This window comes from Acartia tonsa, chromosome 6, assembly GCF_053477335.1.
Source record: "Acartia tonsa isolate MP-2025a chromosome 6, ASM5347733v1, whole genome shotgun sequence".
Taxonomy (NCBI): Eukaryota; Metazoa; Arthropoda; class Copepoda; order Calanoida; family Acartiidae; genus Acartia; species Acartia tonsa.
Genome location: NC_137265.1, coordinates 50,414,099 through 50,486,187, shown reverse-complemented (window position 1 = coordinate 50,486,187; position 72,089 = coordinate 50,414,099). Strand labels below are relative to the sequence as shown.

The window sequence follows — 72,089 nt, the reverse complement described above, 5'->3', positions numbered from 1 at the left end:
AACTTTTACTATAAACGTCTGAGGATTAATTTACTCCACCCACTTTTAACTCACAAGTAAGACCAAATTGTTGTAGATTGCTGACATAAGTAAGCATTTTATATTTATGTGGCTGATCAGTAATTTACCACAAAGATGGCACAATTAAATAAGCATTTTACTTATTTTTGCCTTCTTACACAGGAAGACATTACTAGGGATATTTATGATAAATAATTGAGCTCTTGTAATCGTTACTTATATCTTGCCACTAACGCCGTAATTGTGCGTCTTACGTGGATTCTACATATGACATCTTTTGTAGGGCGCTTGGAGTTCTAGAAAAAAGTATTTTTAGGGCAAGTCCTTAAAATAATTCCCAAGACTACTTTTATTGGATGAAAAGTTTTGAAACGCGTTTACGCCACTTAAAATTGCCGCTATTGCCGTAACGAAGCATTGTAAGCAGGTGACACAGAATTTAACTTTGGTCAGGCTTGATCAGTTCTACAATTTTGTATTTTATGATGACACCCGTAAAACGACTCCTTCCATGAGTTTTGTTAGCACAAAAAGTGTAAATGTACATTAGCTTGAATGATAAATGCGATGGTTGCTTTAGTTTGTATATGCGCGTTTGTTTGTGTGTGTGTGTGAGTGTGTGTGAGTGAGTGTGCGCGGGTCAGACTCAGTTTATTTTTACCTGCCTAGAGTGAAGCATTGAATGAGTGTTAATGTTAAAAGTTATAAAAGTTTAAATTCAAAGCCTTGTATGTGAAAGCAAATATTATGTTAACAATGCTGTAAACATTTTAAAATTCGAATATTAAAGAATATTGTTTGAATTTTATTATGTTAATATTGCAATGTTGATAAAATCACACTTTAAAGAAATAAACCATAACAAACAAACAAATATCATGCATACGTGTTGTGTATATATAAGGTAGGGGTATATATTATGACTAGTAAAATACTTTTTAGTATGGCTTCGAAACCGATTAATATCCGCTGGATTAGAACCGGTTCTAAGACATACTAAAAAATCATTTATTGTATCGTATTATATCAAGTATTCTACGCATTTTTTTAAAAATATTTTTTCTCTTACAATTTTATATTTTTAAATCCACGGAAAGCTGTTTTGTGTTTATAATACGATGCTATAAATAACTATTTCAGTGTGGCTACGAATCTAATTTTTCTCTCTTGATTTAATAGGTTTTGATTCATACTGAAACAAATGTATTATATTGTAGACAATTATCAAAAACAGAAATTTACTTGTGCGATAACTGTTTACAATATGCGCAATTACAATTATAAAACGGGATCCCTTTTGTAGATAAAATTTATTGGTGGAAAAGTTTGGACACTTTGTAGACACACCATACCCAGTAATGTAGGGATCATTGAGCAGTAAATTACATTTATACCTAAGGAGGGAGGGTACATATATTAGACTGTATTTTCACAGGTACCCAAAATTTTATTATCATCCTCGCTTATATTTAGCTTAAAAACTTTGGGTACTTTTATTCAATTTTGATTGGTTGGTTCCAAACAAGTAGTTCCTAATCAAAAATTTTAATCTACAACAGGGGTAATTTTATTTTCTGTATGGCTTTGAAACCGATTAATATCCGCGGAATTAGAACCGGTTCAAAGCCATACTGGACAAATGTGTAATGTATTATGATAACACAATTTTTTATGAATATCATAATGAAAAACCATAATATCAATGCCAGATTTTTAAGCCCAGGACTTCGGCCCCTAAGGGATAACAAAACCAGAATAAACCTTTTAATTTTACTATCCGCAGAATGCTGTCTATAATTAGATGCAACAAATAACTATTATCATCATTGGGGATGTATTTCAATTAAACATTCATTGTCTTATCCCAATAAAAATTGGCGCTTTCACTCAGGGTACCTTGTTGAGCACTGAAACCCTGAAACCTTTGAATTTAAAAGACAGCTCTTACATGCCTTATTAACAAAAAGGTATTGACGGAGATATAGACATAAACACATGGGTATACCGACGGAAAGACAATTTCAAAATTTGTATGGTGATTCTTGTGGTAGATAGGTAGACTTTAAAAATCGTAGGAACTCTATAATCGTTACATGAATGTCCGTACGTCCATGCTAAACAGGAAATTTTTGTGTTTAATAATTATTCAATTGATCTGATTTCTGGAATACTGATTCCTAGGACAATAAAGTACAATTTTGTAAGCGTAGCATCTATAAAAATGTAAGTATGTCCTTAAACATTATCCTGTATTAAGCAGTTTTTCAACAAATTTACTCAAAATTTTGTTTCAACCGTTAAACACGTTCAGTTCTGACACTCTAAAAGTGTTAATGTTTATTTATCACACCTTTTCAGAGCTTCGCTTTTATGGATGTTGTCATCTTTGTTTACCTATTTTGATGCCACCCTTTAAATTTTTTAAAGAGCTAATCATTTTGTTATTTAAAATTACTTGTTTTAAATTAGTAAATGTGTTAATGTTAGGCTTTATTTCTTAAAACGTTTTTATGATGCATTTGTTTGAGCAAGCAAGGAGGGAGGTGCCATTGGACCGTAAATTTCACTTGTACCCAAAGTTTTATAACCAGTTAAACTTGGAAGGGACACTGGGTTCTTTATTTCACTTTTACCCAAAGTTGTTATACTGCTTTATCTTATTTGTTTGCTCAGAAACATTTCAACCAACAGTTTTAATATTTGGATGGATAATCATGTTTCTCGTATTCATTCGAATCCAGTGGATAGGAACCGGTTCTCATCCATACGAAAAAACTATGTCTAGCATCGTATTTTATCCAGCTTTCTACGAATATAGAAATGTACAATCATAAGATTAAAACCAGTTTTTTTAGCCGGCGCCTTCGGCACCTCGGGGCTAAAAAACTAGTTTTAATCTCATAATTGTACTTTCTATATCCGCGGAAAGCCGTTTATAATACGATGCGAGAAATAACTATTATTATCATTTGGGATGTATTTCAATTTGTCGTCCATTATCTTATCCCTTAACCCGCAGCCGTGTCTCAATACGTACCGCATACTCGTCGTAGAATCTCGGTACGACACCGCGTCACAACTAAAGACATTAAAAATGGGTCCAACTGCTGCTATATCAGATGCGCGACATAAATAGTTAGAGTGGGGGAATGCCTTGGCCTAAAACAAGCGTAACTCATTACTATTTCACAGTTAGGACTTCTCGGACAAAGGTCGTACAATCAAAGGTTTGGTTATCTGATGCTTTTTATTGGTTTTAAATGTTCGTAAAATCAAGGTGAAATTTTTATTAATGATTTTAACGTTATGTTATACTATCAGGATCTTAAGATTTATTTATCATCATTGTCTAATCCCTTAGTTGTGCATGACTTTAGGTCAATTCCTGCATGTCCCCATTTTGTCGCGCAACTGACCTACTCTGCGGGGCAATCACATAACCCAACTTAACCTAAAATAACCTATCAAAATCTCATAAACCAAGGATGCTTGATACAGGATAATGTTTATGTACATACTTACATTTTTAGGACTTGATTATAGGGTTACTTTGCTCATAATATTGTACTGTGTTGTCCCAGGAACCAATATATAAAAAATTTAAAATGGACGCATGGACATTCTGGTAATGATTATAGAGTTGCTGCGCTTTATAAATCATACCAAACTACTACAGGAATCACCATGCAAAGTTTGAAATCAATAGGATAATTCTAACATGCCTAAATTAACGAAAAAAAGCTATCCGTTCCGGATGTATGGACAGACGTACTTACGGACGGACGTACCGACCCTTATTTCAGAAAGCTTCGCTTTTAAAATTACGATGAAACACCCCTTGCCACTATACCCAAATTTTATTATCGCAGGAATCTAAAGGGATAAGACAGTGGCAGATTAATTGATGTACAATTACATCCTCAATGATGGTAAACAAAATTACCCCTTCTATGGATTACAATTAGGAGTGGACGTTTAGACACTATCCTTATTCTAAAGTAACAGGGTGTTTGTCTGTTTGTGTGTCTGTACCAAAGGATCTCGCTAACCGCTGAACCGATCGGGTTCTCCTTAACAGGGTAGCTTCTTTAGGTCCCGGGAAGGTTTATAACTATTTTCTTGGGGATCGGGACACCCCCAACCCCCCCAAAAATGAAAAATACTCCCCCTTAGAAAAAAAGTTTAATTTTTTAACAAAAATTAAAAATGATGTGGGGAATCCTCCCCCCAAAAAAATTTCCACCCCCCAACATATTTTATATTTTTTTCCTTTTTCTTTTAAAATCTAAAATAAGAAATTGGGTTATCAAATTCGACTAATGTAATTGGTCAGCTTAATAACTTATATTGAATTTTGATTGCTTGGTTCAAAAATAGCTGTGTCAAAACTTTTTGACCAATGATTTATTTATTTCTTATCGTAAATGGGAAATTTACATCAATTTATCGTCCATTGTCTTATTCCTTAATATTCCTGGTAAAAAATAAAATTTAGTTTGAAGTAAAAACAAAACAAAAACATACATGCTCAAAAAAAAACATTAACGCTTTCACTTGAAGTACCTTGTTGAGCACTGGAACTAGGCAAGGTTAGGTAGGTTAGGTTGTATAAGGAGAGGGTGGTAGGGGGGGGGGGGGGTTGTATTACTTATAATGTATGTCTTTGAGCAAAAACAATGAAGGAGGTGCCCTTGGGCTGTAAATTACTGGTACCCAAAGTTTTATTTTAAGTTCTATTTTAAGTTACCTCTCTGTGTCCTGTCTCTCCTTGTAATATAATTGAACTGGCGCTTCGCCCCTAGCCTTTAGGGGCTTTGCCCCAAGAGGTAATTAATAAAAAAAATTGGAGAAGCAACCACTTTTTTTAACATATTTGAAAAAAAAGCAGATTTTAGATTTTGGTGCTGCGAACCATAATTTTATGAGTTATCCATAATGCTTTCTTTTCAATCTTTTATTAAATTTTTTTTTTGGGAGGGGGAGTTGGGGGTGTCTCACACCCAAGAAAATAGCTTAAAACCACCACAGGACCAGGACCATTCGGTTCAGCATTCATAGAGACGGACAGACAGACATCGTTCTACTTTGTACTACAAGAGACACAACTTGCAAAATGAAAAGACAGAGCTTGTAAGACAAAAGACACAGCTTTTCTCAAGACAAAAGACACGACTTGCCTGAGAAAAGAGAGAGCTTTTAGGGGCACTATGATGTGTATCTATTCTGGAAAGTCTACGTTGACTAATAGTAATTTTTAAAAGCGACGCTTTTCTATAATTAGGGTCGGTCCGTCGGTCTGTACGTCACAGACAGTTAGCTCTTTTTGTTAATTTAGATAGGTTAGAATTGTCCTATCGATTCCAAACTTTGCATGATGAATCCTGTAATAGTTAGGTACAATTTAGAAAGCGTAGCAACTCTATAATCAATATCAGAAAGTCCATACGTCCTTTTTAAACATGTCGATTTTTAACTTTTTTTTACAACAAATTTTTGTATGTTAAAATTACACAATTCTTCTGATTTTTGAAAAACTGATTCCTATTCCAACAAGGTACAATGTTATAAGCGAAGCATTTCTATAAACAAGTCCTAAAAATGTAAGTATGTCCTTAAACAGTATCATCAATTTATGCAGTTTTGCAACAAATTTACTTACAATATTGTTTGTACTAATGCATTTAATATTCTGCTAATTCAGTTCTGACAATCGACAAGTGTTAACGTTCGTTTGTCATTCCATTTCAGAGCTTCGCTTTTATGGATGTTGTCATCCTTGTTATAATTGAATTATCAGGAACTAGCAGAGAATGAGTGGGGACAATGGGCTGATTATTACACTAGTCCCCAAAGTTTTACAATAACGTTTTCTTATTCGCTGGCTTAATAACTTTGGGGACTTTTATTAGATTTTTAATAGTTAGGTTATTAAGTATGGTAGTGGTTAAACCTTAACCTTTCTACTAAAAAAGTGTTACCCACAAAAAAGATTTATTGTAATTGAGGTGCTTACATAAATTTATCGTCCATTGTCTTATCTCCTTAGATTCCTGGTAAGATCAAATATTTAGTCTATAATGAAAAGAAGGATAGTTCAAGGGAGGGAGGGGACCATGGGCTATTTTATACTATAGTCCCCATAGTTTTATAATAATTTTTTCCTATTTGTTGGCCTAACAACTTACTTTGGGGATTGGTTGGTTCATTAAGTTGAGTATCCAAAAGTTTTAACCACTAATTGTAATGGAAGATTTTTGTTTTATCATCGGGGATGTACATTAATTTATCGGCCTTTATCTTTTCCCTGTAGATCCCTGCATTAAAGCAATAATAAATAAGAAACAATATAGTTATTTTAATTTCGTCTAGTGTCACATCCCTTCACGATCCATACAATGCTTTACTCTGGTGGGCCTTCACGTCTGCATATTGTCATATTGTCTCCTTTACAGTTAAGCTTCTTATAGGTCCTGGGAAGGTTTTAAACTATTTTTGGGGAGGGTATCTTCACGCCCCCCCAAACAAAAAATACTTTTTTACTCTTTTGAAGCTCAAATTCAAAATAGGCTGAGGTTGACTTTTCCCCCTCCTACCCCTAGATGCTTCTAGGGGTGTAGCTGTTAGTTAATTATCATAAAGAAAGACAAAATAACCCTTTCCTTTGTTATATATTTCAAATACTAACATTTAAAAAATATGCAAACAAGAATAGTCATTTCATAAGAATCACATCAATAAAAAGTAGACTTTCTTAATCAAGAATAATAAGATCATAGGTAGGGCAACAATAACAATTAAACCTTTTTAAATCTTTATATTTATTCATAAGAAGCGCAGCAATAACAATCTACATCTTCTTATATAAACCCTAATCAATTGGATATAGATAGCTGATTACTTTTTAGTAGCGAAGCTACTCTATAATTCAAAATGTCCGTCCACCCGCCTGTCTGTTTGTCCGTCCGTCCGTCTGTCAGTCTGTCTGTCTGTCAGAGAAAAAGTGGAAAAACATGAATTTCTCGGCTCCTATGACAGATAGATGGCTGAAACTTTATGACAACATTCCCATCACTAAGGATTATAATTAACTTTCACACATCCATTTTCCAATTTTCAAAAATTTTTTTTGTTAGATATCTAAATTAAATTTCCTGCCTTTTAATAAATCATCTATGGAGGTTGGACTGCCTTTTAGCAGATTTTTGGCTATTTTTATATTTTTACATATTTCCCCATATCTTTGGTGATTATGGTCCAATTTTCAAAATTTTTGTAGTTAAGAATATCAAAATTAATTTTCCAGTTGTTTCAAAAAACATCCATGGTGATTGGACTGCACTTTAGCAGGTTTTTGGCTATTTTTATATTTTTACATATTTCCCAATATCAAGTATATACTTTTAAGAATATTTTGAGTGTTAATTAAAATTATGCATTAAATTAAATTAAAATAGGCACGTCAGAATTTTTCTATCAATTTCAAAATTTGTATGGTGATTCTTGTGGTAGATAGGTAGACTTCAGAAATCGTAGGAACTCTATAATTGTTACCTGAATGTCCGTACGTCCATTCTAAACAGCTAATTTTTGTGTTATATAATTTTTGATTGATCTGATTTTTGAAATACTGATTCCTAGGACAACAAAGTATAATTTTGTAAGCGTAGCATCTATAAAAATGTAAGTATGTCCTTAAACATTATTCTGTATCTAAGCAGTTTTTCAACAAATTTACTCAAAATTTTGTTTCATCTTTTAAACATTTATATTCTGATTATTTAGTTCTGACACTCTAAAAGTGTTAATGTTCATTTATCACACCTTTTCAGAGCTTCGCTTTTTTGGATGTTGTCATCCTTGTTTACCTATTTTGACCCCACCCTTTTAAATTTTTTTATGAGCAAATCATTTTGTTATTTAAATATTCTTGTTTTAAATTAGTAAATGGGTTAATGTTTGGCTTTATTTCTTAAAACGTTTTTAAGATGCATTTGTTTGAGCAAACATGGAGGTAGGTTTGTGACATTAATAGTTTGAGTATGGGGAATGTCTTGGTTTAAAACAGGTGCAACTCATTACCATGCAGTTAGGACCTCTAGACAAAATTCGTGCAATTAAAGATTTGGCTATCTATTTGGTGTTACCTTACTTAATACCCTCGGGCGATTGAGCGCGTTACATTGCAATTTAGACAGGTTCAAGGTGGGGCGGAGAGGACTTTTACCCATAGCGTCACCGAGCCCCTAGAGGTAATACTGGTATAAGGACAAGTATGTTTATAAGAAGAACAGCATTATTTTACTATACTGAATTTAACATGGACAAGTATAAATATAAGTAGAGCAGCAATATTATACAATTGTGATGTTTAAGTAATGTTGAAGTATATTCATAAATAGCGCGGCAAAATTATATTATGCTGTCCCTAGTAATCTCTCCTCATGGAGTAAGCATGAAAAAAAGTAAATTGCTTATTTATTTGTGCCATTTTTGTGGTAAATTACTGATTTTAACAAGTGCATTTATATCCACAAGTTTGTCAGCAACATTATGAAAATCTAAATTTAACCCTTACAGATCGGGCCCCAATTCCCACCTAAATAGATTGGGGGGGGGGGGGGGAGTTCATATTGACCCCCCCCTCTATCTCGGCTCCTGTTACAGTTAGAGACATACAAATTTTCTGGTGGTTCATGTGTATTTTTAGAGAAAATTACTTTTTCTAGTCATAGCGGTCAGACCGCTCATTAGCTGCTTTTTAGCGGCCAGCTGTTAAATATTAAAACAGCTGTAGAGCGGCCAATTTTTCAGCTAGGATGACCAAATTTTAGGACGAACTTTTAATTTTTCATAACAAAAAAATACTTTTTCTGATCATCGCCGAAAAACGGCAAATAACGGAAACCGCCATTTTCGGCGGATAGGCGGTAAAACAGCGGTTGGCAACGCCAATTAATATTTTTATCTGTTTATTGTTGCTCAAGGATTTACCAACAAAATTTATAGGTCTCTAGCTGTAATATAAGCCACGATATTCATGATATATGTCTGTAGTAAAAGCCGGACAAAAAACGGTCATAAAGTCGGTCAGGGAGCGGTCAAACGGTCATAACACCACGTTTCTCAGAAGGTCATTGATATCTAAGTATTCACCAAAAAAAATTTATGTTTTCCTTTTACACAAAAGTCATAATGTAGAAATTAAGATTTATTTAAAATTTTTTCTAAATTTGGTGCCACCTAACCAACTTTGACTGGACGCCACGACCGACACAGACCAGATATCCTTATAAGATCAACTCTTGCCGACGTATAATTACAAAACTTAAATAGTCATGAAGTCACAACTCTCTATCTTACCTACAAAAAAATGACATTGAAATAACTAGAGGGGGGGGGGTCAATATGACTCTGTAATGGTTAACAAGGACATTAGTAACGCAACATTATTCCTTCTAATGTTAACAAGGACAGTTATATACATATGTAAAACAACAACATTATACTATACTAATTTAAAACAAGGATAAGTATATCCATAAGTAGGGCAGCAACATTAAACTATTTAACAAAGTATCCTCATTCCTCTTCCCCTCTGTTTTTAAAAAACTTTCTGAATATAATTGGTTCTTACACAAGTAATTTTTTTTATTACCCTCTTATCATTTCTATGGCATTGGGGTACCCAAAAATATAGGTACCCTAAAGTTTTTCTGTGTGTGTGTTTTTGTTATGCAGCAAATGCTACAATAATATTTATAATTCAGTACCAAATTTTGCCCTGGATTGTTGGGCTTGTTTTTATAGCTTGTAAGCTCATTTATTTGATTGGATCCACCTGTAAAACTGTAAAAATTGAATTTTGGGACTTTTCTTCTAGGGGCTAGTGGAACAAAAGATCCCCCAAAACACTAAAAATGTAAGTTCTGAGCTTATTTTTAAAGATATCAATCTGATTTTTTTAAAGAAAACTTTTTTAACATAACTTAACTAATTAACCATTACAGTTTCATTTCGGGACTTCCTTTCTAGAGGCTAGTGGAGCAAAAGACCCCCTCTAAAACTATAAATATGAGTTCTGAGCTTATTTTTAGTAGCAAAGCTATTCTATAATTAGTAGTAAAGCTACTCTATTATTTGAAATGTCTATCTGTCTGTCCGTCCATCTGTCAGAGACAGAAAGGGTAAAACATGATTTTTTCAACTCCTATAAAAGATACAGAGCTGAAATTTTTAGGGATAATTATGGTAATAATCTTCATATTTTCACCAAGTTTCATTAAGTTTTGCCAATTGTTTGGGGTGCTAGATCGATTCTTACATTTTTAAGGACTTTCAAGGACTTCCATGCTTTTTTTGAAAGGAATGGTAATTTCCATTTCAGGTTGTAAATCTTTTTTATTCCCAAAACTTTTAACCTTGGAACTAAAATTTGTGGGTATAAATAATCCCAATAATAGAAATATGCTTTTAACTTTAAAAACTTAATTTTTTCATCACAATGTGTATAATAAAGGATGAATTCCGACATTTATTTGGCCCCCTTTTCGACATATCTCTTTAGATCTCTGGTAAATTATGCTTTTGAAAATCAAAACTCATTTTGATGAAATTTTATGAAAGTTAGGATCATGAAAATATCATTAACCTTACAAGACTAAAAAAATGCTTTCAACTTAAAACTTATTTTAACTTTTTACTTAAAACTTATGTAAGTTACTTTTTCTTAAGTTACTTTTTCAAAATTTAGGCTCTTTCTAATATTTTTTTCTTGTGTGGAAATGTTAAGAGATCAAGAACATATGCTACTTTTTTTGATACACTAAGTAATATGGTCTGTAAACCCTAAAAAATACTTTTTGTGTGTCATGCTGTATTACATAGAAGCTCCACAATGATGTCTTAGTTCCTAAATGCCAAATTTTATTGGGGGTGGGGGTTATCATACCTGTACATCCCTCCCCCCTTAGACATCAGTGCACTTCATTGCTTGTTTTTATATATAATAGCTTTAAATTTGTTTTTGAATAAAAGTCTAATCCCAAGTGACAAATACTATATTAGATATTTTACTATTATTTATTTATTCTAAATGTTAATAATAATTCATGAATATTTATTGTAAATATTAAAGAAACATATGTTAGAAAGAGTAGTTTTGTGTATATCATATCAATATTAAATATATTTAATTTTAGTAATTTTTTCTCAGGAGTTTACTTCATTGGAGAACAGAGTTGATAAATCAATCAAAATATCATTAGAGTACATTAGAATCACTTCAAAGGCAGATTGTCTCAGTCTGTGGTTAGAGTGGTTTTGCTGGAACTTTATAACACAACTTTAAATCAGAAACAGAAGATTGATTTATGCAGAAAACTAGTGAATTTGATTTAAACATCTAATTTGTATAGATTTAAAACAAACTTTCATCAGTCATTTTTTAAACATGAAAAGAATATAAAATTTTTGAATGTATTGTAATACTGTATAATATCATGTAGTTTAATATAATTTGACTTATAAAGTTTTTTTTTACATTAATTATAAAATCAATTTTGCCAATTTTCATCATGAAAGTAGGAAATAAATCACAAAAAAATGGCTTGTTTAAGTAAGGATTTTGTAGCAAAAATGGAAGATTTAAGTAAGAAATTAATTTCAAAAATGGCTTGTTTAAGTAAGAATTTTGTAACAAAAATGGAATATATAAGTGGGAGATTAATCACAAAAATGGCTTGTTTGAGTAAGAATTTTGTAGCCAAAATGGAAGATATAAGTAGGAAGTTAATCACAAAAATGGCTTGTTTAAGTAAGGATTTTGTAACAAAAATGGAAGATATAAGTAGGAAGTTAATCACAAAAATGGCTTATTCAAGTAAGGATTTTGCAACAAAAATGGATGATTTAAGTAAGTAATCAACCCCAAAAATGGCTTATTTAGGTAAGGGTTTTGCAACAAAAATGGATGATTTAAGTAAGCAATCAGCCCCAAAAATGGCTTAATTAAGTAAGGATTTTGCAACAAAAATGGATGATTTAAGTAAGTAATCAACCCCAAAAATGGCTTATTTAAGTAAGGGTTTTGCAACAAAAATGGATGATTTAAGTAAGCAATCAACCCCAAAAATGGCTTATTTAAGTAAGGATTTTGCAACAAAAATGGATGATTTGAGTAAGTAATCAACCCCAATAATGGCTTATTTAAGTAAGGATTTTGCAACAAAAATGGATGATTTAAGTAAGTAATCAACCTCAAAAATGGCTTATTTAAGTAAGGGTTTTGCAACCAAAATGGATGATTTAAGTAAGTAATCAACCCCAAAAATGGCTTATTTAAGTAAGGGTTTTGCAACAAAAATGGAAGATTTAAGTAAGCAATCAACCCCAAAAATGGCTTAATTAAGTAAGGATTTTGCAACAAAAATGGATGACTTAAGTAAGTAATCAACCCCAAAAATGGCTTATTTAAGTAAGGGTTTTGCAACAAAAATGGATGATTTAAGTAAGTAATCAAACCCAAAAATGGCTTATTTAAGTAAGGATTTTGTAGCAAAAATAGATGATTTAAGTAAGCAATCAACCCCAAAAATGGCTTATTTAAGTAGGGATTTTGCAACAAACATGGATGATTTAAGTAAGTAATCAACCCCAAAAATGGCTTATTTAAGTAAGGGTTTTGCAGCAAAAATGGAGGATTTAAGTAAGCAATGAACCCCAAAAATGGCTTGTTTAATTAAGGATTTTGTAGCAAAAATGGAAGATATAAGTAGGACATTAATCACAAAAATGGCTTGTTTAAGTAAGGATTTTGTAGCAAAAATGGAAGATATAAGTAAGCAATCAACTACAAATATAGCCTAAATGGCTGAGAAGGGATTAAATTTTGAGGAAAAATAATCCGGATTAAAATCTTAATCTGTAAGACATTTACGACAAAAGCGTCCGATTTGGCTGATTCTTATCAGCCACCCTTATTTTTGGGGATTTTTAGGGGTTTATAGGGCAATAATAGTTCTTCAAGTAAGCAATTAACCTACGAAAATGGCTCGTTAGTCCGACATGTCCGATTTAAGTAAGCCTCTTTTGTTGTAAAGTGCGGACTTTCCCGATGTGAGCACGTCCTACTTAAATCTGACAAAAATGCTTATATAAGCACAAAAAAAGGTAAATTGCTGAGACAGAGATTACTAGGGTATTATTAGAGCAGGTATAACTTACAAATAAAAACAAACACAAAGACACTTACGCACACATGCGTAGTATATTGATTTACATTCAATTTACTAAAAGTTTATCTATCCCAACAAATAGCTCTAAACCATGCCAAGATATGAATTCGGAGGTTTCATTAAAATTGGACCCACTATTTTAGAGATCCTATGTTTCAAACACAAAATGCTAAGTGTTCAAAGACATCCCTACTATTTACCATGTATCTTAATGGATAAGACAATGGACGGTAAATTTATAATGACAAAAAAATAACCCTTAAAGAATCAATTGAAATGCCCTAGATTTTTAAGCCAACAAATGAGAGAATGTGTACTTTATAGTCCAGTGTCCTTTTCCAACCGATAATTTTTTTTTTTTTTTTGAAATGCTATATTATCTTTTGGCTGGCAATTATAGTAAAAAAAACAAACTTAATAATGTTTTAATAATTGAATGGCTATCCGTATATCTAAAGAAGAAAAAAAACTCAGTTATAATAAAACAAGGATGATGGTCTGAAAAGGTAGGACATACGAACATTAACACTTGTTTAGTGTCAGAACTGAATAATCAGAATATAAAGTCGAACGAAACAAAATTGTAAGTAAATCTGCTAAAAAACTGCTTAAATACAGGATATTGTTTAAGGACATACTTACATTTTTAGGTCTTGGTTATAGAGATGCTTCGCTTATAACAATGTACTTTGTTGTTCTAGGAATCAGAATTCCAAAAATCAAACCAATCGGATAATTTTATCACATAAAATTTTATGTTAAAAAAGTTATAAAAAAAAACATGTTTAAAATGGACGTTCTCACTTTCTGGTAACGATTATTGAGTTGTTTTGCTTTCTAACTAGCACCTAACTTATATAGGAATTATCATGCAAAGTTTGAAATTGATAGGACAATATTAACATGCCTAGATTAGCGAAAAGAGCAATCAGTTACGTACGGACGGGCAGACGTACGGACATACCCTATTTATAGAAAAGATTCGCTTTTAAAAATGCAACTGTTACATGCTTTAGACAGAAACATACAGGAAGGTAAATAATTTATTAGTACAAAATGCATATATCAGTAAATATGATTCTAGTCATCTCATATCCATTTCTTTACCTCCGAGAGTTGGGTGGGTTTAGCCCCCCCCCCCCCCTCCCCCATCCCCACCCAAATTCCAACCCATCATTTCAAGCCCCTCAAAAGACTACGGAAACAAAACATGGATCAAGTCAAGCTGAGTGTGCCAATGGCAACAAGTAAAACAAAGCGTGCCAATATTCCCCCTAGTCAAGTAGAGTATGCCAATATTCCCCCAAGTAAAACATAGTATGCCAATATTTCATCAAGTAAAGCATAGTATGCCAATAGTTTATCAAACAAAGCAGCTTAGCAAAAAAAAGATGAATTTAACATATTTTCCGATTTATATTATAATAATTCAACATACAAATTTAATACTTTATGACGTACGTAAAATATATAAACTAGCAGTTGCGGCCCTAGCATCTAGGAGCTCTCTATTCCAAGCAGTAGAAAAGTTACGAAAATTAGCCTAAAATCATTAAAATTTCAAAATAAAAGATCTCACTAATGGATGGACTGTTATGGTTCTTCTTTCAATGAAGCTTCTTATTGGTCCTTCAAAATACCATGATTTTGTTACAATAGTTTTTCTTTTTAAAACTTAAATGTAAAGGAGATTTTCAGCTCTCTCCTTCCCTCAAATGCCCCTAGAGACATCGAGGGGGGAGGGGGGGTGGAGCCGCTAGTATATACACATAAATTATTTCAAAATTTTAGAAAAAGCATATCTTGACAAGTAAAGCAGAGTATGCCAATATTACGCCAAGTAAAGCAGAGTGTGCCAATATTCCCCCTAGTCAAGTAGAGTATGCCAATATTCCCCCAAGTCAAGTAGTGTGTGCCAAAACAGGCTATTGGCATACTCAGCTTGACTTGATCCCAAAACATGAGTTTTCAAAACTTAAAGGATCAAATGACAAACTTTTCATGTATTTCTAAGGCCATGGTTTCTTACTGTGTGACAATAAGTTTTCATGTCAAGTAACCTTAATTTCTTTTGTAATTTTATTAAGCTATTAGGGCTATGAAACATATCTTTACCTATTACCCTTATAGCTGCTCCTTTTCTTGAAGGGTGTATCTGATCACTTCCGCCTATGTATTATATTTTCAAATCACAAGAACCGCATATTATTGCCCAGCTTCATTCCAGCCGTTAAAAAATCCTTTAATATTGATTTTCCTTTTTATGTCTTTTTGCGATTATGAAGTACTAAGCAGATGTGATAATATGTGGAAGTGAAAGCACACCTTTTGAAGAACCTTTGACCTCCCATATTTTTTAGGGAGGGATTAAATTGTCTCCTTATTCTGTTAGGTAGCATCAGAGTGCAGCTACTCTAGAAACACTTTCAACAGATATAATAATGTCCACTCGTTATATAAAGAAATGCACCTCCATATACCTAAAAATATAACTACAAAATTATATAAAATCGGCAAACAAAACTGGCTTTTATCTTCTATTTTTTATTTTAGTATCCGCGAAAAGTTGTCTATAATACGATGCAAAAATAACTATTACGCTACTTAAGATTTTTGGAAACAACTATACTTTACTTTCAAATGTGGTAAAACTTTTAACAAATAACAAGAACATTTTTATGATTAGCTACGAAGCTAGTTACAATGAAGTTATGAAAGTTTCCAATAAAGCTTTTATAGATTAAACAAGGATGTCAACATCCATAAGTAGCAAAGCAGAAAAAATATGTATAAGAATTTAAAGATTAGTTGTCAAAAGCATGTATATCAGGGAAAAAATCACGAAACCTTTTTAACATTTGTTTTTAATTTCTTGATATTTATATTTCAGTACTATGACTAACAGACTGTCAGTCAAAGTAAATGGATGCTCAAAACAACGGGAAATTTAATTTTGATATTTTTAACTACAAAAATTTTTAAAATCGGACCATAAACACCAAAGATGTGAGGAAAAATGTGAAAAATATGAAAATAGCCAAAAACCTGCAAAAAGGCAGTCTGACCGCCATTGATGTTTTCTTGAAACGACAGGAAATTAAATTTTGATATCTATAACTGAAAAACTTTGGAAATCGGACCATAAACACCAAAGGTATGGAGAAATATGTGAAAAATACAAAAATAGCCTAAAACCTGCTTAAAGGCAGTCTGACCGTCATAATTTTTTATTGGAAAGACAGGAAACTTAATTTTGATACTATAACTGAAAAAAATTTTGGAAATCGGACCATAAACACCAAAGATATGGACAAAAATGTGAAAAATACAAAAATAGCCTAAAACCTGCTAAAAAGCGGTCCAACCGCCATTGATGTTTTATAGTTAATTGTGCTCCTTAATAATGGGAATGTTGTCAAAAAATTTCAGCCTTTTATCTTTTATAGGAGCCGAGAAAATCACGTTTCCCCCAAACTAAGACATACGGACATACGGACATACAGACAGACGGACATTGCAAGTTATAGAGTAGCTTCGCTACTAAAAACTCAATCAATTTAATAGTTTTAACGGACAAAAATAAAAGCTAATTCTTTTATTATATATGACAAGAAAAGCACTAAATACTGAAACTGGCATAAGAAGGTATCTTGTTATTGCTGCGCTAATTCGGACATCTGTGTCCTAGTTTGAAATTTTGAAAACATATTCCTATCTGTGGAAACTTGCAAAACCTTTCAGATATTTGATATACTTGTTAATATAGACTTGATAATTTTCTTAATTATCATAATAATTACAATTTTGAAAGGAAACTCTTTAACATATTTTTTTATTTTCAAAAATAATTCGCATTTATTTATCTGTTTGTTTCATAGTTATTTGGCTGAATATATTGTCCCTGTTAAAATTTAATGTTCATATTATATTAACATAAATATATAGGTAGAATTACTTCAAAATATCGTTCTGTCCATAAAATGTCAATAAATGAAAACTAATATCTAATTCATTAAAGTAGACAAAGACCAAATTGTGTTAAAAATGATCCATGTGACGTCATAAAAATGAGGGAGATGAGAGGAGAAGTGGGATAAGCACTTTTATGATGGATCATTTTTGACACAATTTGGTCTTTGTCATTAAAGTAATCAGCTAATATGGTCGGAAAAATAAACACAGCCGAGTCCCCACAAAAGAACAGAAAGCAATTTGCTTGCAGATGTAAAGAGTCTCCACCACTTAGGACAGATATTTGGCTGGATTATTCATCTTTATTTATACATTTTTGATGCTATTAGGTCGACATAAGTAATGTATACATATATTTTTATATTTGGATAATGGCATGTCGAGAGAATGTCAGCCATTAGCACCTAAATAAAATATAAATACTAACGACGTTACGATTTCAATAAAACTGGAACATATAGCAACGAATTTACTGTCAAATTACTATGAAACCGGAGGAAAACTTTTCTTAAATTTAACATCAACTTAGGGCAAAAATATTTACAAAATTAAAATCGTAGTTTCCCTTTAAATCAAAATTTTAGCAACTCAACGTATCAAATGATCGTATTAAAGCTTTATTAACAGCAAGCTACTAATAGATAATCATAACAAAAAGATCAAGATTCAAACGAAAATAACGCGCGAAAATTTTTAACAAAAAAAAAAGTTTTGGTGGAGAAGGGGTAAGGTTGTAATAAACCCGCGACCGTGGCTCAACGCGTCTATCCGCTCGTCGCCGAGTAGGTAATAGGTTTGAATCTAGTGCCGACACCGAGTCATAACTAAAGACGTCAAAAATGGTTCCTTCTGCTGCTATGTCAGGTGCGCGACATAAATAGTAAGAGTAGGGGTAAAGCTTTTGCCCATAAACAGGCGCAACTCACCACCATGCACAGTTAGGACTTCTCAGACAAAGGACATGCAATCAAAGGGTTGGTTGTATTGAGGAAGTTACTTAGCCTAATATCCTTGGGTGTTAGAGTATCGCACGTCGATGCTGCTCTGGATTCTCTAGATCACTTAAAATCGAAGGAGAATCTCGCCCTTACAACGTAATGGTAAAATAGGTTGTAACAATGATTAGCAAGGCGACTTAAATTTTTAAGCCGTATTATTAGAATCTTTTTATCTAATCTTTTGATTGCACAACCTATATCTATATGTCATAGTGTTCATTAGTTGATTTAAAACGTTATTTCAGACCGAGTAAGAAATTTTGAAACCATAACGTTGACAAAGCCCAAATTGTGTCAAAAATGATCCATGTGACGTCATAAAAATGAGGGAGATAAGAGGAGAAGTGGAAAAGAAAACCTATAAAAAGAGATGGATAATCCCTCATTTTCATGACGTCACATGGATGATTTTTGACACAATTTTGACACAAATTGGGCTCTGTCCATAACGTTTAGTCTTTTGATTTTGCCAATCCTATGTCTTTTATCAATTTGGAGTTTGTCTATATATTTATTGCTTCATCTACGTAAGAAGAGAGAATTTACTATATTTATTTTTTGGCTGATTTTAGAATGTGACTACTATAATTTACCCTGTAATCTTTTTTGTCTGTATCGAAGAATCTTTCAAACAACTGAACCGATATGGTTATTCTTTACAGTTAGGCTGCTGATTGTTTCTGATATGGTTTTAGCTATTTTAGTTGGTATGGTTTTGGGCTATTTGGTTGCCTGTCCAATGTCCCTACGAAAATAGATGCTAGGGGCGCAGCCGCTAGTATACAATAAAATATTTAATATATCATATTCTGTTAAAAAGTTAAAATCAACATTTTTAAAATGGACGTACGGACATTCTGGTATAGATTATAGAGTTGCTACGCTTTCCAAATCGTACCTACCTTTTACAGGAATCATCATGCAAAGTTTAAAATCGATAGGACAATTCTATAATGCCTAAATTAACCAAAAAAGCTATCCATTTCGGACGTACTGTTCGACCCTACTTATAGAAAAGCTTCACTTTTAAAAAGTATTGCTAATGGAAATATTCCATTTGTTAAGTAAGTAAGTTATTCTAGCTAATTGTTTTTCTTAATGACAAAGAATTTTCAATATTACTTTGGTCAAAATGACGATAAACTAAAGAAATATTCGAAAAGGCTAACCATATTTATATATCGTTAAATTAATTGAATTTTTTTTAATGAAAATATGTCAACTTATAGCAGAATAATAATCAGAAATAGTTTTAAATATTTTTACTTTCAATGCAAAATGTCAAATAAATTCTACATTTTAGAAATAAAGGAGACTTTTATATTTTGTTACAATATTTTACAAAAATCCTTTTTTAAGTCAGTGAACCCCCCCCCCCCCTCCTCGCTTCATATTAATGATAAATTTAATAATAATCCTTTTTCCCCATATTTACACACTGACTGACAGACGGACGGACAAACATTGTGAATTGGAAAGTTTAAGCTTCTCATATATCTTAATGCAGGAGGTGGGGAGGATGAAAGGGTGGTCCAATTTTGAAATAAGGGATCCTGTCCAATATTTCGTCTCCACATTTGTTTAGCTGCAGGCTACTAAAAGTTAAAACCTCTAAACTTTATATTTCATAGAAATCAGAAGAAACATGGATTAGGCAACTGAACAAAATTAATTTTGCCTCATATTTTTCGGTAGTCTAAAGTAACATTGCTGCTGAAGTATTTTATAATTTCTTTATTGATAAAATAGCAAACACAACATTAGTCTCTAAATTATGCTAGTACCCAAAGTTTTATAAACATGATAGCTTAATAACTTTAGTTACATTTTTAAAATCTTCATTAGTTGTATCAAACTGGCAGTGTCTAAACTTTTAAACCAATAATTTTAATTATTGTTTTCGTTGTCTAATGTTTACATTAATTTATCGTTCACAGACTTATTTCTTAAGATCCTTGTTTATTTTAATTAAATTTGGAGGCAATATACCCGGTAAACCGATTGTAATTTAATATCCGTCTTGCAAATGGCTCACTAGTTGCTATCCTAGGGATCTTAAAAGACCTACAACATACAAAATCATAGAATATATAAGAATTAGAATGCTACATTTCATTAAGTGTAAAATTTTAGAATTGCGTTTCATGTTAAAATGGTTCCAGGACAAACGCAGGAGTCCCAAACGTCGGAGTGTACTAACGCAGGAGTGCTAAAATATTAATTTATGTAAGTATTTCTATACAGGATAGGATAAGTTATGGATTAGACATTTAAATAACCTAAAATATGGTTTAAAATAGGTTAAAAGAATGTCCACTCCTGCGTTTGTCCACTCCGACGTTTGGGGCTCCTGCGTTTGTCCTTGGAAGTTAAAACTTGTACTACATATCGTTTTAAATTATTTGAGAGTAATAAGAATGATAACATCCATAAAAGAGCAGCTCCCAAAATTAAAAGTATCATATTATTGCATTTTAAAATTATCTTCGTTTTATGTATCTATCTATATTTTATAATATCTTTGCTCAATTCTCTGAAAATTTTGAGGGCCTCTTCGGAGCCTAACCCCCCTACCCCTTCCTGCTGCCCCCCCCCCCCCCCACAACACTTAGATGTGATATCCTAGTTTCAACAAAACACAGGGAGGTAGGAAACATTCAACTGCATATAAAAACTTGTTTGCCAAAAAACTTTGGGGACTTAAAACTTGATTGGGTTGTAATAACATTTATTGCCCAAACCTTTCCATAAATAAATTTGGAAAAAAGGGTTATTTTGTTAATCGTCAATTTTCTTATCCCTAATCACTGACAAAAAAGGAATGACTTTATTTTAAGAACAAAATTATATTTGCTTTAGAGTCTAAAGCATGGGGGCAAAAATATTTTCTTCACTGCACTGGAGAAAATAGGTTTGATTCTGCTGGAATAATTTTCACTAATAAGAGTAAGGTGCACCATTATTTTAGAGAAGATTTTATGGGAAGGGGGGTGGGGAGTGTTTTCTTTATGCAGCAAAGCTATCATTATACTTTTTATAAGTAACTATTTAATATAATTCCCTATGTCCATCCGTACTAAGGCTATCAATAAGTTTCTACTTTAGGTTTTTAAACTAAATTTAATCTTTTACTATTTAATTTTTATTGCGGTTTTGTAAAATACCTAACATTAGGGTTGAAAGAAATATGATATTAATAAATGACCTAGCCTCCTGACTTTTAGAACATTTTTCAGTTTCATTAAGGTATTAAGGAGCTAGAATTTGACACCTAAAATCTTTTTAAAAACAAGTAAAATTATGTCCATAGAAAATTTGAAATTTGTAGAAAAGTAACAAGATGCCTGTCTGTGTATAACGAAGGATCTCGCTAACCACTGAACTGTTCTGGTTCTTCTTTACATATCGGAGCTTTTTATAGGTCCAGTAAATAATTTTAACCTATTTTGGGGGAGGTTTTATTCTGCCTTATAAGAGACGTTGGGGCTAGTTGTAAATAAAATCACTGATTATGAAATGTTTGTTAGTTATTATATTTTATCAAACTCTGTATTTTAAAACAATACATAATGTCTTTCAAAGTTACATATGCACCTTTGTTGTATGTTATAGAGTAGCTATGCTTTATATTTCAAACAAGGGTTCAAGCATCTAAAACAGGAAAGCAAGATAAAACATGAATGGTAATGAGCATAGTAAAAGGAGTGCCATGGCACCAGAAGAAATATTATTGGCTCAATTGTAGTTGAGTATCCACGAATATTTTCCTATATTTCTAAAATACTGTAGTTCAATATTAGAGTAAAACACTAGAGGGTTAAATAACTGTATCTCCCCATTTCAACCGCCTTGTGCAACCTTTCTATTGGGTCATTGAAAATCAACCAATGGTGTCGATTATATGAACACAGTCAAGAAGCAAAAAATAATTCAGAAGCAGATGAAAGAGGTCTTTGAAAAAGGAAGGGAGGTAGTTGTCTGTATATACATCAATACTATAGATATGGTAGTTCAATATCCAAAGTTACCTTAGGTATATTATTTTTAAAACAAGGAGATCAACATCTAACAAGGCATAGTTAAACATATAAAGGCAAGAAATTAAAATTTCAGTAATCAAGCAAACTTATTGACAATTAATTTTCTCTTAAAAATATCTTAATATTCAATTTAGCTTGTAGAGCAATCAAAATCGGAAAGGTTTCGTGATTAAATAGTTTAATAAAAATCATATAAATATATATATATCTATAATACAAAGTAGAACGATGTCTGTCTGTTTATTTTTCTGTAAAAATTCACCGCCCCCCACCCAAAATAAATTTTGTTTAAAATTTTTCTTTTAAATCTAAAATACCAAATATTAGGTTGATCAAACCTCTTGGGGCAAAGCCCTTAGAGGCTAGGGGCGAGCCAATAGTATAAAAAAAGGACTCTTTTTTTAATTGTTTCAGTAAATAGTATAGAGAAATACTAGAAGTTTTGTTGGAGCCGAAGGTAAATTTGAAACAAAAATGACAGCAAAAATGCACCCTTAACATTATGTCAAAAAAGAGGATTAAAACTGAGATGAAAATTTGCTTAGTACATCGTTATTTTTGGGATCTTAGCGGACAGACAGACATGCATCTTATCCTTTTCTTATTAAGATATCGTATTAGCTAGTTTAGACAAAACCTTTTCTATTGTGTTTTAGAGAACAGATCTGTAGTATAGAAGACAACAACCTCTCTTCCTTTTTCAAAGACCTCTTTCGTCTGCTTCTAAATTATTTTCTGCTACTTGGCTGTGTTAATATAAGCGACACCATTAGTTGATTTTCGATGCCCCAATAGAAAGGTTGCGTTGGGGAGATACAGTTACTTAACCCTTCTCCCTCTAGTGTTTTACTCTAATCTTTGAACTATTTACTCTTGTTTACATACTCAAAACATGTATAAAAGTCGTCTTTTGTGGCAAGAATTATTCAAAATATTAATACTAATTTAGATTTATTTAAAGAAAATTTTATCAAAAAACGTTAAAATAATTTTACTGTAAAAAAACAAGAACTAAATTGTTAATTTGTAGCGCAGCTACAAAACTACTAACAATATATAAGTTGAAACTGTACTTCTGAAAATTAAATGTTATGTTGGGCTACTCCATGCTAGCAGCCAATCCGGTCCTCCACTAATGCTTACATGTGTTTCTTCTTCAGTTTCAGATTGAGCGTCAGCCTGTTATCAATTAAAGTACTTCTTATATAAGTTTTTGATATCAAATCTCCTCAATTAATACTTTGCTGTTTAATTTTTATGTCAATTTCTATATTTCAATGAATGAAATTTTTTTATGCAAAACATACTTTTACGCTCAAGCCTAATTTATCAGAGATCTACAGGGATAATACAAAGGCCGATATATTGATGTACATCCCCAATAATGATACACAAAATTATCACTTCTATAGATTACAATTAGTGGTAAAAACGATTCTTACTCAACCTATTAATCCAGATTATCTGATGAAGTGAAATGAGTAGCTGGCTTAAATAACGATTTCCCCATCATCACCCTCTACCCCATCCCCTCCCCTCCTACTATATGAACGAACTGACCAACATTTCTTATAATAAAAGCACTTTTCCTGTTGTAGGTTCCAGAAGGTACTTCAGATACAGACACACTGTGCTCAAAACTCTCAATAGTTAAACATCCTAATTATTGATTAGCAAAATTTTGTATTTTAGCAGTATGTTATTAAAACTATAATATTATGTTCTGCTCTTTTGTAGCAATTTCCGACGCAATTGGCTGGTATTCAAAGACCCAATTGAAGTCGACCCAGGGTCCCCACCCAGTGAACATACAGCTATTTAACCACTGTTCCCTCTTTCTTTTACTTTAATAATGTTAGGTTTCACCGTATTGTTAGATAGCAAAATTTTGTATTTTAACATTATTATTCAGCTTACTAACTTTTGTGAGCCAAAAAGTGTGACAACATCCATAAATGACGAAGCTCATAAGTACGAAATAATTTAAAGATTATTTGCTCATTGTTCATTAAATCTTTCTCTTTAGCACAGAAAGACGGGCATAAAAAGTAAGTTATAGGGTAAATTTCCTACTTTAAAGATATCTCCTTGCAGTTGAGAGGTTTGTTTCGTATTAATGCTGTTTCGGTGATAGATAGCATTATAGATAGGATTTCTGGAAAGGTTTCGTGAGTTTTAAAACATGTTAATATCTATTGAAATGAATTTATTATTACTTGCATCTTACACCACATTATCATGTACTCTAATAAAATGAAACTTGCAACTGGCTAAGCCAACGATCCTCCCATCCAACCCCTTTACCCAATCCCCTCCCTTTCTAATGGATGAACTATCCAATAGATAGTGTCCATGTTAGCGACCTAAATTGACGACAATTTTCCCTTGTCATAATATCCACACTTATATTCTACATCCAATTCTATTGAATACAAAATGTTTCCTGTGTCAAGATGTTGAGTATCCGCATTGAACAGGAACTGTTCACTGTCAGAAGCTTGCAGTACAATATCATCTGTTCTGTAACCATAGCTTTCCATCTCAATTTTAAAGTTCTTTTCACCTATGAAAAATGATTGTTTTTCTCATAATAGCGGCTATGCCCCTAGAGGTCCCTGGGTGCATTTGAGGTGGTGGTGGATTTAATTCTACCATCCATTTCAAACAGAAAAAGTTATAAATATTGGGGGGAAGGGGGTGTTTTCCACCCCAGAAATAGCTTTAAACCTTCCCCAGACTTATGTGAAACTACACTATATAGGAGAATCGTATCGGTTCAGGGGTTAGCAAAATCTTTCAGTACAGACAGACACAGATCCTGTTGCTTTTATATAAGGATTGCTTATTTTTACATTAAGAAGAGATTCAATTTTATCTCTATGCAACATATCCATCTTGTGAGTTTAAGATAAACCTCAATATATTACCTTGAAATCGATGGGAATTCCAAAATATTAATTTTAAATTCTATAGCTGGGTATTTGAAGCAGGGTTTTTGAGGTCTAACCCCTTTTAGTTACCTGTCTTTTCAAATTTCTTCATACATCCAGCCTTGATCTTCTTGGTCAGTCTTTGGCTCCACAGCACTTGACCTGCACAAATATTAACAAAAACATTAAGGTATAAGACTAATAATTTGATTTATCAAGCGAATTAATATATTTTTACTATATGTTGCAAACAATTTTCATGTACTCTGATAAAGTGATGCTCATAGCTGGCTAAAATAACGAAATCAACCCCTTTACCCCATCTCCTTCCCTCCTACAAACTGACCAATAAATGAGGTCCATAATAGCATGCTAAATTGACGACAAATTTTCCCCTGTCAATATATCCATGCATATCCTATATCCATATTAAATGGCCCAACCCTATGTATCTATAAATAGCCAGGGAAAAGGGAATGCGATTCTGACAAATTCTAAAGGAAAATTTCCCCACAACCTTACCCATTTCCTCCCCCTTCTTACCCACCTCTCTTCAGCTACATGAAAAAACAAGGTATACTCCCACCTTACTTCCAAAGGTTTCATTTTTTTTTGTAGAATTGGTTGTTAGAATAGGTAGGCCTGATAAATAGCGAAAATTTTCAGCAAATAATTTTTATCTCCTATTTCTCTATTTTTAGCAACTTTTGTCTGCAGGTACCATGCTAAATATTTACCTCCGGGGCTGATTCTAACAAAGTGTTCAGTGTCGACAGCGGGCTCCTTCACCTCGTTGACAATGAACATGTCAGGGGTCCACAGGTCCTCGGGGCTGCGCAGTACAGTTTCCTTGATAGCAGAACAGTATAATATAGGAAAGTACAATGGATATAGGATATACGTGGATATATTGACAGGGGAAAATTTGTCGTAAATTTAGCTTGCTAATATTTGCCGCATTTATTCGTCATTCTTTCCTCCAGTAAGAGGGGAAGATGGGTTAAATGGGCCCGTTATTTTAGCCAGCTGAGAGTATCACTTTATCAGAGTACATAAAAATCGTGTGCAACATCAAAGTAATAAAACATTTATTTATTCATTATTTTACGAATTAGGTGAATTTTAGATCTTTCCTACATCATAATTGGGGCGAGAATAAGAAATAGCCAAAAAGCGCTACTAAATACTTGGGAGGCTGTTAAAAAGGTCGTCTTTACTACAAAGCGTTGCCACCATAATCACGAAAAAATCCGCTAAAATTACCTAATATTTTTTAAAAATCAATTCAGCTGTTAGTTACAACAGCAATTAGGGTTTTAGCTTCTCAGCTAAAGATAAAGAAGACAAGAAAGTTCCTAAAAAAATCGGCATGTTACGTCAAAAAAACTTTTTTTTAGGGGTTTCCTTTCCCACTCCTCCCCTCATCTCTCATTTTTATGACGTCATTGAGGGACTTTCTTCGTCTTCGAGATAAATTTACCTCATTTACATCTAATCTCTCATCAGTCCAGTATTGTCTGAAATAATAGAAATTCAATTGAGAAAGGTTGCGTGATTTTAAATTTAAATTTTTATATATTAACAATATATGAGCACTTATTATTACTTAGATCTTACACCAGATTTTCATGTACTCTGATAAAGAGAAACTTGTAACGGGCTAAAATTATCGACACCTTTCCAATCTTTCTTTTCCTACTAGATAAACGAACTGACCAAAAAATAACGTGGGAAATAGCAACCTGTCACCCACGTATATTCTACATCCTTTATGTCAGTTTTGAGATCTAAATAGACACACAAAAATACATCATGCTTCTTTATAATATAGTATGAAACTATTAAAACTATTTACCTGAAATAAAACATAAGCTTAACTTCTTTCTTTTCAACATTGAGCTCATCCACCTGGAGCATGTAGCTGGAAAATGTCACTAAACATTTTAAAAGTACATTGAAAGAGGACAAATGAAAATGTTGGTATCCAATCAGACCATTGGTGTCCAAATAGATACCAATTTTTTGTTGTCAAAGTCACCGATTAATGTATTTCAACAACAAAAAGGGGGAGGTATGTTGTGCTAAAATTCCGTAAAAGTGTGAGTTTTAAGAATTTAAAATAGAAGTAGAACTCTAAAATTTGGCATGGCAGTTGCTTTAATGGGATGTAACGTGGATATGTACTTTATTGTACTATATTAGAGCAACTGCCATACAAAATTTAGAGTTCTACTTCTATTTTAAATTCCTAAATTTTAAATACCCTCCCCCAAATAGTTGTAAAACTTCCCGAGACCTATGAAAAGCTACCCTGTAAAGGAGAACCCGATCGGTTCAGCAGTTAGTGAGATCCTTCGGTACAGACAAACAGACATCCTTTTACTTTATTATAAGGATATTAAAACTTACGGTTCAATGGTTCATTTCCTCCAGGACGAAGACGTTTGTCATAATTCTAAAACGAAAAAATATCAAAAAAATCATCCAGGATAAAAGACCTATTTATCAGGGAATCTTCATGTTATTCCAAGAAATTTGACAAAAAAAAAGAAAAGGGTTCAATATCAGATGACCTTATCTTATGTAAAGACATACCTTCAGAAATAAGTGAATTGTAGAGTTGAGGCACTACTTACAATACCTGGAAAAGAGCATCTAATCTCTGTTAGGTTTCCTTCACACACATCAAACAAACACAGATCATTACAGACTAAATAACCGACAAGAGTTTATTGTAGAGTTGCTTCGCTACTTACTTTACCTGGAGTAAAGCATCTAATCTCTGATATTTTGTTAGGTTTTCTCCATACACATCAACAACCACATAACATTACAGACTAACTAACCAACACAAGTTTATTATAGAGTGACTGCGCTACTTATTATACCTGAAGAAGAGCATCTAATCTCAGATAATTGATAGGCTACCATCATTCATACAAAACAAACACATAACATTACAGTCCAACTAACCAACACAAGTTAATTGTAGAGTTGCTGCGCTGCTTACTATACCTGAAGAAGAGCATCTAATCTCTGATTGGCTACATGTATACACATCAAACAAACAAAAAGCATTACAGACTAAATAACAGACAAGTTTATTGTAGAGTTGCTGCGCTACCTACTTTACCTGGAGAAGAGCATCAAATCTCTGGTACTTGGTTAGGCTTCCTTCACAGAGCCCAGCAAACACAGCAAATGCCTGTTAATAATCAGCATATGTATGTTTTGTTTGTAGCTAGACAAACTGTCACAAAAATCAGCCATGTGACGTCATAAAAAATGAGGGAGATGAGAGGAAAAGTGGGAAAGAAAACCCTTAAAAAAAAGATCGATAATCCCTCATTTTTATGACGTCACAAGGCTGATTTTTTTAGACACTTTGTCCAGCTGCGTATTGTTTAATTTGTACAGCAATGAAGTGGATTTAGGCTATTTGTTTTCACAAGGAAGCAATTAGCTATAAGCATAATTAACACCATCTAGCAGCGAAAAAAATATTTTTGGTAAATAGCGGATTTTAAAATATATTTTAAAAAAAAAATTTTACACGTAAAACCGCTAGTAATGTATACAGTGTCAGAAAAGGTTTAGTGTTATTAAAAGCTCTTTGTATAAAATCAAAAGGAAGCTCTTTATAGTGCCTATAAAAAAATAACGTCATAATAGGCCAATAAACATACTAAATTTTAATACATTTTAATTGACCAATGGTAGGCCAGTATAAGTAATCTTTTAAGGTACGCTAAAGGCTTCAATTAAAAGATATTTAAAGAAAATAAAGCACGAACCGCAATAAGAGTGAATCTCAAAAACATTTTGTCTCTAACTGATCAATATTTGAATCTAAACATGATTTTATTTATTTTAAATCAATAAAAACATTTTCTTGCGTAGCATCTATATATATATATACATGTTAATGCTTACTATTACAGGGATAATACAATGACCGATAAAATGATGTACATCCCCAATGAAGATACACAAAATTACCACTTCTGTAGATTACAATTAGTGGTTTAAACGTTTGGACCCTCAACTTAATGATCTAACTAATCAAAATTCAACAAGTCCCCAAGGTTGTTAAACCACTACAACGATTGGATTCTACTCTTCAGGGAATATATCTACTATTAGTCCTGTGGTGGTTTAAGCTATTTTCTTGGGAGGTGGGACACCCTACCCCCACCCCAAAAAAAAATCCCCGTTAATTTTAAAAAAATATATTTGAAATTAGTGGTGGCAGTTCAAGTAGTACTAATTTTTACTTTCTTTTTTTCTTAAATTACCTATTTGGGCATAGCTATGCAACTAATTAATATCATCGTGCTTGTTATTAATTTTAATTTTACATATGTTTGTTATTGAAAAAAAACAAGTATTTCTTCTTATTTAATATTTATACACTAATGGATATAGGATATACGTGGATATATTGACAGGGGAAAATTTGTCGTCAATTTATGCTGCTACTATGGACATCATTTATTGGCCAGTTCTTTCATTCAGTAGAAGGGGATGGGGTAAAGGGAGTGTCATTATTTTACCCAGCTGTGAGTTTTACCTTTTTAGAGTACATGAAAATCTTGTCCGATATCCATGTAATAATACATCGATTGATACACTGCACTGTACATTTTAAATATTTATTCCAATACGAAATAATATACAAACATAGTTAAAACATAATAATAATAAAAAGATAAAATTAAGACATAAATCAATCCACATAGAACGAATAAAAGAAACAATGTGTAATGTGTATGTTAGGCTTAGTTTGATATGAAATTAATAAAATCATATATTATATTGTTATTCAAGCCAGCATTATGAAGGAGTTTACAAGTAAATTGAGATAAAAGAATAGATAAAACCTAAATGTTTTGATAGTCAAGCATAATTCTATTATAAACACATAATGTTTAGCATCTCTCACTCAGAAACTATGTATTCATATTTTCATTTCGTTGTTGAATATATCTGATTGTTTGATATGGTTTTTAGATTTTTGCAATAAGTTCATATTTTTCCACTTAGGAGAGTTGTGATATCCTCTCTAAAATAGTTATAAACCTTCCTAGGACCTATGAGAAGTTACATTGTAAAGAAGAACCATATCAGTTCAGTAGTTGGCGAGATCCTTTAGTACAACAGACGAACAAAGATCCTGTTACTTTTATATGAAAATTAATTTTTTAGAGTAAAGCATGTGTACATTAAATTATCAATCACATCTATTTTTATGATTTTGGAAATTCCATATATATTTTAAACTTAAAATTATATATGGAATGTATTGCATTGCATTGTATACAACTTTCCACGGATATAAAATTAAAAATTATAAGTACCATCTTTACAACGCAAGGTAAACTGAATTTTTTTAAAAGATTTTGACTATGAAAATTGGCGTTTTTATGTAAAATCTAATCTTTCATAAGCAATCTGACGAAGATAGATTCATAATTCTATTTCTAGACAACGTTGAAATTTCTGTCTTTAACAATGGAAATATTTCAAAATTTAATGTAACTAAAAATGTCATTTCTAAAGGTTCATAATTTTTGTTTTGTAAGCTGAAGGATTAAAATTTGGAGTGTTCAGCAGTTCTGTATTTTTTGCAAGCCGATTTAAATACTTCCCATTCCCTATTAAGCTCATATAGTCAAGGGGCGAAGCAGACTATTATAAATTTTTCTCGTATTCATTCGAATCCGGTAGATAGAAACCGGTTCTCATCCATACGAAAAAACTATGTCTAGCATCGTATTATATCCAGTTTTCTACGCACCTCGGGGCTAAAAAAACTAGTTTTAATCTTACAATTGTACATTCTATATCCGCGGAAAGCCGTTTAGCACCTCGGGGCTAAAAAAAAAACTAGTTTTAATCTTATAATTGTACAAAGCAGTTTATAATACGATACGAGAAATAACTATTAAAGATTTCAATTTGAAATAGGAACAGAAAAAAATAGCCAGATTTAAAATCACGAAACTTTGCCAACTACAGTACATTAACAATATAGTCTCAATCATGCGGAGTGATGTACAGGCATATTAATATTACAGGATCTGAGCTAAAAAAACTACCAGCAAAAAAAATCTGCTTTCAAAATATCGCACGCAGATAAAAGTAAAACTATAATTTATTAATAGATTTATTATACATAAAATCCAATATAGGACAAGTCATAAAAATAAGTTTCTTTTAGTCAATATGTAAATTTTTATAATAATTGCATAACAAGATAGTTTAAATAACATTTATATATACATTTTAATAGCAAGTTTTGCTGGTTATCTTAACATTTCCTTCCCATCTGGTTGTGGATCTGCAGTACACCTGTTCAGATCCATGGAATTGCTGGCTGTACCTGGAATTCTGATGCTCAGCTCTGAAATAAATAAATAAGAGCGCTATTACTTGCAAATTTATTTGAAATTTTAAAAAAAACAATTTTTTTGCTGAAGAAGGCGGCTTAAAGCAATACAAATAACCGCTGGACAGATATGGTTCTCCTTTACAGTATAGCTTCCCATAAGTCCTGGAAAATTTTGTAATTATTTTGGGAGAGAGTACCGCCACCCTTCCAAGAGATTTAACCATGCAAAAAGATCGAAAACAATAACACACCTCCATGTCTTTTTAAAAAGTACCTTGGTTTATGTTGATGTGCATTAGTCCATGCATGGTCATGACCCTTGTGACCACCAGGATAATTATGCCCACTATGACCATGAGCTTTGTGTCCACCATGACCGCTAGAGGTAGTCTTGTGCTCTGTATAGTTTCTGTGACCGTCTCCAGACTCTGTTGACCTACGGCTACGGCTCTCATGTTGGGGCCTAAATTAAGGAACAAATTTAAAAAGAACTAAATATGATCTAGAAGGAAATCCCAGACTAAAATATAAGGTTTTGTTTACTATGCTAAACTCCCATGAGAGACCCTAACCTAACCGGCAGAATTAAACAATCATTTTTAATCTATATTAGACTGGGGGGAGGCTTAACTAGGCACCTTAAAATAAAAAAAAATAAAGGGGGAGGTAGGTTGAATTAAAATTCCATAAAGGTGTGAATATTGAGGCTTAAAATCAGTCTTAACAAATAAAATTGATGTTATTTTTAAAAAATCGACCCTAGTTCTTTTCAATAAGGAATACACATATTTAGGGAATATTTTAGTTCTACGGTTTTTAAGTCTTTAAACGGACACCTTTACCGAATTTTAGCACAACCTACCTCCTTCGCCTTTTATTGCTGGCACACAAGGACAACTTATAGAGAAGCTTCTGTAGTAAATTTTTACCTTTGATTGAATTGTTCTGAAGTTGGTTGAGCTGGAACTCTTCTAGTTCTCTTAGTGATGATATAATCATTCTCTGCCAAGAACTTGAGAACTTTGAACAAGGTCTCATCATCCAACTCCTCATGTTCACCTTTAAGATTCTTAAAGTCGTCAGGCAAGTCTTCAGATTCATCTTTATTGGAAGTCTCTGGTTTCTCTTTAGCAAACTCCTAAAACAATATTAAAATTTAAATCTAATACTTCCATACTATAGGACATTTACTATAAAAGAAGGGGGGGGGGGGGAGAGTAGATACCAGACTCCTGAATTAAAATATAAAAAGGTTATTAATACTATAATTTTTTCCACCTTCTCCAATAATAATATTGAAAATTTCCTGGACCTCCACTGAAGGAAACCCATATCTGTTAAGAGGTTAACAAGGCACTTCCCTAGAGACATAAAAAAGCTTACTACTTTATAAAATAGGACTCACTTTCAACTCTTAAGAAGGGAGAAGCATTAAAATCATAAATTAGCATTGTTAAAGGATTATTGCAGCACTACTTAGACATACTAAACCATATTTTAAATCAAAAGCTTGCTTCCCACCTTTTTATTATCAGGCTTCTTTGTAGAATCTTGAGATTTCTCTTTAGTTTGTTGTGAAGATTCCCTAGGCTGAGGTTTAGGCTCTGCTGGTTTCTCAGCTTCACTGGAGGGTTTCTGATCAGAGTCTTCATGCTGAAAAGTACATATTATAGAATATGAAAACATAACGACATTTAAAAATCTAAGCTCATTTTTTATCAATCAAGAACTTGCCAAATATTAATAGGTATACCTTTAAAACACCTAATAATAATTCTACTTAAAATACAATAATGTAGATTAGCATTTTTGGATCATAAAAAGAAAACTATGTAGCGGGTTTCGTCGTATATTTACAGTAGCTTTTCTCCTATTTCAATTAAACCCCTGCAGAGGGCTCTAACACGCCTGGGCAATTCTCCTAACCTAAAATAAACTTTCAAAGGCTTCTCTAAAAATAATACAAAAGCCGCTGCATAGTTCCTTTTTAAGATCCGCATTTTTTGATGGACTTACAGACGTTATAGTAACAATTTTACAATTGCTACTTTATATATTATAAATCACTAGTGGCGGCGTCCCTAGCATCTAGGGCACGTATGAAAAGATTATAGAAGAGGCAGAAAATGGCCTAAAACAAACTAAGGAAATATTTGAAGATTCCTTAAAAGGAAGAACTAAATTAGTTCTGTAGTTATTGAGATCTTATGCTTCAGACCAAAAAATCTTGCTACTTAATATATTAGGATATACAACTATTACAAGAATCACACATGCCCAGTTTAATTCCATTAGACAATATTGACAAAGCGAACGACCGAATGTAACGACAAACCATAATAAAAAAGCTTGGCTATTAAAAATTGATACCTCTAGATCATAGAAGTGTTTGAAAAGTTGATCATATTCAGCTTTCTTCTCAACGTCCCCAAGTATAGAATATGCCTCGCTCAATTCTTGAAACACAACCTCAAAATATAATGTAATTATACGTTACAATTAGTGGTGCATAATTATAAATAATCATTTAAAAAACTGATAACATTTCATGGAAAGAAAACGAAGTTGCTGGTTTCGTCGCATTTTCACAGTAGCTATTGAAATGTTAAATTGTCGTAAAATGAAAGAAAATTATAACAAGACATTAAAAAAGAATATAAACTCACGAAACCTTGCAAGACAAATTGACATAAAATATTTACCAAAGATAACAAATTCACATTTGCACGAGGATCAAACTTTCTGAAAAGTGAGGAAATTTTTACTTGACGGTAACAGTGTTCCGTCTACGAAATAGGGAAACTAGGCTTTAAACAAAATAATACCCATACCATATATATGTTTTTACCTCGCATCATTCAGTCTTTTTTTTAGAATGTAACTAAGGAAACTTAGCATGTAATAACGATACCCATGATTATATATTTACCTCAGCGCCTTCAGTCTTGTTTTTGTCAGGATGGAACTTCATGGCAAGTTTACGGAAACTGCTCTTAATCTCTTTCATACTGGCCTCGTGACTTACCTTAAAAATAATAAATATAATATGAACCCAGCCATTTAATGGAGTATTGCCTCGATAAAGTAAATAATAAAAGGTTAAAGATACCCTAATAATTTCAGCGAAGCATATTAAATACTAAAAGCCTAATTAATCCTAATATAACAAGGATACAACATCCATAAAAGCGAAGCTTTTAAACGGTATGACAGACGAAGATTAACTCATTATAAGTGTCAGAACTGAATTTACAAAATAAAAATATAAGAGTTTTGCAAAAATTATACGTATATTTGTTGCAAAACTTCTTAAATACAGAATTCTGTTTCAGTACAATGACATTTTAAGGACTTTTATTATAGAGATGCTTCGCATGTAATATTGTACCTTATTATAATACTATAATTCAATCAGTACTCCAAAAATTAAATCAATCTGATGATAATCTAATAAAAAATTATAAAGTTAAAAATCAACAAGTTTAAAATGGACGTACAGACATTCTGGTAATGATTATAGAGTTGCTACGCTTTCTAAATCGTACCCAACTACTAAAGGAATCACCATGCAAAGTTTGAAATCGAACAATTCTAACATGCCTATATTAGCGAAGAAAAATCTCTGACGGACGGATCGACCATAATTACAAAAAGGCTTCGCTTTTTAAAAAGCAATTAGGAATTAAATACAGACAGGCCAAGGACAAGGGACAAGGACAGTGATTCTGTCAATCTAGCGAAAATTTGACAACCCACAACCCTATAGTTACAGCACAGAAATAGCCTAAAACCACATCGGGACCAGTAGATATATTCCCTGAAGAGTAAAATAAATTCAGTTCAGTGGTTACCAATATCTTGAGCTTCAGACGGACGGATGGACCGACATTAAGCTACATGGTATTATAGACGCCAATTAAAAATAGAGAGACTAGATAAATTTGGAGAAAAAAAAAGTTTGGAGATTACAGAGAAATATATCAAAACAAGGATGACAAGTTGACAACATCCATAAAAGCAAAGCTCGGAAATGGAAGGACAAACAAACATTAACACTTGTAGTGTGTCAGAACTATAAATGAACAATATTATTGCTTAAACTTAATAAAATTGTAAGTAATTTTGTTAACAAAGTACGTGATAGTGTTAAAGGACATACTTGCATAATTAGGACTTAATTATAGAGAGGCTTCGTTTATTAGATTATACCTTTAATCTGATAAATTTTCATACTAAAACTTGTTAACAAAAAGTAAAAAATCAGCAGGTTTTAAATGAACATACAGACTTTCTGCAAACGATTATAAAGCTGCTAAGATTTCTATATCGTACCCAACTACTGCAGGAATCCTCATGCAAAGTTTGAAATCGATAGGACATTTCTAACCTATTTAAATTAACGAATAGAGCAAACATTCATGGACGGACGGATGCAGGGACAAACCCTAATTATAGAAAATCTTTGCTGTTAACAATAAAATATAAATTAAATTTAATAAAAACACGCAACCTTTGACTAACATAAAAAAACACTTACATTCAACATAGCATAATAATCCGGGAAGGGTTCGAACTCAATATGTTCTTCGTCAGCGTTAACACACAATAACAATAACAGAATATACATTTTTATTTTAATTAATTTATGAATTATTTGTAACTATTCGTTACGCGTTTAAAGTTTGACTGACAAATTACCGTACATTTCTTTATATTATAATTTTCTTTAATATCCAAATTATAAAGTACTTTTTAAAAAACTAATTTAGAATCTAAAGATAATACTATCTAATTTATTTGTATATCAATTGATAATTTCTAGACTGTTTTATTTCTTTATTCTTAAAATTTAATAAAAAAAAACAATATAAAAATTGTCATAAACTCTTGTTGACAAATAACGTCAAATATATCATATTTGCTGTGTTGTTATTCTTAAAATATAAAAATGACGAAATGTTCCTATAAATGTAAAGGAAATCTTCGTAAAATATCATTGTACAGACCTAAAAGAATAAAATATTATTTTCATGTTGAAATGAAAAAATGAATTAAAAAGTGGTTGCAAATTTAAAAGAGTTTAATGATAGTATTCAGACAGACAGAAAGACAGACATACTAACAAGAATAAATTGAAGAGTGGATGCAAATTTGAAAGAGTTTAATGATAGTATTCAGACAGACAGAAAGACGGGCATACTGATAAGAATTTTGCGCATTTAAAAGAGCCCAATGATAAATATCTTTACATCCAAAAAGACATACTGTAATTTTTGCAGTTGATGACGTTTTCAACAAGGATGACATCATCGATAAAAGCGAAGCTCTGAAATGGTAGGACAAAAGGGCATTAACACTTGCATGGTGTCAGAACTGAATAATCAAAATATAAATGTATAAGAGTCGAAGCAAAATTGTAAGTAAATTTGTTGAAAAATAGCTTGATGCAGGATAATGTCTTAGGACATACTTACATTAGGACTTGATTATTGAGTTGCTTCGCTTATAATACTGTACTTTGTTGTCCCAGGAATCAGTATACCAAAACTCAGACCAATCGGATAATTAGATCATATAAAAGTTTGTTGTTAAAAAAGTGAAAAAATCAACATGTTGAAAATGTACGTACGGACATTCTGCCAACGATTATAGAGTTGTTACGCTTTCTAAATTGTACCTAACTACTACAGGGATCACCATGCAAAATCTAAGTCGATGGGACAATTCTAACGCGCCTAAATTAACAAAAAAATCTATCCGTTACGGACGGACCGACTCTAACTATAGAAATGCTTCGCTTTTAAAAAATGACAAGGACAAAATAAAGAGCAGCTGCGCATCTAAAAGAGGTTAATGAGAAGTATTCTGAATACTACTTAACCTTTGCACCGCAAATATATATCTACTTAAAAGGACACACAAACACATTATTTTTGAATTTTACATTTTTTAGGCTATTCCAGGGAGGGAGCGGGCATTAGGCTGTTATTACACTAGTCCCCAAAGGTTTATGATAACTTTTTCTTATTCGAAGCTTTTCTATAATTAGGGTTGGTCCGTACGTCCGTCCGTACGTAACGGTTGGCTTTTTTCGTTAAGTTAGGCATATTATAATTTTCCTATCGATTTCAAACTTTGCATGGTGATTCTTTTAGTAGTTAATTACGATTTAGAAAGTGTAGCAACTCTATAAATTTTACCAGAATGTCCGTACGTCCGTTTTAAACAGGTTAATTTTTAACTTTTTTAAAAACAGTTTTTATGTGATATAATCATCCGATTAATCTGATTTTTGGAGTACTATTTCTATTACAATAAGGTACAATATTATGAGCGAATCATATCTATAATAAAGTCCTAAAAAGGTCATTATGTCCTTAAACAGTATTCTGTATTTAAAAAGTTTTGCAAAAAATGTACTTATAATTTTGTCTAAACATGTATATTTATATTTTGTATATACAATTTTGACACTCGATACAAGAGTAATATTCATCTGGTATACCGTTTCAGAGCTTCGCTTTCGTGGATGTTGTCATCCTTGCTTATATTGTTATTTCATTAAAAATATAAAGCAAAGCTTTTCTAAATTTAGAGTTCATTGTATGTCCGTCTGTCTTTGTGGTTGCACAGATTGCAATGAAAGTAAATTATGCATATTAGAATAGTTCTATAAAGTTGAAACCTTTTACAATAATTCCTGTAACAATAAAGAATAACCTTAAATCTGAGAACCTATATTGTTTTTTAGCAAATTTTCCTGTTACTGCGGTTAATTACTGCATGGTCTTGTATGTATATATGAAAAATTGGAAAAGTTTTTTATCAAAGTCCTACTGGAAATTGATTATTATACAATTTTAGATTCATTAAACTTAAACTTATTTTACTTGATTTTGTTGCAGAAAAACATGATGCAGGGTTTGAAATTTCCATAGGACAATAATAACATACTTACCTAATCAAACTACCAGATCCAAGTGAATGTACGGACGAACTTGTCCTGAGTGTAGACAATCTTCGCTACTGTTTATACTGTATATGTCATAATAGCTTAATGTGCAAGCTTCGGCCTCTGGAAGCTTTATCAGTATCCATCATATGTAAAGTATGAACCTGACAAAATAAGCAATTACCTGTTTTCATAAATTTTTAAAAGCCAAAAAATACAAAATTGATTTATTTTTACTTGGTTCTTATAGCAGATTATCATGTACTGCATAATAAAATGAAACTTGCAGCTGGCTAAAATAACGATCCCTCCCTTTACACTATCACCTACCCTCCTATTAAATGAACTAACTGACCAATAGGGGAGATAGCAATCTAATTGATAATTATTCCCCTGTCATAATATCCACGTATGTTTTACACTCATTTACTACTGCACTGCTATACCTCTTTATTAAACCATATCTACAGCCAAATTGTCCTTCATTGGCTGTATTCATTCGAATCCGGTGGATAGGAACCGGTTCTCATTCATACGAAAAAACTGTGTCTAGCATCGTATTATATCAAGCTTTCTATGAATATAAAAATGTACAATCATAAGATTAAAACTAGTTTTTTTAGCCCATGCCTTCGGAACCTCAGGGTGGTTTTAATCTTATAATTGTACATTCCATATCCGCGGAAAGCCGTTTATAATACGATGCGAGAAATAACTATTCCTTTATTGATATCCGTGTATGCAAAGGGTAAGGATAGCCGAAAAATATGCTGAAACCATCCAAAGACCCAATATAGAACTTTATAAGTCTAATAGTTATAAAATCTTAAGCTACAGACCCAAAAACATATTCTTCTTAATACATAGAATTGACCAATATCACCAAAAAAATGTATCATTAAAAAAAATTAAAATCGTATCAATTTTATTTCAAAGTCATATTTCTTTACATGTGTAATTTGCAGTTGGTATAATTCTATTAAGCATTTAAAAAGCCATTGCAGTGTTGGAGGGTCCAATTTCTGAAAAAATAGAATAAAATAAAAAAGCCATAAAAACCAGAGAAAAGATAGTATTTAAATGGAAATAGTTGTCAAGAAAATTAAATTTTAGAAATGAATGAAATAATAACCCAATAAAATGTGTTTTTCTTTTGTAGCCTTATTTGATTAGTATATCAAGTGGTAGATTTACTCCATTGCAAGACCAACTAAGATACAATGAAAAATAAATTACATATGACTAGGAATCGCATCATATTATAGCCATCTTTCTGCGGTTAATAAAATTATAATATCAATTCCAGATTTGTTTGTCCCATGGAAACAAAGGTTAAAAAACTTTATTTTATTATTCAGTGAAAATAATCTGAATTACGATACAATACATGATTTTTCAATATGATCAAGTAACCGTTTTATTCCAGTGGATGTCAATATTTTTGAAAGCCTTACTGTCCCTAGTAGTTTTTACCCCTTTTCGGTCAGATTAGAAATCCACAGTCACTAGAATTCAGATTTAAATCTGTCTCAATATGACTCTTTGTTACCAAAGTTCAGATATGACAAAATTTGACCAAAGTTCAGATTTCAATCTGAAATTTAGTGACATTATGTCTGGTTATTTTCTCATTTTTGGCAATGCAAACAAATCTGACAAAATATCACCAAAAGTCATATATGACATTTAGTGACATAGAGTCAGAGTTGGGGAAATTACCTAATCTGACACATTATTGCCAAAAGTCATATATGACATTTAGTGAAATAGAGTCAGAGTTGAGAAAATTACCTAATCTGACACAATATCACTAAAAGTCATATATGACATTTAGTGACATAGAGTCAGAGTTGGGGAAATTACCTAATCTGACACAATATCACTAAAAGTCATATATGACATTTTGTTACATAGAGTCAGAGTTGGGGAAATTACCTAATCTGACACAATGTTACTAAAAGTCATATATGACATTTAGTGACATAGAGTCAGAGTTGAGGAAATTACCCAATCTGACACAATATCACCAAAGGTCATATATGATATTTAGTGACAAAGAGTAGAGTAGGGGCAATTACCATATCTGACACATTGTTATCAGAATTCATATATGACATTTAGTGACATAGAGTCAGAGTTGGGGCAATTACCATATCTGACACATTGTTACCAAAAGTCATATATGACATTTAGTGAGATAGAGTCAGAGTTGGGGAAATTACCTTATCTGACACATTGTTACCAGAATTCATATATGACATTTAGTGACATAGAGTCAGAGTTGGGGCAATCACAATATCTGACACATTGTTACCAAAAGTCATATATGACATTTAGTGAAATAGAGTCAGAGTTGAGAAAATTACCTAATCTGACACATTGTTGCCAAAAGTCAGATATGACATTTAGTGACATAGAGTCAGAGTTGAGAAAATTACCTAATCTGACACATTATTACCAAAAGTCATATATGACATTTAGTGACATAGAGTCAGAGTTGGGGAAATTACCTAATCTGACACATTGTTACCAAAAGTCATATATGACATTTAGTGACATAGAGTCAGAGTTGGGGAAATTACCTTATCTGACACATTATTACCAAAAGTCATATATGACATTTAGTGACATAAAGTCATAGTTCAGGAATATACCTAATCTGGCACATTGTTACCAATAGTCATATATGACATTTAGTGACATAGAGTCAGAGTTGGGGAAGTTACCTAATCTGACACATTCTTACTAAAAGTCATATATGACATTTAGTGACATAGAGTCAGTGTTGGGGAAGTTACCTAATCTGACACATTGTTACAAAAAATCATATATGACATTTAGTGACATAGAGTTAGAGTTGAGAAAACTACCTAATCTGACACATTGTTACAAAAATCATATAGGACATTTAGTGACAAAGAGTCAGAGTTGGGGCAATTACCATATCTGACACATTGTTACCAAAATTCATATGTGACATTTAGTGACAAAGAGTCAGAGTTGGGGAAATTATCTAATCTGACACATTCTTACCAGAATTCATATATGACATTTAGTGACATAGAGTCAGAGTTGAGAAAACTACCTAATCTGACACATTGTTATTAGAGTTGGTGAAATTACAATTCTACCCCATAACCATAAAATAGCCACATTGTCACAGAAACACTGACAAATTGTCATGGGCCTATGCTCCCCCTGTGGACTGAAACATCTTGTTACTGTTTATTTTACTAATAGAGTTATCCTTATTTTTTATAAATCAATCTTAAAAGATTGAAACATACTAAGATTTGTAAGCATGACAAATTCCAAAAGTATCACAGCACATTGAAAGCCGTTAGCTTTAAAAAAAAAAGCAAAGAAACCTTTTAAAAATTAGTAGTTTTGACTTTTGAGGTCTGAGGAGTAACATACAGATTGGAAAAATGTGCATAGGTCTTTGAATCTTAACAGAAAATTTTAGCTGTCTATCTTAAATAAAGGCTGAGAAAAGGCTGTAATGAATACAGACTGAATGTTGCTCAGAAAAACACATAGATAATGTGAAATTTACAGTAACCTCACTACTGAAAAGGATATTTTGTCGGTCTTTCATTTTTTTTATCTAGATTTTTATTTTTTAGCTATTGTTCTTCATTAATAGCAGCAAAGCTACTTGGTATTTTATTCATAACATAGCTACTCTATAATTTACTTTTTCTGTCTGTCCACCAGTGGATCAGTGAGGAAATGTGTAGACATGACACTCAAATGCCAGGTCCAACAACAATGGATAAATTTTAACGTCTTTAGTTATGAAGCGTACCTAACTATGATTTGAACCTATCACTCTCCATTGACAAGCAGCGTGTTTTTAGTAGTAAAGCTACTTTATAATTAAATTAAAGTTTCAACTTAAACGTCAAATCCAGGCTTACATGGAGAAATACCTTGAGGCAGAACCTGCAGATGTGCGTAATTGGCTCAAAGAAGGAAAACAGGTTGTAGATCTTACAAATATCAAGGCAAACAATCTGAAAAGCTTTGTTTTGTATCAAGTAAAAAAGTTTAAGAGTGGAATTGACGTTACCCTTTATGCTGGCAATTATGGCAGGCCTAACATTCCAGGTGCAAAGCAGGCAGAGATTCATTCTTTGGCCCTGAACAAGAGGCACAGGGGACTCAGACCTGTTGGTGCTAGGGTAGGGGTTAGCTATAATACAGTTCGAAATGTTTTAAAGAAACAAGGAGCTAAATCCTTACATAGGTATAAAACACAGAAGAGTAACCAAAGCCATATGGAGCGAAGAGTGAATTTCTCTACCTGGATGTTAAAAAATTTTAAATGTGTCAGATCCAATACAAATCTTGGCTTTCTGGTCAATACTGACTTTAGTGCCAAGATCAGGATACATCCCTCTAGAAATTCTAAGAATGATATAGTCTGGACAATGTCAAGAAATGAAGCAGGTGATGTCTTGGAGTCACAAGAAGAAAAATTTAGTATTCTTGAGAGAATTGGTACCTGCTAGAGCACCTGTAGCCATGAGTGACTTTAAGAAAAACTATTCCGATTCACCCAAACATATGACAGGAGTGCTGTATGCCAACCTTGTGAAAGAGTATGCTCTGCCTGCTGTACATGAGCTGTTTCCCAGTGGCGATGCCATATGGCAAGATGACCCTGCTTCCATCCACAGGAGCGCTTGTGCTCTGGAAACTGTAGATGCTTGTTTTTCCAGAAGGATTGACCATCACATACAATGACCCAAATTTTCAGATGTGTGGCCAATTGAGAACGTCTGGGGCATCGTTAAGGAAAGGGTGGCCAAAATTGATTGCACTAATCTGGCCTAACTTAAAAGGGAGATAACTAAAGTATGGAGATCTTATCCATGACAACAAGGCACTGTGCCGTAGGCTTATTTCCTCCATATCTTCCAGATGCCAAGCTGTGGTTGCCAATGGAGGGAAGCAAATAACTTAAACGACTATTGTATGTTTTTGTAAATAAATAAGGATGATTTATATTAACTTTTATCAATTTTAGACCAAAAATAAAGATTTTATGAAAAAAAAACACCCTTTATATACAGACAAACAGACGGACATACCTACAGACATATGGTCAAACAGACAGCAAACACATGGACAGACTGATGAACAGAGGATTTTTTGGTAGCTACTTGTAGAGAAGCTTTGCTTTTAAAAATAAATTCCAAAGCGGAAAGAGAACTTTTGAGCCAGTTAAAGTGGAGAAAAGGTTGTCTTGTAGACTTTTTGAAAAATTATTATGAAGTATTTTTTTAAAATCTATATCACATAAACATTATTTAATATTTTTCCAAATATAAGAAATTGACTATTTTCTAATTGAAACAGATGAACAGACATACAGACAATAGACAGACAGAAAAACAGACAGAAGGATAGACAGATGGACAGACAGATGGACAGAAAGATGGACAGACAGACGAACAGACATACGGACAGACAGACAGACCGACAGACACACAAATAGTCAGACAAACAGACATGAACAGATATACAGACAATAGACAGACAGAAAAACAGACAGAAGGATAGACAGATGGACAGACAGATGGACAGAAAGATGGACAGACATAAAAACGGACAGACAGACAGACAGATAGATAGACAGACAGACAGACAGAGTCCCACCTCACACCCAATATTCATTTTGTTTTGAAAACAAGGATTACAACATCCATAAGTTGTGAAACTCTTCTATTTCTATAAATCTTATTTCATTAGTAAGTCAATCTATCTAAGTAACAAGGATGACAACATACATAAGAAACAAAGCAGAAAAAAATTGTGGATTAGAATACATACAAATAGATTTAAAGAAAATTTGTTAAACCAAGAAAAGATTTCTGGGAAAAAATAAACACTAAGCATTATATCATTTTGTATGATCACTGACAGACTCAAAGTCAAAGTAAATTACATACCGGATGTTCAGAGCATTGGTGAAAACATTTTTTTTGTTAATGTCATCCAAAAAAAGTTTACCCAATACCCTGCTAATACCCTCTATGTCACTAAATGTCATATATGAATTCTGATAACAATGTGTCAGATTAGATAATTTCACCAACTCTGACTCAATGTCACTAAATGTCATATATGAATTCGGGTAACAATGTGTCAGATTAGGTAATTGCCCCAACTCTGACTCTATGTCACTAAATGTCATATATGACTTTTGATAACAATGTGTCAGATTAGGTAATTTCCCCAACTCTGACTCTATGTCACTAAATGTCATATATGACTTTTGGTAACAATGTGTCAGATTAGGTAATTTCACCAACTCTGACTCTATGTCACTAAATGTCATATATGACTTTTGGTAACAATGTGTCAGATATGGTAATTGCCCCAACTCTGACTCTATGTCTCTAAATGTCATATATGAATTCTGGTAACAATGTGTCAGATAAGGTAATTTCCCCAACTCCGACTCTATGTCAATAAATATCATATATGAATTCTGATAACAATGCGTCAGATTATGTAATTTCCCCACCTCTGACTCTATGTCACTAAATGTCATATATGACTTTTGGTAACAATTTGTCAGATATGGTATTTACCCCAACTCTGACTCTATGTCACTAAATGTCATATATGATTTTTGGTAACAATGTGTCAGATTAGGTAGTTTTCCAACTCTGACTCTATGTCACTAAATGTCATATATGAATTCTGGTAACAATGTGTCAGATAAGGTAATTTCCCTAACTCTGACTCTATGTCACTAAATGTCATATATGACTTTTGGCAACAATGTGTCAGATATGGTAATTTCCCCAACTCTGACTCTATATCACTAAATGTCATATGTGACTTTTGATAACAATGTGTCAGATTAGGTAATTTCCCCAACTCTGGCTCTTTGTTACTAAATGTCATATATGAATTCTGATAAAAAAGTGTCAGATTAGGCATTTTCCTTAACTCTGACTCTATGTCACTAAATGTCATATATGACTTTCAGTAACAATGTGTCAGATTAGGCAATTTCCTCAACCCTGACTACATTCACTAAATATCATATATGACTTTTGGTGATATTGTGTCAGATTTGATTGCATCGCCAAAAATGAGAAAATAACCTGACTACATTCACTAAATATCATATATGACTTTTGGTGATATTGTGTCAGATTTGATTGCATCGCCAAAAATGAGAAAATAACCTGACATATTGTCACTAAATTACAAATTGAAATCTGAATATTAGTAAATTTTCGTCATATCTGAATAGTGGTAACAAAGAGTCATATTGCGACAGATTTAAATCTGACATCTGGTGACAGTGACTTTCTAATCTGACCGAAAAGGGGTAAAAACTACTAGGGTATCATTTTGTATTATGACTGACAGACTGAAAGTCAAAGTAAATTACATACCGGATGCTCTCACCAATGGAAAAAAAATATTTTGATACTGTCATCCAAAAAAAGTTTGGCCAATACCCTGCTAAAAGGCAGTCCGACTGCCATGGATGCTTTCTGTAAACGAAAGGAAATTTAATTTTGATATGATTAACTACAAAAATTTTGAAAATATTGAAAACTAAAGATATGGGGAAACATGTGAAAAATAAAAAAATAAAGATAAACACCAGAGATATTGGGGAAAATATAAAAATAGTCAAAAACCTGCTAAAAAGCAGTCTGACCGCCATGGCTATTTAACAGTTGATTATGCTCCTTAATGATGGTAATGTTGTCAAAAAAGTTTCAACCTTCTATCTTATATAGGAGTTGAGAAAATCATGTTTTCCCCACTTTGTCAAACAGACAGACAGACGTTTGGAATTATAGAGTATCTTCGCTGCTAAAAGTGTAAGAAAATATTATCATGGGAGAATGTTTGTGTGGGTGTTGTGGTGTGTGTGGGTGTTGTGGTGTGTGTGTGTGTTGTGGTGTGTATGTGTTTCTCTGCGCGCATCTTTACGGTCAAACAGTAGTGCGATAGCTGTTACAGTGAAGACACATAGATTATTTAGATGCTAAAATTCAAAGTAAAGTTATTTTTAATAATAAGTTAATAGAAACCAAAAAGAAATCCCATGAAGATCAAATTATTTCTCTATTCTTTATTTAAATATTGCTTTAAACAGTTCAATCCAAATACTGAAATGAAAATGTTTGAGTTTTAATTGTTTAATTAGCAATATTTAAACATAATTCTTTAATCGTAATCAAAGACAAAAAAATATCCGGAACGAAAAAACCGTCAAAATCGACTTTTTAGAGCGACTGAAAGGTAAGAATTATTTAGTAAATGAATCTTATAATTAATTTTAAATATGTACATATAACAATATTAAAAACGTTTTGAATGCTAAGAGGGAAATGGGCGGAGTTAAAATTGGCTTGGGTTAGGTAAAGTGTGAAATGGATAGGGATGTAATTCTACTCATTTGTGTATTATTTGAATTTTCAAACACTAGAAAATAGTCATTTATTTGTAAATGTGTCTACTCGTATTTATAAACTTTATCTAAGTTAGGTTTAAATGTATAAATTAAGTTAAAAAACATCATTTAAAACATGTTTTGGTTTTCAATCTTAGGTTAGGTTTTGGCTTTAATTATGACTATTTGACTATATGGATTGTTTATATATTTCAACAGAGACTAATATTCTAAAAACTAAAAGTTGAATTTTCAATAAGTTCATTATTATTTAGTTTGATTAACCTATTAAATAAACCTGCAAATGTACTGTACCGGTAACGCATCTGCTCACTCATTGTCGAAAATGTTTGAATCTTGGCCCAACTGTGCGTTATAACTAGAGATGGTAAAAATGGTTCATGCTGCTGCTATGTCAGGTGCGCGACATAAAGCAATTGAGGCTGTCATCCTTATACTAAAGTAACAGGATGTTTGTGTATCTGTGTGTCTGTCTGTACCGAAGGATCTCGCTAACCGCTGAACCGCTCGGGTTCTCCTTAACAGGGTAGCTTCTCATAGGTCCGGGAAGGTTTATAACTATTTTCTTAAGGGGGGGGACACCCCCCCCCCCAAAATGAAAAATACCCCCCCCTCAAAAAAAAACAAAAAAACATTATTTTTTAACTACAAATAAAAATGATGGGGGGGGGGCATCCCCCCTCCCAAAAAAAAAAAATTTCACCCCTCAAAATATTTTTTTTACTTTTTTTTTTTAAATCTAAAATAAGAAATTGGGTTATCAAATTCGACTCCCCCTCCTCAAGTGCCGCTAGTTTTAAATATAGTAGTAAGGTTTTTAAAAGCGAAGCTTTTCTATAATTAGGGTCCGTCCGTCCGTAACGGATAGCTTTTTACGTTAATTCAGGCATGTTAGAATTGTCCCATCGACTTCAAATTTTGCATGGTGATCCCTGTAGTAGTTAGGTACAATTTAGAAAGCATAGCAACTCTATAATCGTTACCAGAATGTCCGTACGTCCATTTTCAACATGTTGATTTTTTCACTTTTTAACAACAAAATATGATCTAATTATCCGATTGATCTGATTTTTGGTATACTGATTCCTGGGACAACAAAGTACAATATCATAAGCGAAGCAACTCTATAATCAAGTCATAAAAATGTAAGTATGTCCTTAAACATTATCCCGCATCAAGCAATTTTAACAAATTTACTTATAATTTTGCTTCGACTATTATACATTTATATTCTGATGACTCAGTTCTAAAAACCTTACAAGTGTTAATGCCCTTTTGTCCTACCGTTTCAGAGCTTCACTTTTGTGGATGTTGTCATCCTTGTTTTGTTTGTAACCTAAGATTTTGAAAGCTACCGAACTGATTGAGTTCTTTATTTTAGAGAATCTTCACATTGGTCTTACTTTTTAGGATGGTTTTATGCTATTTTGTTTCCTCCCTACCCCTTCAAATACAAAGCTTCTAAATTTTAGGTATGCAGCCGCTAGTATATCAAGTGTCAAGTAATCAATAGATTAACACAAGGATGACAACATCCATAAAAGCGAAGCACTGAAATGGAAAGACAAACGGACATTAACACTTACATACTTACATATATAACATTATACTTTGTTGTCCCAGGAATCGATATATCAAAAATCAAATCAATCAGATCATATAAAAATTTGTTGTTAAAAAAGTTAAAAAATCAACATGTTTAAAATGGACCTACGGAAATTAAGGTAATGATTATAGAGTTGCTACACTTTCTAAATAACCATGCAAAATTTGAAATCGATAGGACAATTCTAACATGCCTAAATTAACGAAAAAAGCTATCCATTACGGACGGACGGACGGGCCGACCCTAATTATAGAAAAGCTTCGCTTTTAATAAGAACACAAAAGCTTACACTTTACTTCAATTCATTGTTTTTTTCATTGATCTATCCCTGCTCAACTTAGATTTGTTATGTAAATAAACCACACGGACGCATTTAACAAGGACAACATTTACACTTTACTTAAGAACAAGGATGACAACATCCATAAAAATGAAGCTCTGGAACGGTATGACAGACGAACATTAACTTTTATAGAGTATCATAACTGAATTTACAAAATATAAATATAAAAGTTTTGACAAAATTATATGTATTTTTTTTGTAAATACAGAATTCTGTTTAAGGACATACTGACTTTTTTAGGACTTGATTATAGAGATGCTTCGCTTATAACATTGTGTTTTATTGTATTAGGAATCAGTACTTTAAATTTCAGATCAATCGGATGATTATATCAAATAAAAATATGTTTATAAAAAAGATAAAAATCAACATGTTTAAAATGAACTTACGGACATTCTGGTAACGATTATAAAGTTGCTACGCTTTCTAAATCGTACCTAACTACTACTGAAATCATCATTTAAAGTTTGAAATCAATAGGACAATTCTAACTTGCCTAAATTAACGAAAAAAGCTATCAGTTACGTACGGACGGACCAACATTTATAATAGAAAAGCTTTGCTTTTAAAAATTAAGTCAAGTAGCGCAGATATAATTAAATCTATCTATACATTTATTACCATGAACAATTTATCTCTATGTAGTGAAGCTTTTTTTTGTCTATAAGATGTGCAGCTACATAGAACTAACTATTATATACCCTCTCCCAAACAAATTATGAAAGTACATTAGATCCCTAATTTAATAAACCAACCAATCAGATTTAATTTAAATTCCCCAATGTTGTTTGGCCAACGAATAAGAAAACGTGAATATAAAACTTTGGGAACAAGTGTTTTAAACAGCTCATTGTCCTCTCTTTTCCTCTCTCTCTCTGTCTCTCTCTGTCTCTATCTCTCTGTCTCTCTCTGTCTCTCTCTGTCTCTGTCTCTCTCTGTCTCTCTCTGTCTCTCTCTCTCTCTCTGTCTCTCTCTCTCTGTCTCTCTCTGTCTCTCTGTCTCTCTCTCTCTCTCTGTCTCTCTCTCTCTGTCTCTCTCTGTCTCTCTGTCTCTCTCTCTCTCTCTCTCTCTCTCTCTCTCTCTCTCTCTCTCTCTCTCTCTCTCTCTCTCTCTCTGTCTCTCTCTGTCTCTCTCTCTCTCTCTCTCTCTCTCTCTCTCAATGTCTCTCTCTCTCTGTCTCTATCTCTCTGTCTCTCTCTCTCTCTGTCTCTCTCTGTCTCTCTTCTGTCTCTCTGTCTCTCTCTCTTTCTATCTATCTCCCTCCCTCTCTCTCTCTTGCAGAAAATCTAGCTGACAATTTAATATTAATAAGGAAAATTATGTTCATGATTAGCGAAGCAAAATATTTTAAGTTGATAGTCTAATAAGAACTATCATATCCTATCCATACTAACATAACAATAGCATTCTGTAATTATTTCTAATAGAAGAAATACAGCTATGAAATAAAAGTGTTGTGTTTTAAATGATATATTTCATCTTGAGGAAAATACCATACATAAATAACTAAAATTGTACATGCACAATACAAAATAAAATAATGTTTTTGTTCTAATAGCTACATTTTGTTAAAATAATGTTATTATTATCATGTTTAACTTATTTATGATTCATCTAGTAAGAAGAATTTATGGTACTACTCCATAAACAACATTATATTGTCTTCCTTCTTGGTACTACTCCACAGGAAGCATCAGGTTGTTGTAAAATTGTTTCATCCAGCTATGGTACTGCTCCATTGACCAGACATCATCTATGGTACTACTCCATAGGCATCTATAGTACTACTCTATAGGCATCTATAGTACTACTCTATAGGCATCCATAGTACTACTCTATGGGAAAATATGCTTAAATTATAATAATGTAGCTTCAGCACACAAATCAGAATTCTTCTTCTGTAGTATGAAGTACTTTCTCAGAATAACTTTGCAGACAAATCCACAGATGTCCAAATACTTGCTATGGCTGGGAATATTTACATTTTATACAGTGTCAACAAATATCTGCTGCTTTGTTACAACGCCCAGTTCAGAGTAGAAAGAAGCAAGAGTAGCCAGTGACACAATGGCTCAAAGGATAAAATAAATTATCCCCTCCCCCTTTCTTCATATTATAATTAGCCAAAGGGGTAGGCTTGGAAAACACCATTAGAGTAGTAAATGTAAGGGGAAGAGTATTTCCATTTTCTTCCCCTTTGCCCCAGGTCTTGTTCAACTGATGAAATTAATTGTCTGAAAGCTAAAGGTCAGGTCATATTTCGCACAGCGGTCAATTTACATTGGGTTGTTGAGGGTTGGAGAATTTTGGGGGTAGGTGGATAGTGGATGGGGGGTGGTGGATGAGTGTGGGCATAGTGACTTGGTCGAGAGTAGGGGGGGGGGGGGGAGGAGGGTTGCTGGGTAAAACTGGAACAGGTGTAGACAATAAAAAAACATACACATATGTATACTTTTCTTATATTCTGAAGTAAAGCACGAATTTTTTCACTGCCTTCTCATGCACTTCAAACTAGCTATACTTATTCTAACCAAGTACAATTTCAACAATAAGTAGCACAGCAAAACCAGCCAACTATTGATCGTGCAAAGCTTGAAACTAATGCATTGCAATGAAACAAAATTTATTAATTACGGATGTACAGACCTAACCTAATTACCTCATAAAAACTCGTGGTATCAAGGACGTCCAAGCTTTTTTTTTTGGTTAGGGGGGGGCATAGACGTCCAAGGGGGGGTAATGGGGCGATTACCCCCCCAAACGAATTTGGGGGTGCCGTAGGCACCCCTTAAAGTTTTTTTCATTTTACCCCCCCCCCATTTAAAATTTACCCCTACCCTGGGGGTGCTGTAGGCACCCCAAACCATTTAGGAGGGGGTATTTACCCCCCCCCAAATAAAAGATCTCTAACAAAAAAAATTTTTGCGCGCTTCGCGCCCATTTTTAATACTAAATTTTTAATAAAATTTAAATTACCCCCCCAAAAAAATTTTACCCCTGGGGTAAATTTTGGGGGGGGTAAACAAATTTTACCCCTGCCAACAGATTTAAGGGGGGGTAATTACCCCCCCCAAGCAATTTTTACCCCCCGGGGTAAAAATTTTTGGGGGGGTAAAAACATTTTACCCCCCCCCAAATGTTTTTACCCCCCCAAAACTGAATTACCCCCCCCTTAAAAAAATTTTACCCCCCCCCCAAAAAAAACTTGGACGCCCCTGGGGGGGTAGTCATCCCTTTATAAGTAAAGTTTAATAAAAGTATAGTGTTTAATCCAACGAATAGATCAACGTGATTTTAAAACTTTGGATACTTTACCCTCCTCCCTGAAGATATTTAAATTGATTCTCTAAGTAATATCCCTGAAAAAATAGATTGACGATAATATATCTGCCAAGGCTATCATTTTAACAGCTATATAGTCGACGACTATATTAATTTGAACTTTTTTCCACTTTTAGCAAAGCTACTCTATAATTATCTTTGTCCTTTAGACTGTTCGTAACTTTATGTGGGCAATGCTAATGTTTAAGATAGACCGCTTAAATATTTGGTACTAAAATTTTTTCCACTTCAATTTTGTAGCAAAGCTACTCTATGATTATCTTTTTCCATCAGTCCGTCAGTAATTCTAAGTGGGCGATGCTTTTATTTAATATTGACCCCTTAAATATTTGGTACTAAAATTTATTTTTTATATTTTTTTTCTTTTCTATATCAGCTGACCATCCTCTCTAATAATAAGTTTTTTGCTTTGTTTCTTTTGGATATTGTCATCCTTGTTATTAATGTTGCAAAGTCTAGTATTTACAAACTGGATATTTCCACCCTCCCTTTTTAAATATGCTTGCACGCCCTTGAACAAGAATGACAAGCATGCATCTTTATAGAATTAAAACGCATTGTATACTACGCTTCTTAGATCGTATCTAACTGTTTGAATCATCATGAAAAGTTTGAATTTGATGGGACAATTATGACATATCTAAATTATTCAAAAGAGCTATGCGTTTTGAACGGACATATGGAAAGACCAACCAGAATTATAGGAAAGCTTAGACTTTTAACAATTGTTACTTATGCATAGCTAACTTCTTTTCAGGGATCGAAAGGGATAAGACAATGGCCGATGATTTGATTTACATCCCCAATGATGGTACACAAAATTACCCCTTCTGTAGATTACAATTATTGGTTGAAAGTCCCCAAAGTTTTCAACGAAGTTTGCAATGAATAAGAAAACATTATCATAAGACTTTGGGGACTATAGTAATAAACAGCCCAATGTCCCCTCCCTCCCCAACTACTATACTGTTTTTTTTCAGAGAAAGAGAGGTAATTGGCTGTATATTACACAAGTCCTCAAATTATTATAAAAATGTTTTCTTATTTGTTGGCTTTTCAACTTTGGGCTCTTTAGTTAATTTTGATTTGTTGTTTCATTAAGTTGAAAGTTCAAACGTTTCAACCAATAATTTTAATCTAATTCTACAGAAACGGTGATTTTGTGTATAATCATTGGGGAAGTACATCAATTTATCAGCCATTGTCTTATCCCTTTAGATCCCTGTTTTTTTTTTTAAGCGACTTTGTATAATTGGGGTCGGTCCGGTTAGCTAGAATTATCCTATTGATAATCAACAAATATTAATTTTTTTTATAATTTTCACTTAGAATTGTTTGTTAGTATCCAATCCCTTTTCCCTGGTTTTACTACTTTGGAGCTTCACTTTTGTATGTTTCCTCGTCAAAAGAGAAGCTTTTTATATAGTTAGGGTCTGTTTGTCTGTACATAATGGTTATATTTCATTAATTTTACATTTTAGAATGTTCCATCCATTTCAAACTTTTCATAATTATTTTATAAATGTTATCAGAAAGTCCACACATCCATTTAAAACATTTTATTTTTATCAATTAGTTCAAGTGTCCTTTGGTATGTTTATTTAGGTGAAATTTTGGAAAGTTGAATATAAGGGGGGGGGGGGCTGAGGTGCATTTCTGATATTCATTTTAGTAGACTGATTTTTAGATGATGCTCTTACTTGAAGTAGCCTAGCTAAAAGATGACCAATATCATTGGTCAACTGTCTATAATTAATACTACAATTAATCCTTCACAGCTTAGAATATACCTGCTTTTCAGAGACGTATAACATTGTCAGTGATAAAAGGGATAAAACAATGGATGATACATCAAAATACCCCTTCTAAATTCTATAATTATTGGTTAAAACGTTTGGACACTGCTGGTATATTAATTGACTAATCAAATTTAATAAAAGTACCCAAAGTGTAGAGCGAATGAATTAAAACTTTGGTATTATTGTAATATACAGTTCAATGTCTTCTCCCTCTCTTTTTGACCAGGGAGGGAGGGGACATTAGGCTTTAAATTACGCTGGCACCCAAAGTTATCTTCGGTTGACAACACTTACAGGTTTTTCTTATTAAATTTTGAATGTTTTTTTTTACATTAGAAGAGTGCAAATTTTTCAACCAATAATTTTATTCTACAGTAGGATTATCTTGTTTATCATCATTTGGGATATGAATAAATGTTTTGTCCATTGGTTTATCCCTTGAATTCCTGTTAAATCTTTAACGTTTTTTCATTCATTGGCACAACAACTTTTTACTCATTTTGAGTCTCCAAATGTTTTAACTACTAATTATAATTTACAGAAGGGGTAATTTTGTGCATCATCATTGGAGATGTATTTTAAGGCGGGTTGATTTTCCACTTTTTTGTTTACACAATTTTTTTAGTAAAAGTCCCCAAAGTTGTTAAATCTGCGAATGAGTAAACGTTATTAAAAAACTTTGGGGACCAGTGTAATAAATAGCTCATTGTTTTCTCTCTCTCTGGACAATGTGGTGATAAAACTTTGGGTACTTTCTTATTCCCTACTTTGACATTGGGCTGTTTATAACACTGGTACCCAAAGTTTTATGATAATGTTTTCTCATTCGTTGGTTTAATAACTTTTACAAAATTATGATTGGTTGATTTATTAAATTGAGTGTTCAAACGTTTCAACCACTAATTTTAATCTTCAGAAGGTTTAATTTTGTGTGCCATTGTTATGTACATCCTTTTATCTGCCATTGTCTTATCCCTGTGTTTCATTAGATATTGCTATTTTCTTCAGGGATCTAAAGGGATAAGGCAAGGGCCGATAAATTGTTGTTGTATATCCCCAATGATAATACACAAAATTAACCCATCTGTAGATTGAAATAAGTGGTTGAAACGTTTGAACACTCAACTTTATGAACCAACCAATAAAAATACAATAAATATCCCTAGAGCTGGCGAGACAAAGAACAAGGAATAGTAATTTCTCGTATCGTATTATAAACGGCTTTCCGTGGATATAGAATGTACAATTTTAAGATTAAAACTAGTTTTTTTAGCCCCGTGGTGCCGAAGGCACCGGCTAAAAAAACTAGTTTTAATCTTATGATTGTATATTTCTATATCCGTAGAAAACTGGATATAATACGATGCTAGACATAGTTTTTTCGTATGGATGAGAACCGGTTCCTATCCACCGGATTCGAATGAATACAAGAAAGGTTATTATAAAACTTTGGGAAATAATGTATTAAAATGCCCATGGTTTTACCCTCCCTGTATTTTGTTTCTAATTAGCGGGTACACCCCTAAAAGCCTCTAATGGGGGGGGGGGGGACGAATCAACTCCCCTTAATATTCAATTTTAGTTTTATAAAGAAAAGGTAAAAAACATCTTTTCAGGACCTATGAGAAGCTACATTGTTAATTAGAACCATACTGGTTCAGCAGTTAGAGAGATCCCATTGTATTAACAGACAAACTGACACTCTCATATAGACATCCTGTTACTTTTATATAAGGAGAAACAAATATATGAATTGTTACTTTCAATAGATAGATAGTAAAGTTTAAGTTTTAAAAGGAAAAAAAATATATTAAAAAAACTATATAAAATTTAAATAGTTGGAGAAAATATTTTGTGTTGTATCTTTTTTAGATATCCTTTCTGGTTAGTTTTTTTTCTAGATAATCGTTTTTGTGGTTAAATTTTTGTGTTATATAACAATCAAGTTATTTGCATAAACCACAGAGGGAGTAGACATTGGACTGGAAATTATACTGGTTCTATAATCTCTAATTTGTTGGCTTAAAATCTTTGAATATTATTTAAAAATATTAATTGGATGTTACATGCCAAACATATAGACTGAAAGTTTTAAAAATTTTCATAAAAATTGTGTAAAAGTTAGAAAAACACTTTAGATTATAAGTACTGAGTCATTTAAAAAAAAAGGTTTTAGTAGGATTATAATCAATGTTACTTTGTGTTTCGTGCAAAAAAATTGGTGACAGCTAGGAGTAAAAAAATTACAGTAAAGGTTGCATATTTGTGTAATTTAAAAAGAAATTTTGTAAATCTAACATTCAAAATAAGAGACAAAAAAACTTTATGGGGGGGAGGATATTAAAAAAATATAGAAACTACTTCAAAATATATCACAATATAAATCTTGATCTTAGCTACATTAACAAAAACAAAAAATATTGTTGCATATTCTGTGTTCTTAAGTTTTTTTTCTGATATATTATTATTATTTAGTTTAATGTATAATTTGTATAATTGAATGTTGAAATCAAATATTCATAGATATCTAATTAATAGTATCAAATTTTTCCTTATTTTTTGCATCAAAGGGGTAGTTGCAAGAATTGCATTTAAACTTGAATTTAGTGAACTGCATATTTTTTTATGTTCAATAGTTTATCTAGAGGACATACATTTGTAATAATTTCAATTTTCTACCAGGTAGTTTTAAAAATATCAAGACTTGAAAATTATATATGTTAGATGGTATTTTTGTAACTTATGTTTGCCATCAAACTTTTTTAATGCACTTTATGCAACTATCCCTTAAGATATTATATGTTGATTTGTAATCATTTCTAATTAGTATACCTATTGTCAAAAATTAATTTAACACAAAATTTTAGAATCACTTCAATGTCAGGTTGTTATTTTTTTTAGTCTGGTGTTGAGGTGGTTTTGAAAATCTTAAAACTACATCATAACTTATTTTTAAATTGTTGATGAACAGTTTTTGATGCAGTTACCACACAAACAAAGAAATGAGAAACCAAGAAATAGACAATGTCAATAGAATAACTTAATTAAAAGATTGTTACATAAGTACAAAATCGTTTATGATAGTTACTTCTGTTGACCCATTTGCACAACTAGAACAACCAGAATCTTTTGAAGAGTACCATCATTTAATTTTATAGTTTTATATTTTTTAATTAAATATTTTTTAATTTTGTAAAATTTATTGCTATTAAAATCAAAATATCAGAATTATTATTTGTTTAAATAAAGAGTATGACTATTTGTCATTAAGAGTCAGATTAGAGTATGACTATTTTTCACTTGAATTCAGATTAGAGTATGACTGTTTGTCACTAAAAGGCAGTTTAGAGTATGACTGTTTGTCACTAAAAGTCAGTATGGAGTATGACTGTTTGCCACTAAAAGTCAGTTTAGAGTATGACTATTTGTCATCAAATATCAGATTAGAGTATGACTGTTTGTCATCAAAAGTCAGGTTAGAGTATGACTGTTTGTCATCAAATGTCAGATTAGAGTATGACTATTTTTCACTTGAATTCAGATTAGAGTATGACTGTTTGTCACTAAAAGGCAGTTTAGAGTATGACTGTTTGTCACTAAAAGTCAGTTTAGAGTATGACTATTTGTCATCAAATATCAGATTAGAGTATGACTGTTTGTCATCAAAAGTCAGGTTAGAGTATGACTGTTTGTCTTCAAATGTCAGATTAGAGTATGGCTGTTTGTCATCAATTGTCAGATTAGAGTATGACTGTTTGTCATCAAATGTCAGATTAGAGTATGACTGTTTGTCACTAAAAGTCAGTTAGGAGTATGACCATTTGTTATCAAATGTCAGATTAGAGTATGACTGTTTGTCATCAAATGTCAGATTAAAATATGACTGTTTGTCTTCAAATGTCAGATTAGAGTATGGCTGTTTGTCATCAATTGTCAGATTAGAGTATGACTGTTTGTCATCAAATGTCAGATTAGAGTATGACTGTTTGTCACTAAAAGTCAGTTAGGAGTATGACCATTTGTTATCAAATGTCAGATTAGAGTATGACTGTTTGTAATCAAATGTCAGATTAGAGTATGACTGTTTGTCATCAAATGTCAGATTAAAATATGACTGTTTGTCTTCAAATGTCAGATTAGAGTATGGCTGTTTGTCATCAATTGTCAGATTAGAGTATGACTGTTTGTCATCAAATGTCAGATTAGAGTATGACTGTTTGTCACTAAAAGTCAGTTAGGAGTATGACCATTTGTTATCAAATGTCAGATTAGAGTATGACTGTTTGTCATCAAATGTCAGATTAGAGTATGACTGTTTGTCATCAAATGTCAGATTAAAGTATGACTGTTTGTCTTCAAATATCAGATTAGAGTATGACTGTTTGTCATCAATTGTCAGATTAAAGTATGACTGTTTGTCACTAAAAGTCAGTTAGGAGTATGACCATTTGTTATCAAATGTCAGATTAGAGTAGGACTGTTTGTTATCAAATGTCAGATTACAGTATGACTGTTTGTCATCAAATGTCAGATTAGAGTATGACTGTTTGTCATCAAATGTCAGATTACAGTATGACTGTTTGTCATCAAATGTCAGATTAGAGTATGACTGTTTGTCATCAATTGTCAGATTAGAGTATGACTGTTTGTCATCAAATGTCAGGTTAGAGTATGACTGTTTGTCATCAAATGTCAGATAAGGGATTAACTGGGCAAATTTTGAGGGTCAATTTAATCACAGATTACGATCTTAATCACCTGAACTTTGCTCACATTGAGTCAGATTCGTCAGATTATAATCTGAAATCCCCCCTGACAGATTAAAAATTTGGCGGCAAATCCTGAGTAATCTGAGTTTTAGTACCTTTTTGCGCAAAAACACAGGTTTCGTCAGATTACAATCTGACGAAATGTAATCAAATGTCAGAGTTGATTGATGAGGGGCGGGCAGATTAAAACCTGAGGAAAACCTGTCAAAACTCAGATTAGACAAGGTTTTGTCACTACTTGTCAGATTTAAAAACTACTAGGGATGTAAAGGTTTCTATTTTAAGTTTCACGTGAATATAAAGTGAACAAATTATTCTAGCTCATTTCAATTCTTGGCTCCTGAAATTGAATTTTCATTTTAGTTTTCTTTGTATTAAATTGTCTTCTACATGATACACCCAAAAAGATACTAATTATGATACATGGTTTATTATTTCCCCCTTCCTCCTCTCGGATTCCCCCCCCCCCTCCCTCATAAGTTTATAAATTCATTCAATCAAAAGTAATCACAAATAGAAAACCCAAAACTTTTGGTGTTAAGATTGAATCCTTATTGGAACGTACAATGTAACAGTGTCCAAAGTTATGATAATAATCTGCACAATGGGTTATTTTGTTAATAACCAATGAGGAGTACAAAAAATCATTGTTCATTGGCTCATACTTTACACTGCGAACCAAAAAAATAGGCAAATCTGAATTTTTAGTACAAAAATGTAGAATCATACTACAGAACTAAAAATGTGAATAATAATAACCCACATCGATTTTTATTGTGATTTTAAAGTTTATTTTTGGATCTACTGCAGTTCACGGTAAAATATTGCTGGTAACGAATATTGCTAAAAATCTATGAATTTTAAAGGCTGCTAGCTAACAAACGGCTGAACGTAAAGATCATGCCAGCACACTGTTTTAAGCGGCATAAGCAGGCCTACAAATAATCTGGAATAGTCTTAAATCAATTATGCATAATTATCTCGCAGTGCAGAGAAATGCGCGAAAAAGACCTATTTTACGCGGTATTTCTTTTGTGAAGCTTTCCCTGTGCATCATTGGATCTTGGCTATTCCAGATTATTTGTAGGCCTTCTTATGCCACTTAAAATGGTGTGCGGGTATGATATGTACGTTCAGCCGTTTGGCAGCTAGCAGCCTTTAAAATTCATAAATTTTTAGCAATATTCGTTACCAGCAATATTTTACCGTGAACTGCAGTAGATCCTTATTTTTTACTATGGATTAAGTCTAGTTTGCTGAATCTTGATGTTTCTTTCCTTTGAGGGTAAAATTCTCAGCTTTTAGAGTGTTTTACTTCATAAATATTGTATGCTAGTATAGAGTAAAGTTAGGTCTTTTGATTTCATCTATCAAAACTAATTAAATATTAATTCTTTACAATATATCAATGAATTGACATAAAAATGTATTCATTCTTTTCATTTTAATGAAATAAAAATTATTCTATTATGTTGGAAATAAGTCACTTTGTGAAAACACTATATTTAAAATTTAAAGATTTCTAGGGATGTCATTGGTCAATGCTGAATCCTCATAGTTTTTATGTTAATTCAAAGATATATCCTAATTTACAACTTTAACTTTTAATGAATTACTATAAATATAAAATCAAAAGAGCTTTTTTTTTACTATCATTGTCTTTTAATCATATTATGAAGAAAAATCCTTTGAAAGCAAGAATTTTACCAAAAAAGAAAAGATACATCACGATTCAGCTAAATTTACTTAATCCATAGTAAAAAATAAACTTTAAAATCCTAAAAAAATTGATGTGGGCTATTATTCTCATTTTTAGCTCTGCAGTATGATTCTTAAGGTGTCAGAGTATATTTGTGATATACCATTCAAAAAAAGGTTAAAAACAGTTTAAAAGAATTTATGCATTAATTATTATGAAATAATAGAAATTAATGATTTTTCTAAAAAATATATATTTAAAAAAAGAAATTTGAACCCTATAACTTTCGAGGAAAGCTGCTGACCCCCAGAATTATGGATGTAGCTTAACATGTTAAAGATAAAAATTACCTTCAAAAGTATACAAAAATGTTTTTGATGTGTTAAAAATCCATTTTAAATATTTATTTTGAGGAGGATGGCCTTTAAGATGCTTCTACTGGTGGTGATGGTGAGCCAAATCTTATCAGAGTGCATGCCCATGATGACAACTTATATATTGAACTGTGGTCCATTTTTTGTAGTCATAGCAGCCTCCAGCCAAGCAGTATTAAAAAAGAAAAAATTTAAATTTTTATTACTCCAACTTGTAAGGTAAATACTGTAGTTTTTAGAAGATGATTATATTTCTTGTCGCAGGCACCATTGGAGGTTGCTATGACTTAAAAAAAAAGTCCATAGGTTAATAGACAAGTTGTTGTAATGAGCATGTACTTAGATAACATTTTGCTCACCATCACCACCAATAGGAGCATCTTCAAGGACATCATCCTAAAAATCAAGATTTTAAACTGGATTTTTTCAACACATTATAAAACATTTTTGTATACTTTTGAAGGTAATTTTTATTATGCTACATCCATAATACTGGATGTCAGCAGCTGTCCTCTTAAGTGATTAGGTTCGAATTTCTTTTATTCAAAAGATGCATCTACATTTCATATTTATAGTAAAATCATCCTAAATGAATAATAAAGCTGCTATTCTGAAAATTCAGATTTTTTTGGTTCGCATTGTATGTTCCCAGATATCATAACTTTTTTTTCATGTGAAACCAATAATACAATTAATTGTAAATTTTACCATGTTTTTTGAGTAATTCTGCTATCTCAGTATGACCTTCTTTGTTTGCCATGGCTAGTGCAGTAAAACCTTTACAAAACAATGTTTTTAATGTTGCAGGTTGTATTTGATTCATTATAAATAGAAAAATCTCCCAAAATATCAAAGCTTGGAAAATCATGGATTAACAGAAGTTAGTATCAGAGATATTGTAGACTTGAGAGTTGATGTATTTACAGTTCAAATGAATTTACTACCAATAACTAAAGTAAGCCTTGATGAAGTATCATAAAGCAAAAAAAGTTAGGATTTTGTTTTACTTAGAAAGGGGTTTTAATAATTTAACTTGGAAGTATGTAGATTTTAAAAGATTAAACAAATTGACTAACCATCATTATTCTTAACACTGATGTCAGCTCCCTTCAGTAGCAGTATTTCAACTAATTCTTTGTGCCCATACCATGCAGCAACAATAAGACTGTTATCTCCTTGATGAAATGATACCATTAGTTTAGAGGCAATATTACCCAAAAACAAGTATGACAAAATTCATAAAAGCGAAGCTCTTTTAGAGTGTTAGAACTTAATATGCAGAATATTAACTGTTATAGGAATTATCTTACAAAGTTTAAAATCAATATGACAATTCTAACATACCTAAATTAACAAAAGAGCTAACCATTTCAGACATATGGACGTACAGACCCTAAATATAGAAAACCCTTGCAATAGTAAATATTGTAAAGAAAAAGGAAAGAAATAAATGGCAGACAAGAGAAATAGGATTAAAAGGATAGTCAAGTTACACTGTGATTTATTTATTGTGTGCTTACCATCATCATCCTTAGTATCAATGTCAGCCCCTTGTTTAATAAGTGTTTCAACTACATCTTTGTGTCCATTTTGGGCAGCTGCTATGATACTGGAACCTCCTTAAAAACAAAAGTTTACTATATTCTATTTATAGTGTTTGCTTGATACTAAATAATAAAATAAAGGCTTTATGACTTGATTTAGCTGCTTTTGGAACCTAGAGCTATCATAGAAGTCTTGATATTTTGAATGGGTATTCTAGTATTCCCCCACCCCCAAACAAAAACCTCTTGAACTATTGATTGGCGGCAGAAGGCTCAAACTTTAATCGCTTAAGAAAGTAAACATAATTTAATCAATATGTTATTTACCATGATCATTTTTACAATGGATATTTGCCCCATGTTGTAACAGTGTTTGAACTACATCTTTGTGTCCACTTTGTGATGCTACTATAAGACTTGTGAATCCTAAATAAATTCAAATTAGTTCTTTCATTTTTACTTTAAAAATAGGATAAAGAAATAATTTATTAAAGAATGCTATGATTCTTAAAGGGATAGTGAAGTAACTTTTTTTCACATAAAAACTTGATGGTAACACATATTCTAAGCACATTTAGCTATACTGGTTAACCAAAAACGTCCTAATAACAATAATGTAAAGGATTTATTTCATGATTTAGCAGTCTTTTGAACCAATACAATAGAAGTTTTGATAATTTTGATGGGTATTCCACCATTCCCTCCAATCTATTTAGGTGTGGCTGAGGGCCAAACCTAATGAAAGTAGACAGCATTTATTCAAAATGTTATTTACCATACTTATTTACAGCATTAATATCTGCCCCATGTTGCAACAGTGTTTGAACTACATCTTTATGTCCATTTTGTGCTGCAGTTATAAGACTTGTGGAACCTAAATTAATGTTAATATTGGTTATTCATTTATTTTAAGGACAAGATAATCACATACGTAATTTTAAGTTATTAATGTTTTTGCAAAAGAAAACCAAAAGAAAAGAGAAATCTGTCAAATAAGAAGAGTCAATATACACAATGGTCTCATTACATGAACTTACTATCATCATCTGTAGCATTAATATCTGCCCCATGTTTTATTAATGTTTCAACTATATCATTGTGTCCATTCATTGCTGCAAGTATTAGACAGGTATTTCCCTGGACAGACGTACTTTAAAGTCTAATTATAGAGTAGGGACACTACACAAATCAATAATAAAAACAATATTTATAAGAAGGTTAATATTATGTATTGTAATTAATCAAAACAAACATTAATGAATAATTTTATATTAAGTAGTCAGCAGCAAGAACCCCTCAGCGAACACCTAGTTAATGCCAAGGAAAAGAGACCTGACCAGTAGGAAGATCAAACCAACACTGACTCTCTAAAACAGCTTAAAAAGATAGGTGTGCACTCTAGAAGCTGTGGCTAGCTCTAACTAGAGTTATGAATTATGAATCTGAATCAAAGATGACTAATGTATTTATTGGAGTATAGCTCCCCTTTTAACTCATATACTACATATACTCCCTCACGAAAGGGGATTTACCCCTAAATTTTTTGTATGTGTGGTTTTTAAATATATATGTATAATTGTGTTTGTTGCAGTCAATTAGATCAAAGAACTTTAACCGACATCAGGCAAAATATAAAAGACTTCAAAATGTCAAAATTCCAACAAGCATTATTTTAAGTGAATTTTACTTAAGCCCAAAAATTACATAGTAAAATTAATTTTAGCCTAGGGGTTAGGTGTTTTATCTCAAGCATAAAATTGTGCTTCAATAGACACCTCAATTAGCTTCCTAGCTTTTATACAAGTCATTTGAGCACAAAAAGCATGTATCGAGAACTCAAAATCAATGAAATTTGGTCTTACTGCAAAGGGTGTCCAATTCTCAGATCTCAGCCCAGAGAAGGGCTAGAAAGGAGTTCTTTAGCTTTTTGGAAATGGCAGAAGGAATAAAGAACAGCAGTACCATTTGAACCCGTAGTCTAAAATGACTTTAAAGTACCTTAGGGTCATTTATAGGCTAGAACCGAGACATTTTTGATTTTCAATTTTCAGGATTCCAGGTTAGTCTTCTCTACCCTTTTACTGTGGTATCTCAGTGTACTATCCTAGCTTAGTAGCTTGATATTAAAGCACTGAGACAACTTTTAGTGAGACTGCTTTGGTAGGGGTAGGAAAAAATTCACCAAAAATACAGTATGACCCTCAAAAAAGTATTTTTTAGCATCTGCAGCCCTTATTTCTCAATGAATTATTAAAAAATGTATATGTCCTTATTCTCTAAAGATTTCCACATAAGTAGATATAAAAATATTTTTTTACCTCTATTAACACCATGATATGATATGATTTATTAGCAGTAAATTACAGATTAATTTTACAAATAATTTAATACATTTTAAATTACATCATTTTTATTGATATATTTATTTATATTGGCATAATTAGGGTAACTGTACTACAGGGCCTTTAAAGTCAATCTTGACTGTCCTTCGGCCCAATTTTCATTTAATTTTTAAAAAAAATATTTACAAGTTTCACAAATAATATAAAATAATATTAGCTATTTACAGGGTATGGCATTAAAGTAGCTTACTGGTTGCGATATTCAAATTATATTTATATTTTTCCACAGGGATAACACTTTCTCTCCCTGCATTGAAATGTTTTGTACTTTGATATACACTTATTTTTTACATATTTTTTAACAGCTTTGGATGAATTTAATGATCTTAGCTCACCTGCCCAACTATTCCAAATTTTCGGGATTTTTACTGAAGGGAAAGTTTCATAGATTTTATAATTTGGCTTCTCTACTCTAAGACATTTTGATCTAGTATTTTGCAATGGTGTTAGAAAATTAAGCATACATTTGGGAAGTTTGTTTTCTAAATATTTAGAGACAAATTCAACTACATTTGCATCCCTTAGGTCAAAAATGTTAAGAATATCTAGTTTTCCCATCAGGGGCTCGGCATGCACATTGTACTTAGCATTTAAAACATTTCTTACAGCTTTCTTCTGTAGGTTATGAATTTTTGTGATATGCTCATCCTTTGCCGCCCCCCAAACAATTAAGCCATACTCTATGTGGGGCTTAGCGAGGCTGTTGTAAATTGTTTTTAAAGTAGTGGTTGGAAAGAGCTTTTTTGTTTGGGATAGGGCATAGACTGAGCTTGCTATTTTATTTTCTACATAGTTTATATGTTTGTCCCACTTAAGTTCATCATCTATAAGAACACCAACAAACTTGAAAAATTTAGTATTACAATCTCTGCCAATTCTTTCAATTTTTTCCCCTCCTATTTTTAATGTGCATAACTCTGGATCAAATGGCTTTTTATGTGGGCGAAAAATCATATATTTAGTTTTTGATACATTTAAGGCTAGTTTATTTGCTCTAAACCAATTTTTTGCTTTATCAAGTTCTAAATTAGAATCTGCAATTAAGTCATTTAAGTTGTTGTTTGATTTGCTAAAAGTAGTATCATCAGCAAATAAATTTGTTAAAAAGGATGTTGCATTTGGTAAATCATTTATGTATAGAATGAATAAGAGTGGGCCTAAAATACTTCCCTGTGGAACCCCTGTTTGAATGATTTTTTTAGCTGAATTTACACCATCGATTGTAACAAACTGTTGCCGTCCTATTAAATAGTTTTCAAACCATTTCAATGTATTTTTAAAACCATAGTGTTCAAGTTTGTTTAAAAGAATTTTTATATTTAGGACATCAAAGGCTTTTGAAAGATCTAAGAAGATGTTTATTGTATATTCAGGGTTCTTTTTATTTAGATTTTCATAGATATGCTTAAGTAAATTTAATAAAGGCTGTGTTGTGTTATGATTAGGACGAAACCCATATTGATATTTATATAGGATATTACAATCTGATAAAAATTTGATCATTTGTAATGCAACAACTTTTTCTAAAATTTTGCTAAATGCTGAAAGAATAGAAATTGGACGATAATTAGTAAACTTATTTCTTTCTCCTGCTTTAAAAATAGGTACTACACGAGCAATTTTGTAATTTTGTGGTATGAATCCTGTTTTTAATGATAAATTAAATAGGTATACTAACGGATCAATAATTTCATTTATAACTTCTTTGATAAGAAAGATTGAGATGTTATCCTCCCCACAACTCTTTTTGCTTTTAAGTTTATTTAGAGCATACAACAAGTTCTTTTTAGTTACAATACCAAAATTGAAATTAGTATTATTTTTCTCCCTAAGAAAGCTATGAAAATTGGATTCAGAATTTGGTATATTTTCTGCAATTTTAGACCCAATACTTGAAAAAAAGTCGTTGAAACCATCAGCTATTGACTTTGCCCCTGAATATGATTTTATGTCATCATAAAAGATGTTAGGTAGACTTTCCTTATGCTTTCTTCCATTTATAACTGAGTTTATAAGAGTCCAAGTTTTCTTAATATCATTTGATAATTCTAGAAATTTATTGTGATAATAATCTTTTTTTGCCTTCCTTAATTTATTTTGGTAAAGCCGATTTAAGTCCCTCCAATCGTTAAAATTAGTTTCATTAGGGCATTTTATGCGTTTTTTAAATAACTTATCTTTTTGTCTTCTGATAGAAAGTAGTTCTTGTGTCATCCATGGATTTTGGGGGTGTTTTTTTCGATTTTTTCTTCTGTTTGAGAAGGGAAAACTTTCATTAAATTCCTTTTCTATTTTATTCTGGAATGACTCAAAAGCTACTTCCGGCCTAATTTCATTCATAACACTGTCCCAATTTGATTTTGCTAATTTTTCTTTAAAAATATTAATATTTTTCTTAGACATACTTCTGACTTTATCTTCACTTATACTATCCCTTTCCTCCTTCCCCTCACATGTGTGTGCTAAAAAGACAGGTAAATGGTCTGTAATATGTTCTAGTATTAACCCACTTTGAAAATTTAAATTTTGTTTGTTAGAAAATATATTGTCAATACAAGTGGCTGTGTTTTCACTTATTCTAGATGGTAAAGTTATAGTAGGCATAAAGGAATGGCTAAGCATCAATGATAAAAATCTATTTGTAGGGGCATGATTTAGATGTGATAAAACATTAATGTTGAAATCTCCAGAAATTAAAATTTCCTCTGCATTTTTAAATTCCTTACAGTCAAGCTTTTTGAGAATAAGTTCTAAGTCTTGTAGAAAGATATCAATGTTACTATTTGGTGGGCGATAAATGTTTCCTATTATCTTATATCTGCCGTTTTGTGTAAATACTTTAATAAACATGCTCTCAAGAAACCCCTCTTTAAAGACATTTAAATCCCTTAACTCCTGAAAGTTTAGTCCCTCCCTTATTAAGAATCCGACACCGCCCCCTTTTTTCCCCTCCCTCCCTTTGTATACTATAGTTTGATATTTGTGAATATTAACATCCTGACTATTTTTTATGGCCCACAATTCTTGAAGTGAAATAACAGAGAAACTAAATTTTTCATTTGCTAAATTTTTTAAAAGACTTTCTAGGCTTTTACAATTTTTTGTAAGACTTCTTATATTATATGATAATAAGGAGCAAATTTCTGTCTTTTCCTTATACAGATCATTAAATTCTTCCAAGCTGAAGTAAGAACATTTAAAAAGATTTTCATCTACAAAATTATCAATCATTTTCAATATGAGACCAATAAGCTAAGTTTAATGCTACGAGAATTAAAGAAAATATGAGAATCATAGTCCTGATTAATGTGTAAAGTTATATATACAGGCGAGTTATTTCAGTTGACAGATATATAATACTTTTAAAAGTAAAGATAATTTTAACCATATTGATAGGAATAGAAAGTAAATGAAATGAACCTTAAAAAAAATTTGATTTAAAGCTATACATATGAAGCAGTGTTGATAAGATTTGAATGGCATTAAAAAAATATTTTCTTTGAAAGTGCAACTAACTTATTAGTTTTTGATTTCTTCCTTTTTAACTTTTTTTACTAATTGATCTACCTCTATTTCAGTTAGGGTGCATTTGCTTTCGTCGTCTCCAAACTGCTTTGTGATGGGTTCCCAGGCACCGTCCCGCTTCACCTGCATGTAGATGGTCCCGTTCTGGTCTGAACTGAAGTTGTTGATATCTCCATTTCTCTTGAGCTTCTTCAGGTGTTGAACCAGCATGCCCCTACGCTTTGTCAGATGGAAACAGATAAAGAAGTTGGGGAGTTTGATGTGTGCCTTTTCTTCTTTGGATTTAGCTTTTCTCCTTTCTTCTCCTTTTAGCCCACCTCGTTTTATGGCCTTGACCAGACTGCTATAGGCACTATCATTGCAGCGATTGTTGAATTTAACCAGAATAGAACCCGGCCCTTTCAGTCTGTGGCAGGCAGCCAAGTCGCTGTCTGGAATTTCGATGCCATAATGCTCTAGGATAAGTTCCTTGGAATGCTCTTGGATGGTTTTATTTTCTTTTTTCAGAGTCTCGTCCGATTTGATAATTGTCTGTAGATTTTTAGTTGGGATGTCTGGACTGTGCAGGATGACATTACTTTTAAGGTTTCTTTGCCAGAGATTATCATTATCATCTTTCAGGCCTCTTATTTGTTGCTTTGTGTCTTCTTGTTCGTCTGGGTGAAAGTCCTTCTCACGCTGCTCAAAGATGGTTTCAAGGGCACAAATGATTCCTTCAAAAGCTTGGTTGCCATTACTTATATCTTTTTTCAGACCAAATTTTAGAAGGATATTTGACAGTCTAGTTAATTGATCTTCACTAATAGTTACTTTTGAAGCTGGCATTTTGGCTGTCACTTGAAAAAAAATTCGCTGTATCTGAGTCTAACCTTTAACACATATGTGGTAGTTTAACCTTTACACCGGAAGTTCACTGCTCGCCGGTCAAACTATAACTATGACCAGAGATTTTTAGAGCTAAAGTTTTGAAAAAGTGACTGAGGAAAAAGTAACTTTTAACATGAAATGACTTTTTTAGCAAAATTAAGGTAGAAGTCCTTTTATTTTTGTTACTAGCAGAAACTTGATACAAAAATGAAATAAAAAATTTAGCATTTTTTACACATATTTTTTGAGTCTTTTTAGTTTAATGATATTTTGAAAAACTTACTTATTAGGCAAATTTGTTTTAGATTAAAAAACCAAATAAATCTTTATGAATATAGCAGGAAAATCCTAACTTTAATAACAAAAAAGTTATAAAGAAAATAAAATTAGAACAAATGATTTTTTAGTCTAAAAAACTTAATTAACCCCCTATTAAATGATTGAGATGTCAGAAAAGGGGGCGGAGCAACTGTCATAATTAATCCTTTTTATAAATAAGGGTAAATAAATAACCTAAAATTGCAAATAATCCATTCATTCAGTAGTATTTTTTGCCATTAACAATTGATATTTTTTTGGTGGAATAAAAAAGAAATAATTAGTTAACTTGTTTTTCTTTGTGTATTATTATTCAGTTGCCAGAAAAAACATAATATAACCATCCAAAAATTATGAGAAAGAAAAAAAATTCTTTTTCTCAGTCACTTTTTCAAAACTTTAGCTCTAAAAATCTCCGGTGTTAATGGAGGTAAAATTAAAAGTTTTATATCTACTTATGTGGAAATCTATAGAGAACAAGGACATATACATTTTTTAATAATTCATTGAGAAATAAGGGCTGCAGATGCTAAAAAATACTTTTTTGAGGGTCGTACTGTACATAATTGGTGGATTTTTGACATTTTAAATATCTTCTTTAATAACCTGCCGAATGTGGGTAAATGTTCTTTGATCTCATTGACTGCAACAAACACAAGCATACATATGTCTAAAGAGCACACACACACAAAATAGGGATTAAGACTTCATTAGAAGGGGGGCAACAGTATTTTAAAGAATGGTCATTTTTCGTAACATATACTGTATTGTATATATATATGAATAATTACAATTTCCATTATTCCACAGCAAAATTAGTTGTCAACAACAAGGCAATCAAACAAAGTTCCATCAGGAGTAGTTATTTCTTCAACAGTAGATAGTAGTTCTTCAACAGTAGGTAGTGGTTCTTCAACAGTAGGTATTTTTTCAACAGTAGGTAGATATTCAACAGTAGGTAGTTATTCAACAGTAGGTAGATTTTCAACAGTATGTAGTTTTTCAATAGTATATAGTTTTACAACAGTTGGTATTTCTTCAACAGTAGGTAGTGGTTTACCATCAGGATTAGCATTGTTGTAGGATTCATCAATATAATCATTTCAGCTACCTTTAGCTAAACACCAATTTACTTCAGTAGCTGAGAAACAAGAACCTTAAATCTGATTTCTGGTTTACTCTTGGTGTTTTCTGATGTAACTCTAAGCTTTTTGGTGACAATATTGAAAGTAGTTTTAACTCCCTGAGTAACATTTGGAACTTTTGGAACATTTGGACAAACAGTTAGTTAGCTATTGGCATGTCAGATGTCTCCTTCACAGCTTTTAACCTAGTTAGGGAAATATCAACCAAATTCAGGACTGAAGATCTTTCACAACATATCTCATCAGATTATGTAAGATGAAGAAGTATTCATGAAAGAGGCAGGTATGGCATGTTCTACTTCATTTACTGTCTTGATGGAACAGGTTAGTTCCTTCTAAGTTATTTCCGCAGAATTGATCAACAAGTTTCTCATTGAACAAAAAGTGGTAACTTCTCTGGTTCAGTCCGACCCCTTCTCGCCTCCTCTTACAAGTTTAAGTTAGAAGAACTTCCCCCATAACTCATATTCCCTTTATACTTGGCACTTCCATTAGTAATTTTCACATTCACAGAAGATTGTGCCCTGTTCAATTTATCTTTTATGATTTTATATATACCCCAATCCCTGGGTATAATAACTCAACCCACTTTCACATTAATCGAATGTCACTCTTAAACAAATTCAAGACAACTTCAACAAAAACATTGCTTTTCAACATATCAACTGTTCCCGCCCCCTGTAACAAATAATTGTTGGAAACATTGGAAACTAGCGGATTCGCCCCTAGCCTCTAATTGAAAAAAATAATTAGGTACCTGCCTCAAAAAAATAATAATAATTTGGTACCAACATAAAAAAAATTGGGGGGATTTTTTTGGTTTTGGGGGGTTGGTGTGTCCACTCGACTTTATAGAAACTGTAAAGCAATATAATGACCATATAATTGGGCAATTTTTATTCAGATTCCTAATCCAGTTATATAGGAGATACATTTTTAATATTTTTACTTTGCTTAAATATTTCTTGCCCTCCATACATGATTTTAAATATAATTTTGTCACTACAGGGAAAAAATTTTAAAAATTCATATAAACATAATGTCTAACAAATCAGCACAATCAAAGAAAACACAAACACTGGGTATTCTTATCATTAAAGGCAGGGATAGTTAGCGAAGCATGCCCATTTCCACCTTCCCCATTACTACATAATATCAATTGAATATATTGTATGAACATTCTCCTTTTTTCAAGCAATTCTATTTGTTAACTTTTAGTGAAAAGCATCCCTATTTGTAATTTTTGGCTAGTTACAATTTATAAAAGAAACTTCAATGGTTATTTTTACTAAAAACTATATTTAATTTTTTATTTAGGCTTTTGATGTTAAAGAGGTATATCTTATTGAATATTATTTTCATGAT

General features: G+C 32.1%; 3 protein-coding genes across 3 annotated transcripts; all 3 read right to left on the bottom strand.

The window, feature by feature from the left end:
* Nucleotides 1-23,200: 23,200 nt before the first annotated feature.
* On the bottom strand, nt 23,201-29,050 carry LOC145322892 (gamma-aminobutyric acid receptor subunit delta-like). The gene is made up of 10 exons (XM_080165234.1): nt 28,988-29,050; nt 28,327-28,398; nt 27,603-27,648; nt 27,049-27,127; nt 26,674-26,710; nt 25,931-26,042; nt 25,284-25,355; nt 24,709-24,826; nt 23,858-23,924; nt 23,201-23,447 (listed from the first exon to the last, which is right to left on the bottom strand). The coding sequence occupies exons 1-10, from the start codon at nt 29,012-29,014 to the stop codon at nt 23,403-23,405; spliced, it is 675 nt and encodes a 224-aa protein (XP_080021360.1). The 5' UTR covers nt 29,015-29,050; the 3' UTR covers nt 23,201-23,402.
* A 2,295-nt stretch (nt 29,051-31,345) lies between these two features.
* LOC145322890 (uncharacterized) lies at nt 31,346-71,659 on the bottom strand. Its single transcript, XM_080165233.1, has 8 exons — nt 71,651-71,659; nt 36,122-36,206; nt 34,514-34,609; nt 33,955-34,053; nt 33,106-33,237; nt 32,514-32,722; nt 31,859-32,047; nt 31,346-31,596 (listed from the first exon to the last, which is right to left on the bottom strand). Exons 1-8 carry the CDS (start codon nt 71,656-71,658, stop codon nt 31,479-31,481), a joined length of 936 nt encoding a protein of 311 aa, XP_080021359.1. The 5' UTR covers nt 71,659; the 3' UTR covers nt 31,346-31,478.
* Nucleotides 59,109-63,577, bottom strand: LOC145323462 (uncharacterized). The gene is made up of 7 exons (XM_080165864.1): nt 63,505-63,577; nt 63,243-63,341; nt 62,795-62,893; nt 62,444-62,542; nt 62,000-62,098; nt 61,632-61,700; nt 59,109-59,190 (listed from the first exon to the last, which is right to left on the bottom strand). The coding sequence occupies exons 1-7, from the start codon at nt 63,575-63,577 to the stop codon at nt 59,177-59,179; spliced, it is 552 nt and encodes a 183-aa protein (XP_080021990.1). The 3' UTR covers nt 59,109-59,176.
* Nucleotides 71,660-72,089: the final 430 nt, after the last annotated feature.

Coding starts and splice junctions, on each gene's coding strand:
- LOC145323462 (XM_080165864.1), bottom strand. CDS start 63,577: ATGAATGGACACAATGATATAGTTGAAACATTAATAAAACATGGGGCA. Junction 62,543..62,794: donor CCATTGTAAAAATGATCATG/GTAAATAACATA, acceptor TTTGTTTTTAAG/GAGGTTCCAGTATCATAGCA. Junction 62,099..62,443: donor TGATACTAAGGATGATGATG/GTAAGCACACAA, acceptor CATTTCATCAAG/GAGATAACAGTCTTATTGTT.
- LOC145322890 (XM_080165233.1), bottom strand. Junction 34,054..34,513: donor ACAAGACTGAAGGCGCTGAG/GTAAATATATAA, acceptor TTATATTTTGAG/GTTGTGTTTCAAGAATTGAG. Junction 31,597..31,858: donor GCACATCAACATAAACCAAG/GTACTTTTTAAA, acceptor TATTTATTTCAG/AGCTGAGCATCAGAATTCCA.
- LOC145322892 (XM_080165234.1), bottom strand. CDS start 29,014: ATGTTTTTGAGATTCACTCTTATTGCG. Junction 27,649..28,326: donor GATTTGATGCTCTTCTCCAG/GTAAAGTAGGTA, acceptor TTTTCGTTTTAG/AATTATGACAAACGTCTTCG. Junction 27,128..27,602: donor AGGAAATGAACCATTGAACC/GTAAGTTTTAAT, acceptor TAAAATGTTTAG/TGACATTTTCCAGCTACATG.